Consider the following 72089-nt stretch of genomic DNA (forward strand, 5'->3'; position numbering starts at 1 on the left):
GTACATCCTTCTTTCCTCACACAGTCAAACTGTGGAACACTTTGCCTTCTTCTGTGTTTCCACACTCATACACTCTGTCTCATTTTAAAAAGATGGTTTTCCGGCATCTTCGTTGTGTAGATTAATATAACCTTTTCCTTTTGTATTCATAATTTCTTGTTATTCTTATTTTTTCGCACCGAGGCCCCGATGTGGGTCGATGGCCTATGCCCGGGGGGTGGAGGGGGGAGGGCTATTCCCCGTAAAAAAATAAAATAAAAATAAATAAAAATATCATCAGTCCATAAAGCACGCAGACTTCCATATACAAACAATACTTCACGAGTCGGGAATCGAACCCTGGACCTGTGCGTGTGAACAGGAATCGCTACCACTGCGCAACAAGGACAATGAAACCTAGGAATTCATGGCTATATCAAATTTACTTTTTAATTAAAAAAGGACAATATTCTACCATTTCTTGATATTAATATCCACCTACTTCATAATAGTTTTGAGACAGCCTTATACAGAAAACCAACATTCACAGATTTTAGTACAAAACTTTCATCATTCAATCCTCATAATCACATAGGATATCTAGCGTACTCTTACCGACAGAGCCTTTAATATATGTTCAAGCTATTTCCACCTGGATATTGAACTGAAATATATAAAGGAACTACACCTTAACAATGGTTTCCCTAAGAGATGTACGGATACTCATATAGTAGGGTGTGTCATACGGAGGCGAATTTTTTTTTTTTGAGTTTGAAAAATCGGCCTATGGTATTAATGATGTAGTTCTATGTGCAGAATCATGTGATATCTTCAGATTTGAAAAGTTTTCATTTTTTGCTAGGTAAATTTTAACTTGAAATCTTATGAAAATTCAGTATTCCCACCCTTTTACCAACATCACTAAATAGCTTATTTAAAGTAAAGTAAATGTATCAGGTTAATTTATTAGGATGAAAATGATCCAGAATAGTGAAACGAATGATCTTGACACATTTATTAAATTTAATATTCCTTTAGAAAACAAAATCATCAAATACAAAAACCGGTTTTACTACTACGACCCGGTGTTGCTGTACACCATAGAGAACATGTCTTTCTTGCTTCTGTTTCTACTCATCACCTCCCTGCTGACCACCTGAGCTCGGATGTAGCCTTCCCTCCTCTCCTGGCTGTACACGTGACTGCTGGCCTCGCTCACTTGCTGTACACAACGCTCTATACTCTGGGTGTGCGAGGGCCAGGCAGGGACATGCATGGGGTTGTCCAGGAAAGCTCTGACTTGAACATTGGTGAGGCTGCAGGTAAGAGGGGGCTCACTGCCAGCCTGGATGTTATCCAGATCTATGAGATCAGTGAGGGTCTTGGCACCTAGATTGACTTCAGGAGTCTTCCTGACCCTGAAGGAATCGTCACCAACTGATTCGTCATGCCCAGATCCTCCCATAAGTCTCATATCCAAGATCTTTTTGACTGCCACTCTTCTCTCCTCCTCATCCTTACTGCAGAGCATTGTCTGCAGAACTGCCTCGGGGTGAGCATACCAGGAAGATCTCCTCACAGTCTGCTCCACAATCTGAACAACCTTCCTTGGCTGACTCCTCAGGAGCTCAAGCTGGAAGAGAACATGCCTCGGACCTTCGGAGAACGATGACTTGACCTTGGTGTTGAACCAATTTGGCAAGTAGACACTCACGATGAATTGGACAATAAGTCTCAGGTTGTGAAGCTGGTTCCCTTTCAGTTTATGATGAGCGACCCAAATTCTGCAGAACCTGAGAGCCGTTGTGAGCCACCTAGAATGTGAGACTGGACCTATCTGCAGGTAAGCAAGTCTATCAGGCATGACCCCAGTTTTGATGGCACTGCAAATCATGTAACCATAGTACTGGTCAGTACTCAGGTCGTCAATGACAGTATGTGCAAGCTCAACGAGTGGAGGGCCAACTGTGATTTTTCAAAGCTCGGATTTATTTCTAACTCAGTGGCAGAGTCCAGCATCTTGCCAAGAGGACCAGACCATCTGTTGTTTGAAAGAGTCTTGCCATCCAGCTCCTGGATCAGATGTCTGAGTGGCAACTCGTTGGTGTGGAGGTCACAAACAATCCAGACCAGCTTCCTCCCAATCTTCCGCTCTATCCACTGTATGACCCCCCCTTGCCACCCTGTGTTCGTGTTGGTGCTGTCCCCTCCAATGGCCTGCAGGGTCTGGTCTACGTTCCTCTTTCTGAGCCAGTTCACAATGTTATCTGCCACTATCTCAGCTGGTTTCCTGATGTCATCTTTCTCTGGAGTGAAATGCCACAAATACTTCCCTCCTGGTTCACTGCAGCAGGAGTACTGTTCCTCCTTCACCATGGCAGGGAACAACTTGTCAGAATCTCCAACTTTCATGAACACTTTAGTGTCATCCCTTCTCCCATCAAAGAACAAACAATTGATTCCATTTTCTCTTATCCCCTTATCAAACTCCTCTTCTAGGTTACTGACAAGTTTCTCCTGAGCTCTCCTTACTTTGTTATGATCTATCACTAGGTGAACATCATCAGGTGTTATCAAACCACCGTCAATCCAGGCAGCTGTTGCTATCTCTGCAGTTTCTCTGAGACCAGTGTGGTGTCGCATGCTGGCCAGAGCTATGCTCGGGATATCTTTCCTATTTCGAATCTTATGCCTGGAAGGTTTGGGATCATTATTTTCTGGGTTAGGGACAAAGTCACCATTCTCCTGGTCAGCACTCGGATCAGCCATGGGGAAGTCATTAAACTCTGAATCAGCTTGACTCCAATCAACGGCCTTTTTTACCTCACCCTGGGCCTTCTCAAGTCTCTTTTCCTCGGCAACTCTTCTCCTCTTCTGTCTCTCTGTGGTAGCCTCCTGTCTCTTGGACTCCGGAATATCTTGGCTAGAAATCATGAGAGCCCCTATACTGCCAGTCTTCTCTCTCTGTGCTTTGACAAATGCCAGTTCGATCACAGGAATCTTCAGTTCACGCTTGCAAATACAGGAGATGTGGGCCTCGGATTTACAGTCACGATCACATCCAAACTCAGGACAGAGAACAATTGGGCACTTGCAAGTAATTATGTCAAATAACTGGTCCAGTTGCTTGTCAAAGCTGTCCTTAACTGCAAGTTTTCCTCTCCCAAGAGAGATATCTCTTGCCTTTTCCCAACTGGCTAGCAGTCTCTCACTAATCTTCTTCTGACTTGTTAAGACTGGAGGCTTGAACTGGGCGTTAGCCAGAGTGTACTGTGCCAAGACAGCTTTGGTCATATCACTGGCAATGTCTTTGTTTGTGTAAGTTCTTTGGTTCTTTTCACTGATTTGCCTGATTAAAACACCGTATCTCAAAGCATCTCTCAATGTAGGCAACTCCGACTTCAGGAGCTCTCTCCCAGACCCAAGATAGTGACTGAGATGGCTGGATTTTTGGTTCCTCGTCCTGACACAAGCAGCCATCGCAAATATTATCAACTTATATATGCATCAGAATCTGAAACAGAAAAAATATTGTTAGTTGGGTTGTTAAAGAATGAAGTCAGAAAGCAATGTTCACTATTTAATTGTAATGCACTAATGCAGCTGTACGTTAGATTTTCGATAAATTTCACGCTAAAATTTACCTAGCAAAAGGTTGCAAAATATTGAAACTGAAATTATTTTCTGTTTATATACACTAAAATCTACCAAAAAAGTGATGGGCCATTAGTTTTAGCTGATCTTCCCTCCTATGACACACCCTACTCATATAGGCAAAACCCTTAATAGGATTTTTGGTCCCACACAACTCAAATCCACACCGTTCCTAAATATTATATCTATTTCACCATTCCGTACACAGGCCCACTCAGTTTAACCCTTAGAAACAAACTTCAGAAGCTTTTCAATGAATTCTTTCCACAATTTTTTCTTAGTCTAGTCTTCAAAACCCAGAGTTCAATTAAAACACCCTTTACAACTAAAGACACCATACCCACACACTTACAATCCTCAGTTGTTTATCAATATAAGTCTGCTAGCTGTAGGGCAGCATATAAAGGTATAACAAAAGACATTTGATAGCTCGCATCCATGAGCATTTGGGCCGTTCTATCCGAACAGGCCAGTTAATCACACAACCACCACATTCAGCCATCCGTAACCACGCCCACCAACATGACCAACGGTTTTCGCAGTCTGATTTCTCAGTTCTTGGCAGCAGCAACTGTGAGATGGACCTCCCCATTATGGAAGCCTTGTATCAATATGAAGTAACGCCATCCATTTGTGATTTGGCTTCTTGTGAATTGTTGTGTTTTCTCACTAAGGCTCATCTCAATTAAGGTAATTCCTCTTGTATGTTTTAGTTTGTTCTGATTTTAATTTTATACTTACGTCTCAGGTCTTTTTTATTGGTTTTAAATTGTAATGCCATGTTACTTTAAAAAGCTTTACGGAAGGTGAAGTTTAGAATCGTGTTTCGTTTTTCTTTTATATTACCTGTTATTTTTAGAACTTTTTCTCTTGTGTCTAGGCTCTGATGATGGAAAATGATTTTTGGAAACGTTAATAATTTTAATTAAAGAAACCCAACTTAGTCAAGATGTTTGTGTTTTCCTTGGTTCTCCTCTTTATTATGAAACTACGTTTTCCACGTAACAGGTCCATTGCTGTGTGTGCATGTGTGCGTGTGTGTGTGTTACCGTGTGAAATATATGCAAATTACCTTGTTGTAATAATATACGAATAAAGACGAAAGAATCTGTAGCTCTCCTGTTCCCCTCAGTCACTTTGGTAGAGTCAAGAGACGTTAATACAAACGCTGACACAGGCGTCACTAAGAGAACCCCAAAGATGGCCATCCATACCGCAAATTTGAGCGGCAGTAGGAAGCCCCACGAGTCCACTTCTGTTTTACCGCTACTAGCCATGATCTTCAAACCTTCTATTCCTAGTGGATACATAAACTCCACCGCCTCGCTTCGGCTGGCACTCATTCCGAAAAAGCCTACGGCCAAGTCTGCCTCCTGAAAGAAACTTAAGTAGTAAGCACAGTAATTAGAAAGAGTACTACCTCGTTTAATACATTTTCTAAACATGATGAAAGAAACTATCATTAAACAGTAGGTTGACATACAAGTGTGGCATTCAGAAAATAGCATTTTATAATATTTTACTTTTTACAGGTATTTAGTCAATGTAGTTGTTGTCTTGGTCCTCACCTTTCTTGTCACCATCCCCACCATTCCCGACCAGGTTCCATCGGCTTTCTTTATTCCATAGGATAAGTCAGAAGGTTCGACGAATGTGTACCTTGGAAAAGGCAATAATGTGTGCCTCATTTTTTTTGTATTGAAAGTTTTTTATATTTTAATATTATTACAAATCATAAATTAGTGGTGCAAATTTATGACTATCAATACAGAAAAACTCTGAGACATCCTTAGTTAACAGTGGAAGAATATCCCTCACCGATTATAATCGGTGGCGATGATTGACATTTAGAATAGTTAAGCTATTATGAAACTCTTATCGATGTTTTCTAAGCCCTACGGTTCCGTGTACTGTAGAGTGAAAGTTTCTCGATATGAAGACGAGATACACACAGGCATTATATATCAGACCAACTGGATTAGTTTATTTCGTTATCAAAATGTTATAGAGAGTTTACTTCAGGTTTTGTCTTCTGAATATATTTGCCATCCCTTAAACATAAACTTTCTACCCGAAAGTCTTTTCATTGTAAATAACATCCACACATACTAATCGGAATTATGAAACTTAAGATAAAAACACTTAGTACAATATTGTAAAACCAGCTATGATTACGGGCAAGAGTCATGGGATATAAAAAAAAGGAACTGCATTGTGGTGAGGGTTGGATTAATGGATCATAGGACCTCGACACTTACATATCGTAGGCACAATGTAACATTTGTTAGGACACACAGGGGGAACCTTGTGTTAAGAATCGAACAAAATCAATCTAATATGAGAAGATGATCAGAAGAAAATTGGGACCAGACCGAAGCTGGACTATTGAAAATTCCAAACCACCGAACCACCGAACCTCAGGTTAAAAAATAAATAAAACTATAAAATAATGTGTATATTGTACTGATATAACTTACCAAGATATATTTTGGGGTAAATTCTAAGCAAATAAAGTTACCAACTCCTATGAGGTTAGAATAATACATACCAGTAAATTATTATCATGCAAGAAATAGATAAAACAATACCAATAAATAAAATAATCCCAAAAAATACTGCATTGCCATTTGATGCTGAGCGATGAAATTTGTCAATCTCTCACTACCCATCACAGACAGTTCAGAACAGCCGAGATCCCTGACTCGCCCCTCCCTCGGTCAGCATGAAACTCTTAACACACAAAGAAAGTTTATTCCCTTTTACTTTTTTTTACCTCATGATAATTATTCATTTTGCACATTCTTTACATAAATCTGTGTGTTCATGTAACAAAGTAAAATAAATGAAGACAATTATGTATATCTACCCGAAATTACGAGTTGAAACTAACAATAACATAGCTAACAAATTGGCCTAGAGTGGTAACAAGGTGGCTCGGGGAATGAGTCTAATAACGAATCATGTGTTGCTATTATAAATACAAAACTATTATATAATACAGAAAAAACATCCAGAGAAGTCAAAAGGCTGAACTAAACTCATAACTCCCAGTACCTATATCCCAACACTCATAAACCATGCCACTCACCTTCCTTATAGTACCTATATCCCAACACTCATAAACCATGCCACTCACCTTCCTTATAGTACCTATATCCCAACACTCATAAACCATGCCACTCACCTTCCTTATATTATCTATATCCCAACACTCATAAACCATGCCACTCACCTTCCTTATAGTACCTATATCCCAACACTCATAAACCATGCCACTCACCTTCCTTATATTATCTATATCCTAACACTCATAAACCATGCCACTCACCTTCCTTATAGTACCTATATCCCAACACTCATAAACCATGCCACTCACCTTCCTTATAGTATCCCAACACTCATAAACCATGCCACTCACCTTCCTTATAGTACCTATATCCCAACACTCATAAACCATGCCACTCACCTTCCTTATAGTACCTATATCCCAACACTCATAAACCATGCCACTCACCTTCCTTATAGTACCTATATCCCAACACTCATAAACCATGCCACTCACCTTCCTTATAGTACCTATATCCCAACACTCATAAACCATGCCACCACCTTCCTTATATGTACCTATATCCTAACACTCATAAACCATGCCACTCACCTTCCTTATAGTACCTATATCCCAACATTCATAAATCATGCCACTCACCTTCCTTATAGTACCTATATCCCAACACTCATAAACCATGCCACTCACCTTCCTTATAGTACCTATATCCCAACACTCATAAACCATGCCACTCACCTTCCTTATAGTACCTATATCCCAACACTCATAAACCACTCACCTTCCTTATAGTACCTCATAAACCATGCCACTCACCTTCCTTATATTACCTATATCCCAACACTCTAAACCATGCCACTCACCTTCCTTATAGTACCTATATCCCAACACTCATAAACCATGCCACTCACCTTCCTTATAGTACCTATATCCCAACACTCATAAACCATGCCACTCACCTTCCTTATAGTACCTATATCCCAACATTCATAAATCATGCCACTCACCTTCCTTATAGTACCTATATCCCAACACTCATAAACCATGCCACTCACCTTCCTTATAGTACCTATATCCCAACACTCATAAACCATGCCACTCACCTTCCTTATAGTACCTATATCCCAACATTCATAAATCATGCCACTCACCTTCCTTATAGTACCTATATCCCAACACTCATAAACCATGCCACTCACCTTCCTTATAGTACCTATATCCCAACACTCATAAACCATGCCACTCACCTTCCTTATATTACCTATATCCCAACACCATTATATTACCTCCCAACACTCATAAACCATGCCACTCACCTTCCTTATAGTACCTATATCCCAACACTCATAAACCATGCCACTCACCTTCCTTATAGTACCTATATCCCAACACTCATAAACCATGCCACTCACCTTCCTTATAGTACCTATATCCCAACATTCATAAACCATGCCACTCACCTTCCTTATAGTACCTATATCCCAACACTCATAAACCATGCCACTCACCTTCCTTATAGTACCTATATCCCAACACTCATAAACCATGCCACTCACCTTCCTTATAGTACCTATATCCCAACATTCATAAATCATGCCACTCACCTTCCTTATAGTACCTATATCCCAACACTCATAAACCATGCCACTCACCTTCCTTATAGTACCTATATCCCAACACTCATAAACCATGCCACTCACCTTCCTTATAGTACCTATATCCCAACACTCATAAACCATGCCACTCACCTTCCTTATATTACCTATATCCCAACACTCATAAACCATGCCACTCACCTTCCTTATAGTACCTATATCCCAACACTCATAAACCATGCCACTCACCTTCCTTATAGTACCTATATCCCAACACTCATAAACCATGCCACTCACCTTCCTTATAGTACCTATATCCCAACACTCATAAACCATGCCACTCACCTTCCTTATAGTACCTATATCCCAACACTCATAAACCATGCCACTCACCTTCCTTATAGTACCTATATCCCAACACTCATAAACCATGCCACTCACCTTCCTTATATTACCTATATCCTAACACTCATAAACCATGCCACTCACCTTCCTTATAGTACCTATATCCCAACATTCATAAATCATGCCACTCACCTTCCTTATAGTACCTATATCCCAACACTCATAAACCATGTCACTCACCTTCCTTATAGTGCCTACTTCCAAACACTTATAAACCATGCCACTCACCTTCCATATGTAATTTAACAATTGTGCTACTTCAAACAACATTTTTATACTATCTATATGAACAAAAATGAGCTAAAACCACTAAGGTAATGCTAAATGAAAGTTTAATACAGCTGCTATTTGCATAGAAGCTGGCTGCTAGACCTTAACAGTTGCCATAGCAATACAGTCCAGCTGGAACGCTGCCTCTGCCGACTCCCTAGCAACACCCCCAACTACTCCAGGAAAGCCCCTCTCAAACTCAAGTTCCTGCTCCAGCTCCCCAAGCTCAACCTGCTAACTCACGTTTTTGACCCTATGATAATTACTTTTTTAACTTTGCTTCACAATATGTATGTAAACTAAACGACTAAAATAAAATGAAGAAAGTCACAAATATTTAGCCAAAATTACTAGTTGAAAAATAATCATAACACCTCACAGCTTGGCCTGGTAACAAGAGGGCTAGGGAATGTTAATAGATGGAAATTAAAGGAAAATTGTCTGTTTGTATCAGGTATTTGTAGATTTAAGCGGCATATATAGTGAATGAAGTTATGTTCTTTATGTAGCAATATAAAAAACGAATCTAGAGATATGGGAGGCAAGCCCAGGATAAAAGAGCTTACTGGTAAGGTTAGTCTACCGGGAGTATGTGCCGCCGTGCCGGGTAACTATCTTTCACCGTAAATGACCCACATAAATGTATGAATTTTAACCGCTCATAAATACTATACGTATATACTGTAGTTCTATCCCCCACTTTTTGCATAAAAATTTGATCATAAAAGCTCGAACTGTCTTCAAGTACATACAGTAAATGAAGATAATCTAAAAGTACCAACATTGTAATAAATGTTGTTGAATATCACGGACTACAGTGGACGGCGCCGCACTGGACAGCGGCAGTTTCACAAACTAAAACCACATTCAAATCGTGCCAAACCATCAAAGCTGCTGAACTATCAGATCCCGAGCTAATGCTGTATGACGAATCACAACAACTCATTTAAAAAAAATCGTAATGAAATTACAGGAAAATAAAAATTTCAAACTAAAACAAAAGCAACAGGGCAATGATCGGATAGGGTAAATTAAATAATCTGAACAAAAACAATTCAACGTCACGCGCTAAGGAGAATGTAGAGATCATTAATCTTCAAATAATGAGAAAATAATCAAAACGAAGGTACCATTCTGCTCTTGAAAACTAGCAAATGTGTAAATGATATATTAGGTTCAAAGTATTTAAATATAAGTATTTAAATTACTTCATTAGATTCCCTAACTTTCGTAGACCCAAGGCACAGTGCCTTGTGTGCCTGTCATGACACGGCTTTGGTTGTAGTACTGCTTCCCTTCCATGAAAAATGATCTTGGTACTAACATGATAATAATCTGTATAGTATTTAGACTACCATGTAAATCAACGTACGACATATTTAAAGAAGTGGCGATATATTCCAGCATCGAGGCAAGTGGCCCTGTAAAGTAAAGCTTCTTTCCCCCGGGTGCTTCTGCATCGTCCTTCAGCACTGGCTGGTGAAGCACACTTCTCACCATCGCCACCGTAAGCGTTGGTCTGTGAATAAATCTGACAAAAAACAAAGTTTGCTAAATTTTCCTGAGTAAAAATTTATAACTAGCATATCAGTTATATACAATTTAGTGATAATTTGAATTAAATTACCTTATTTGAACCAGCTTGTTTTTTTTTGCATTAATCAGATGTAGATTTTATTTGCATATTCCCTACGTTACATGTTTCAAAACTCATATAAAATGCGCAATTACATTTTCTTAATAATTTGTAACATGGTTTATACAGTACAATTGCCTGAGTTAAATCAACAAAGACAAAAACTTATGCAAAAATACTTTATGAATATTTGATAACATGAATCTATGCCGAACTAACATATTTATTCATCCATCAGGGTAGCTCACACATAACTTCCTCAATGATAATCGCTTCAACATGTTTTTTTCTATCCTTCATTTTGATTCAGAATGACTAAGGCCGGTGTAGGTCATAATGCCCCATACATCCGCTGATAGATTATAGTGCAGACCATAAGTGAGTACTAAATGTATCAGTAATCGTAATACTACATAATACTTACTTTAAAAATTTCTCAGGAAACAACGACAAACTTGTACTAAGAATCAGGCCCCTTCGTCCGTTCCAAAAGGCAAGCTGAATGATCGATATATCCTCTTGACTGTAGGGCACATGCGTATACAGCACATGCCTGTAAATTTTTGGTATCCGTGTTAAGTCATTTCTTCGACCATTTTCTTAATTCATTTAATCGTCAATAATATCTAGTTTCGAGACACAGGTAATCTAAGAATGATCAATTAATCACACTGGATAAAGACGGCCCCCCAAAAAAAACTACCTATGGGATTTGGTGTCGTCCACAACGAGCAACATGGAATTGGTCATGGACAGTAACTTGTGAAGGTGGTGGAGCTCCGGGAGGGGCAGGCGGGTGACGACGAGGAGCCTTGTCGACCACACCAGGAGGCGACCCTGGATGGACCACTCGGCGAAGGCGGCGAGGAAGACTGGGTCGTCGCTCACCACCACCATCGTCACGCACCATGACACCTGTCGCAGCTGGTGAGGTCAATATGGTAGAAGTATTGTGAGAGTAATCTACCCTCAGTAGTAATGGGAAAATGACTTACCCGCCTCAGTAGTAATGGGAAAGTGACCTACCCGCCTCAGTAGTAATGGGAAAGTGACCTACCCGCCTCAGTAGTAATGGGAAAGTGACCTACCCGCCTCAGTAGTAATGGGAAAGTGACCTTCCCGCCTCAGTAGTATTGTGAGAGTGACCTATCCGCTTCAGTAGTAATGTGAGTGTGACCCACCTGCTTCAGTAGTGATATGAGAGTGACCTAACCGCCTCAGTAGTAATGTGAGAGTGCCTTTACGGCCTCAGTCATAAGGTGAGAGTGACCTACCCGCTTCAGTAGTAATGTGAGAGTGACCTACCCGCTTCAATAGTAATTTGAGAGTGACCTACCCGCTTCAGTAGTAATGTGAGAGTGACCTAACCGCCTCACTAGTAACGAGAGAATGACCTAACCGCCTCAGTAATAAGGTGAGAGTGACCTACCCGCTTCAGTAGTAATGTGAGAGTGACCTACCCACCCCAGTAGTAATGTGAGTAACCTACCCGCTTCAGTAGTTATGTCAGAGTGACCTACACGCTTCAGTAGTAATGTGAGAGTGACCTACCCACCTCAGGAGTAATGTGAGAGTGACCTACCCGCTTCAGTAGTAATGTGAGAGTGACCTACCCACCTCAGGAGTAATGTGAGAGTGACCTACCCGCTTCAGTAGTAATGTGAGAGTGACCTAACCGTTCATTAAGGGTGAACCATCAGATACAATTTAAATGTTGTTAGTTTATTCAGCTCTATTCACATCGACTGTAATGATAGTACCACATACCTCACGAGCCTCCGTAACCATTCTGGAGAGCTGAATTGTTGTCTTGTTGGAATCCCTGTCGTTCATAAGTACCTCGAACACCACCATGCCACCAAGGGCCTGGAAGTGACTTAACTCCTGTAACATTGTAAAAAAATATATATTTAAATTCTCGTGGATAAATAAATCATTTTCAAGTGGATTATCACGCCTTGGGTAGATCTTATTTTGAGCTCACCGTAAAGATAGTGGAGGTGAAAGTGTTGCCGTCAGTGAAGAGGAAGACTGAGCAGTGTGGTTGTGACACTGTTATCAATACAGATTCCACCGCCTCTCCCGCTGTTGTGAGTGTGTCCTGGGCAGCTGATAGGTGCAGAACTTTGAATAAATTATATTTCTTTAAACACACACACACACACACACACACACACACACACACACACACACAAACACACTGAGGGTACGTCAGTGCGTGAAGAGCCTGAGCGCCGATACCTTCCATCAATGCGCTGCAAACTTCAACCAAGGACTCATTCCTCGGTTCCTGTGAGATGCTGGATTGGACGCTACAAGTGATATTTTCGTTACAGACAAAAGCATAAAGTCAATTTATCTTAGCTTACGGGAGTGTTAAGACGAAGCTTTCAGGTAAATATGAAAATAAAGACCAGAAAAATTACGGTACACCACCCAGAAAATGAGTTTAAATATTTTGCTTCTGGTCAAATAATGATAAACTAGAATTCCTTTCACTCATCTGACATAATGTTCGTTAATTGTTTTGGGAAACTTTTATTAAAATAATAAGGCTTTGTAATCTTGATAACGAAAACAATAACACTGCACAATGCACTTTTCATACATGTCATGATGCACCAGAAAAAATCTGCCAAACTTGATAAAAGAAATACTATAACATACCTTAATGGACGAGTTGACGGTTCTGGGTACACACAAGAAATACACTCTGCCGCGTTCGTAGAGTGATACGGTATATATAATTTGTAATGAAAGTTTAAATTCCTGCTATAATAGTCGAGATAAGTGTAAGGGCTGTAACAAGAGGGATGGTTGTCCTCCGCTCGTTTGCTTGTTCGCGGCCCTACTAGGGGGATGGACAGAGGTGAGAAGGTGGCTGCTGCCTCCTCGTACGCCAGACACCATCCAGCCTTCATCACAGCTGTTTTTTCACCCTGTTGTTCGATTCCAACTCTGTTTGTGTACTCATGTGAGGTTCCTGGGGCTCGTGGGCTGATTCCCCAGTCTTTCACTATTCGGCTGTCAACTCGGGTCACCTACTCCAGCTACTGCCGTGACTGCCACATGATCGCCACTTCCTCCACGACTGATCTACCGTCCGTGCTTTGGCGTCTCTCCTGTGTGGCATGACATCTCCCACCAATGCCGGCGCCAAGTGAGGAAGCTGCCCTGGACCTTCCCCCTGAGAGCGGATCACCGAGTTACAAGAACATTCCACCGTGGTGGTTAGGAGGAAGATTCATCTGCAGCCGTATTAAATACCTGTACTTTGTTGTATTGATTGTTTTGTTTTAAGTAATTGTTTGACTCCAGTGCTGTTTTGATTTAATATTTGTGTGAGTGGTGTCACAGTTAAATTATTGTTTTAATTTTCTTAGTAAAGAGATGTAAATTTCTAATGATTGTTTGTTACTCCTTGGTAACCCATGGTTCTTGACTTTCCTTTTTATAAGATCCTGATTAGGCTGGCAAGGGATTTATAGCCTACAGGCCAGGCCTTTACAATAAGTTCATTTTACTAGAAACAGGGCCGCCATTTGCAATGGCGTCACTAGTTTCAAACTCATTGTTGCAGTCGAAGGTAGTAGAAGGGATGGCCTCTTCAGACCCCAAATGCCACGTTCAGGTAAGTTTTAAGGGTTGGGTTTTTATGGTCTAAATCATGGACATTTCGTAAGTGAAGAAATGTGCCGTGAAGAGCAGCTTCAAACATAGGTCGGATGGATATATGAGCCATAGGGGTTGGGTGTAAATGGGACTGCCCAGTATGGGGCAAAACGCCAGCTGCAGTTTCCTCCATTCTTATGTTCTTTTGGACATAAATAACTCCCATGTTCACATCAGCTCAGCTGTCATGTACTCTTACCTAGTAGAATCTCTTTTTTCAGTGCAACAGAATGTATCAGAACTAGATGGAGATACGAGTAAATTTAAAAGAAATTACATTGTCTGGACTTTGTTTTGAGAATGCCTGGTGCTAGGTGACATGACAACATAGTGCTGCTATTGTTTTAATGTTTCACTAATGAACCACTGGGATATAACATCATTTATATTAATTTAAGGGTAAAATTTTACTTTAACTACCATCGATATTTTGATGTTTAGATTCGAGATAGGCTATATTGGGTCAATTTTAAGTTATTATCATCCCTGTACTTAGACATGCAGACTTTTTTTTTTTCGGATGGTTTGCGATGAGTTTTGAGTTACTACCCCCCCACCCCCCTTTACTGATGTATGTTAAGATAACCTTATAACTCATCATACCCTCCTAACCTAACTTATGATCTGTATTTTAGTTTTGCCATCGAAAAATATTTTGCGACAGAAATCCTGTTGAGATAATGTGTCTTATTGTTTAAAGTACTTAATCCTATAGTTAGAATCTTAAGGTTCCTCATATGACCAAAACCAAAATAATACCAATATTGTTTGAAATGTTTATAATAGGAAATTTGTTGTATGGGCCGCTAATATCCACTGAATTAGTTTATGTGCTTAGTAATATTTATATATCCAATATGGTATTACAGTGTTGTACAGTAATGCACAATTAATTATCTAAATATTTATTTACTGAACCGATCAGCCGATAAAGTTGGACAACTAAGCTGGCTGCCTCCAGCTGGGAAGCTTGCACCAACCAGTGACGTCACAATCAATCACAGAGATTTTCGCAGTCACGTGACTTTTTAGCAACTTTAACCCTTATTTTTTTTACACTTTTTGGCCCAATTTATTTAAAAATATCATTACCATTGTGAATTTAAGCGTTTTCTTTACCCATTGACCTGCCATCTTACAAACAAATTCTGACAGTCAATGCGTCTATTCCCAATCCAAGTAGCTATCTAGGAATCAATAGGTGTTTTTGCAAATTATCCGGTCAATTTTCTAGGAAACCAAAAGAATAGTAATTTTACAAAATGCTCCAAATTGACACCAGGAAAAGAAACTGCTTCACGAAGCTATTCGACCCCAGTGAGCACCCATTCAGAACCAGTTTCCCATCAGACTATGAGACCGAGGTATAGAGGCAAGTGTGTCTGTCTGGTATACAGTCTCTTCTCTGCGTTCCACTGTGTTCCTCTTCACCCGGGGTGTAGAGGAACAATTGTATTAAGGATTACTGCAGGTGGTGGTGTGATGGTTTGATGGCAGTGGACTACGATAGTAATCCTTGGTTCCTTGTGGTTGGCCAACACAACGTAGACATGCTACCCGAGTTGCCATTTCTATCAGGTTTTCGTGTTGTTGTATATAAGAAGTGTATTTAAATAAACATGTTTAAAATAAGAATAGTGAGGTAATTTTCTGGTGTTTTGATAACTGCATAGTTGTGTACATCTGTTTTGATAATAGCATATTTGTGTTTACTTGTGTTGAAAGAACATAAGAACATAAGAAACTAAGGAGTCTGCAATAGGCCGTTTAGTCTGTGCAAGGCAGCTCCTGTCGGGAGTTACAACACCTCTATCGTCCATGAATCTATCTTGCCTCCATTTAACACTTTCAAACGTCCCAGCACTTACTATAAAGTTGCTAAACTTGTTCACTCATCTACCACCCTATTTGTGAACCAGTTTCTTCTTATCTCCCTCCTAAACCTAAACTTATCCAACTTAAATCTTTTGCTGAGTCCTATCCTGCTCGGATATTATAAAAAAACTTTCTCTATATCTCCTTTATTGATATCCTTTAACGAACTTAAATACTTCTATTATATCTCTCCGCGCTCTTCGTCTTTCTAGGGAATGCAAGTTTAGTTTCTGTAATATATCTCGATAGGGAAGGCTTCTAAGTCTCGGAATAATTTTCGTCATTCTTTGCTGCACCGAATCCAGTGAGTTTATATTCATTCTATAATGAGGGCACCAACCATGAACCGCATAATGGAGGTGCGGCCCAACAAGCGCAATGTATAATTGCAATATGACCTCCACACTCTTATTACTTACACTTCTAGAAAAAAAAAATACTTTTTTTGCCTTAATTTGAACATTAACGAATTCTTGGGTTTCTTTCACAAGTCGACTTCTCTAGGTTTATGTTTTTAAGGCTGTATACATTGACAGTATTTGTTCTTCCAATATTAAGTACGCTGCACTTGCTGGTGTTGAATTTCATTTGCCATTTTTCAGACCACCCCTGCATTTTATTTAGATCCTCCTGTAATGCATTTGCATCCTGCCCTGAATTTATCTGCCGCCCTATTTTGGTGTCATCCGCAAACTTGCTTCTGTCACTGCTGATCCCAGTATCTAAATCGTTTATGTAGATTATGAACAATAGTGGGCCTAGTACTGACGCCTGGGGAACCCCACTGGTTACACGGCCCCACTCAGATTTAACACCATCTACGCTGACCCTCTGCGTTCTATCGGTTCGGTGAGCCATGATTTTATCTAATTTAGAACTTTCCCCTCGTCTACATTCTCGGTATATACAACCACTCTCAGCAAGTCTATTTTAATTTTAACGCTCCTATTGTTTCTATAGTATACATTTAAACCAACCCTTCCTTGTTCCTGTTTTACCCCTTGTTCTGAGTAACCAATTCTACTCCCCAGGACCTGCTTGTGTTTTGACCCCCACTTACCCTGATATTTCTAATGGCACCCCCCCCCTCGGAGTGATAATTTCACGCTCTAGGGATGCGGACAACGTCTTTACCACAGCGCGAGACAAGTGTACCCCGTCACGACTGTACAGGTAGTCGTTGTCATAGAATCGTCGCCATTTATCAATGAACGCCCAACGATTGCTTGCACAATGAAAAGTTCCTCACTCCCTAACCTTTCCTATGTCGTTGCCTCCTACACTAAGACACACTACTGGCTTGGTACCCTCCCCTGACAAGACCCTATCCATCCTCTCCTCTACATGCCCTATTCTAGCCCCAGGAAAACACACCCTAGTCCTACGTTTCCTAACTCTTTCTCAATAAGTCCCATCTAAGAACCTCACCTGGCTGTCCACAACTACCACGACCTTACCACTGGGCAATGTTTGACTAACTGCCCTTTCCTCTCCTGCCACCAGACCGTCCTGCCTCTTCTACTAATCGCCAGCTTCCTCCAAAACTTTATAGTGGTTACGGCACTCAAAACCCTGGTCAGCTTTCCTGAATCTGACCCTAATGCCCTTGGACACAACCACTCTCCACTCCTGCTCCTCCTGACCCGCCTTCGTAGGTGTCCTAGCACTGAAGGAGTTTAGTCCTGAGGGCTTCGTTCTCCCCCTTCAATATGTCCCTCTCTCTCCGCTACTGCTCCATTTCCAGTTCCAGCTTACTCAACACAACACAACGGCACACATAGCACACACACACACACACACACACACACACACACACACATATATATATATATATATATATATATATATATATATATATATATATATATATATATATATATATATATATATATATATATATATATATATATATATATCTATCTATCTATATATCTATCTATCTATCTATCTATCTATCTATCTATCTATATATATATATATATATATATATATATATATATATATAAATATATATATATATGCAAAAATCACTGTAGGTGCGCGTGATCTAGGTATATTCTGATAGCTAGTCTGTACTCACCCCTGAAGATGTGAATTACACAGCGCTTGGGAACTTCGTGTTTTCTTCTTTCCTTGTGGTTATCAGTATATATATATATATATATATATATATATATATATATATATATATATATATATATATATATATATATATATATATATATATATATATATTGTTACGAACCCCTCCACCCAGCACTACGAACCACGCCATCTATTGTCCTGATCTACCTACCCAGCACCACGAGCAACGCCATCTAGGGACGAGACACGAGTATGACTCGTCTTAGTTAACACTCCGGGGTTTCCCTTCTCCATATCCTGGTTGTTGCGTCACTTCCTCCAAGTCTTCTTTGTGAGCTCCAATTCGAGGAGAGAGACTTGGCTCTGGGAAGTGACCACAGGATCATCTATCCTCTAAACCTACGGACAGTGACTACCTACCGTCTTCTACAATACTCAGCCTTACTCGTCAGCCATCTCAGCTCCTCACTTAAGTACTTGTATCTTGTATTGCCTCCCCCACGTCCACTTGCTTCAAGATTGTTTTATGTTTTATTAATATGTATATACTGTTAATGTTTAGGTTAAGTTTGGTTAAGGGTAATTTATAAGCTGAATATTTTGTTAAGGGATTTATGGTACTCTATTATACACAACGAAAACTCGCATCCTTTGTCTACCCTTTTATAGTCCGATTGTCTTTGTTTTTTTTTTTTGTTACCTGTTGGGATCTGGGTAGACGTGTAACCATATTCTAAATCCCCAACTCGTAACAAATGGCGACCGTGACACCACCAGCAAGGCGTACTCATCAGCCAGCTCAGCCGCACGTCCTAAATTAACCTCTCCACGATCCTCCACATGCTTCAAGATGTGAAATGGTATCTTGTTCTTCCACTCCTCCAGGACTACCAAGTTTAACAAATCCTGAGGTGGCCATTAAGAAAACCTAGATAAATTAATTAATGGTCAAAAGATAAGATACGTGGATTACCCTAGAAAATATCACGGCAGTGGATAACCAGAAAGTCCCGGAAACTACCTAGGGAAATTACACTTATGATTATTGTTCTTCTGAGAAGATCCTTAGATAAGGATAAGAGACTTGAAAGGGAAAGGGCGTATTACGGCATTAATATAAAGATCCGGATTAACAACCCTGATATACTTGAAAGAGGAAGGCCGTATTACGGCATTTTATATAAAGATCCGGATTAACAACCCCGAGATACTTTAAAGAGGAAGGGCGTATTACGGCGTTTTATATAAAGATCCGGATTAACAACCCCGAGATACTTTAAAGAGGAAGGGCGTATTACGGCGTTAATATGAAGATCCGGATTAACAACCCTGAGATACTTTAAAGAGGAAGGGCGTATTACGGCATTTATATAAAGATCCGGATTAACAACCCTGGAAAATGGTATGATTTACCCTGAATGAGATAATGAGAAGAACAATAATTGAGGCTTTATAATTATGGGGTCCTGGTAGAGCGGGGCGTCCCAAGATATCACTTCACCCTAAACTAGTGACTATGGAACAGCCTACTCTGGAGCGAGGGTACGGCATTAAACAGATCCGGATTCTTCCCTACACTCTATAAGACTTACTACACGACTGCCACGTGGAATAACAAGTAAGCCTTATGACACTTGGAACCAAATATCCTACGGCTGTCACTCTTACTGTCCGGTAATACCAAAATATGAACACACATATGAAGGAAACTTTAAACCACCGTAAAGCAATTGTGAACAGAAGTGACTGGGAGGAATAATTAACACTGAGTAACAAGGGAGGAAGGAATATGGTACTTAAGGTCGTATCCTGTCACGGTCGCCATTTGTTACGAGTTGGGGATTTAAAATATAGTTAACAGTCTACCCAGATCCCAACAGGTAACAAAAAAAAAAAACAAAGACAATCGGACTATAAAAGGGTAGACAAAGGATGCGAGTTTTCGTTGTGTATAATAGAGTACCATAAATCCCTTAACAAAATATTCAGCTTATAAATTACCCTTAACCAAACTTAACCTAAACATTAACAGTATATACATATTAATAAAACATAAAACAATCTTGAAGCAAGTGGACGTGGGGGAGGCAATACAAGATACAAGTACTTAAGTGAGGAGCTGAGATGGCTGACGAGTAAGGCTGAGTATTGTAGAAGACGGTAGGTAGTCACTGTCCGTAGGTTTAGAGGATAGATGATCCTGTGGTCACTTCCCAGAGCCAAGTCTCTCTCCTCGAATTGGAGCTCACAAAGAAGACTTGGAGGAAGTGACGCAACAACCAGGATATGGAGAAGGGAAACCCCGGAGTGTTAACTAAGACGAGTCATACTCGTGTCTCGTGGTGCTGGGTAGGTAGATCAGGACAATAGATGGCGTGGTTCGTAGTGCTGGGTGGAGGGGTTCGTAACACAATATATATATATATATATATATATATATATATATATATATATATATATATATATATATATATATATATATACAATCAACACCTCAACCCACCAGGATTCGAACCCACGGCCCACGAGCCCATGACTGTGACCGGGGAACGCTAATGAAATATATACCGATCCTCGTGTTTCGAAGCCGGATTTGGTAAAACGTTACTCTGACCACCTACGTGATACGGGTAGTCCCCATTAGAGGTTCACGGCACCATAAGCTCGTTGAACAGGTTTTGTGTGAAATATAACAGTCTAGGATTACTTTTAGTATCCTGGTGGTCCAGCGGTTAGCGTTCCCCGGTCACAGTCATGGGCTCGTGGGCCGTGGGTGCGAATCCTGGCGGGTTGAGGTGTTGATTGTATGTAAAAGTCCGTGTGTTTATTGGGCTAATATATATATATATATATATATATATATATATATATATATATATATATATATATATATATATATATATATATATATATATATATATATATATATATATATATATATATATATATATATATGGTTAACTGTAACATTCCAAATACGTTATCTCATAATTTACTTACCATTCGGGCGTAAGGATTGTGCCATCACCAAGTCAAAGGAGACGGTGAGGAACCAGAGAAGTGATGTCAAAGCCTGTATCATCTCTATCACCCAACCTCGCATGACCTGGAATATAAGAAACTACATTCAACAAAAAATCCTAAAACAAGCACGTCACCGGTCGTTTTTTCTGACAAAAGCATACCTACCGTCTGGCTTCTTTGGGTGATTTTTGACAATTGAATTGATGCATTGAGGGAAATATTTATTACATTTAATAGAATCTTAAATTCCAGGAAATAGAAATTTAGCGCCCTAATTCTGAGTATTTTTTATCCTGTAAAACACATCTTCTGTCCGGGACTGCTATTATCACCTTGAAACTCTGCTGTTTCCATTAAAGCTCTTCATCCTTCCAAAAATCTTTCGAATTGACACTTAAATGATTTACTTCTTCAAAAAAGGGTCCGGGAGTAGTTATAACAACTGTTCGCTGATATTGTTATAACTACGCGCTTTGGCTCCTCACAATCCGAATGCCTTTTAAAATCTGCAAACACGCAGGGCGTATTGCTGTCAGCATGTTAATAGTAAATCACAGCTTTATCATAAAAACTATTTATTTCATAAGATTTTTTTGTTTTTTTCTACAAAGTATGTATTAATTAATTAAGCATCTAAGCAGTTTCTGATATTTCAAACCCATATTACCCAAGATCGTAAGGACAGTGTCAACACAAGTTCCTAGAGACTTTTACCCTATTAGAACGTAACAATACCCAGTACTCCACAAAGGCCACCGTACCTCTTTTTATAATTAAAACAAATAGGTAGAATTAGCAGATGCCTAAGTAATCTTAAACTAAATATCTGCCATATTTCAAGTAACATTTTAGTCTCACCTGGATTTTAGCTAGACCTGGATGTCTAAATATTTGAGGTCGCCTGAGAGTTGGATAGTGAACAATGTTCACTGAACATTGACCAGGCTTCTCTTAATGAGAGCCATGCGTGCCTTCACATTGCAAGACACAATAATTTATAATGTGTAAAAAGAGATTAAAGGCCTATGGGTCTAGACGAGTGCTTAAAGGTGAAAAGTATATGCATGAGGGCAATAATAATAAAATAATAATAGTAATAATAATAATAATAATAATAATAATAATAATAATAATAATAATAATAATAATAATAATAATAATAATAATAATAATAATAATAATAATAATAATAATAATAATAATAATAATAATAATAATAATAATAAAATTAATAATAACAACAATTAGAGGTTTATTGAAGATTTTCAGCAACCCAAAGGCTGAAAATATACATTTGACAGAATTTACTTATTATAAACAAAGACATGGGGTGGGTGGGTCGTTAAACAAAAGATTTCATTACTAAAACGAGAAGGAACATGATATGAACATACAAAATATACTTTATGGCAGTTATTGGTTTCTTGCCCTATTGTGTGAGGTCACGTACGCCAAATACTGCAGTAACTCGTCCATATGTGTTGACATGAAGGACCTCACGTCGTGTAGTAACTCGTCCATAGGTGGTGGCATGAAGGACCTCACGTGGTGCAGTAACTCGTCTACAGGTGTTGAGATTCACTCAGGCAACCACCAACACCCAAACTATTAACAAGCTACCTAAGAAATCACAAACCTAACAGTCACACCCAGCGTCCAAGGAAGAGGAAACTAACCTCGTCCTCACAACTCCCGGACAAAAAAAGACACGAAATAACAATTGGAATTTACCAACAGAAAAGACAATATGCCACACACTACTTGAAGTCCCCCCACAAGCTCCCCTGCACACTTGCACCAGCACCCACATCCCATAAAATATCACAATCTGTTTCGGCCACTCCGAAGACACAATCAGAACCTAATTAGGAAACACTGATCTAAAGAAACACTCCTTTAAAAAAAGAAAAAAAAGAACAACTGGACTACCAAAAACAGTAAAACCTACGCAAACGTGTTCACCATTATCCAATAAAACTATAGTGCATACTTTGCAAACAGATACATTATGTGTCCTTCAAGAACACAACCCGGACATCCTCCTTCTCAGCTCAACATACAGTATACTAAGGTAAAAATCAAGCAATTTGGCTACATATGCAAACAATCAACACGCGAAAAACACAAGGGTGTAACACTCTTCATCAGATCCTCCATCAAACACGAATTCATCACCGATTTCACCTTCAAATACTTTATGGCCGCCAAGATCGTCACTAAACACTGACAGATAATGGTATACACAACGTAAACAAGGCCAAACACTCGTTCCTTTCAAAGACCTTCCAGCAATACTAATGGCTGATCTCAACTTAAGAAACACAGCATTCCAACACAACAACCCCGATGGTCAACAGCAACACACACCGATCACACACAAAAACTTTCAACACATTGGACCATTCTTCCCTACATGTTACTCTGGACTTGGCAGAAACACTCTAGACATTGTCTTTACAAACACCCTAGCGGCTAGGGCCTAGCCCTTCAATTTCAACACTACATTTCAAAGGACCCCCTGTCAGGCTTAAATCACATACCCATTACACTACAACTCTCCAACAACCCCATTCTCATCACACACCTGCATCCCAATATCAATACCAAGACGCAGACTGGGACACATTCAAATCCACACTAGCCGAACAACACTACACACTCAACCTCGAACATCAACACAAGGAAAATAGAGGAAACATGTTGAAAACTCTTTAACACAATAACCAAAACGTTCTCACAAGAAAATATACTCCTTTAAACCCTCCATCAGAACACAAGGACTGCTACAGAGCTACAGACGGAGATTCTACTGGGCAGAGCCTGGTTCTGGGGTCGAACTGCGGCTCTGTATGGTCTTGTTGCGTCGCTGGTGGTACGTTACTACAATTCTGCTCTTACTACTCATTTTCATCCACTAAACCTTCTTCACCCCCTGTCACTTGGTATGTATGTATATATGCATGTATATATGTATGTATGTATGTATGTCGACGTGTGGTGTAATGGTCAGCTTCCTCGCCTCGCAAGCGAGCGGACCTGAGTTCGATCCTCGGGCAGGGTGAAACTATGGAAAAAATTTTTACCATTTGCCTCTGTCTACCCAGCAGTAAATGAGAACCTGGAGGTTAATCGACTTGCGGATTGTATTCCGGGGTAATGGCTAGCCAGTGCAGTTGGCGAGCTGTCCAGTTTTCTTGGACTATTCCGTGACGCTGGGACATGCAACTCGTTAACTTAGGGAGTGGTTGTTGTGTTGGCAACAGCTTCTACACCTTAACAAATTCACGCCTAGGAGGCCTTTGGCCGACCATCCTCGATTTCCAGGGGCTTCAATTATTATTATTATGCTTGTATGTATGTATTTATGCATGAGGCAACCTGTGGTGTAACGGTAGGTCAGCACGCTCGCCTCGAATCGAGCTGACCCCGGCTCAATCCCAGGGCAGGGTGAAACTATGGGCAAGTGTCTTTACGCAATTGACCTCTGTCTACCCATCAGTAATTGGGGACTTGGATGTTAATCGATGCGCGGATCGATGTTACGGGGTAATTGTCAATCAGTGCAGTTGGCAAGCATTCCGTTCTTCTCGAACTATTCTTGGACACTGGGTGTGGATGATGGCGACAGCTTGTCCACCTTAAACAAATTCACTCCTAGGTAGTGCAGTAACTCGTCCGTAAGTGTTGTCATGAAGGACTTCAAATGACGTCACGGTTGTTCCCAGAGTGGACTTCCCAGTGGTGTTTATCTATACGTGTTAGGTCCTTACTTGTGGTCATGACTCTCAGTGTTTATTTCCCTTGCCAAAACACTATTCACCAATGTTCAACTCTGATTCCGCTTCCTTCCGAAATGAAATTGTTACTTTTGGCGTTCTGGAGAGGGGTTATGGGGAGATTTGGTGTATGGGCCTTGGCGGCTGCCGCAGTAGTGCAAATAAGTGTTGACCTACGGATGGTCAGGTGTGTGTGTGTGTGTGTGTGTGTATATAGTATAGGGATTTGAGGCATTCAGTCTCCTAAAATTTTAGATCTTCAGTGATAAATAATTTTTTCCAAGGATCTGTCCTGCTCACGACTGATATATATATATATATATATATATATATATATATATATATATATATATATATATATATATATATATATATATATATATATATATATATATATATATATATATATATATATATATATATATATATATATATATATATATATATATATATATATATATATATATATATATATATATATATATATATATGCAAATAAATCACTGTAGGTGCGCGTGATTCGGGTATATGCTGATAACCACAAGGAAAAAGAAAAAGTGTTAGCCGGAGAGAAAAGGAGAGAAGAGAAGACAGAAATGCTGCTTTTAGCACGTTGCAGGGGTGAAATGCAGTTTCTTAGAACAAATTTTTAGGGGGGATCGCATGCATGTTTTTCTCAGCACATGAGGACAGTGCTGTCTATTTTTAGGGGGGTCGATTGTAATATTCCGAAATTTCAGAGTAATTTCAAACGCCGCGCCATTAGCGATACTGAGTTTTCAAGGTCGTCTGAGGAAAGAGAGCGCTCCCTGCACACAGCGACAGGTTGTGGAACTTGGCCTATATGATATTAAATGTAATTTGCCGAATTAATAATGATGCGATTCATGAAGTTAAGGGACTCTTATTGAATTTGAAATTATTATAGATCGTTTATCAGTCTGAATTTTGTTACGAGTGTTCCAAGGAGTTATTAGTTAGGCGGAAAATATGTCACGTAGGCCTAAGCTAACGCCTTGAGAGGACACGAGGCTGGCGAGCTCTCAGTCACGGGAAAGCATTTTGACCAACAAGACGTCCCTGCGCGTCCGTCACAGAAATAGTCACTTGGCCTAGTCACCTATGTTGCGCTATTGCAGTATAACAAGTAAGTCTCATTCGATCTCAGACAGGGTTTAGATAGGGCAGTGATAAAGTTAACAAGAGCTAACAGTGAGTTCATTTCAGGGTTTCCGTCAGAACCCACTTGACCGCGAGAAATTGACTGCGAGAGTGATGACTGCCGTTGATGATTGAGGATTGGCGATTGTCGCCGTTGGACCGATCAGTGTAGGCCTGTCACTGTTTAGCGGGGTATCAAAGGATCTCTTGAGTGAATCTAGCCGTCTGGGTGCCCAGCTGACGACGGGACGATCGTTGGGGTCATCAGCTCTCCTCTACCTCGGCTCACAATACCACATATCTCAAGCAGCTTAGTGAAACCCTCTTGCTAACGGGAAGCTAAAGCTTCTCTCAACTGTACAAGGTCTGATTGGCTCACTCCCTTCCGTTTCATGGATGTACTGGGGGTAAAGTGAAGCCAGCTGAGTGATACAGGGCCGCACACTGGGGCCAAGAGTCAGTGGAGTTTAGAGGTACACTTTCCAAGGTGGAGAAAGGCTGATTTGGGCCTTAAACTACGGGTGCCTGTTGGTTGTGCCTTAAACGACTACGGAGTGCAGGTGGAATCTGTGTGTGTGTTAGGTTAGGAAGCATGGTTCACGGGTATTGGTGGACTCAGTAACTTCTTAATAATAGTGACAATATTTTGTGTGTAGTTAATACTATTTTTTCAGTTACTAATGTATGCTGTGTGCATTTAATATTTCTTTATAATCTCAATCTCAGGTATAACCTTTGTTCCCCAGAGTAGTGTTTAAGTTAGGTTAGGAGGTGTGTATCTGTTGGGGTAATATAATTTTGTTGAGTGCCCTGAAGGCGTATTCAGGGTGGAGTTAATAAGCTCTGATTTTTATACCATTTTCTCAGTGCTGGATATAATTTTGGTGAGTGCCCTTAAGGCCTATTCATTGTAGAGTTATTAATTTCTTATTTTTTTAATATCATTTTCTCAGTGATTGATATTTTGTTGAAAGCCTTAAGGCCTGGTTCATGTGTGCAAGCAACATTTCTTAATACTTTAAACTTATTATCCTCTAATGAGGCATTGCCTGAGGTTCTAATAATTTCAACATCGTGTATAACTTTTATTCCCCAGAGTAGTATTTTAAGTTCAAGTTAAGAAGTGCGCATATTGGTGTACAATTATTTGATTGTGTTTGTAGTGTTGGAGGGAATATAAGTGTAAATTTTACAGTGTGTCTCATCCATCCCAGTCACAAACGCTATCCTTCCACGGGTCACGGACAATTCATTTTGTTTAGTAAATTTAAGTGTTCTTGTGCTGGTTCGGGATTTCTCTCAAAGGGGCGCTTCCACTACAATCACCATCTAATAATCTTGAATAAACTCCAAGTCTAGTGAGAAATTAAAGTCCAGTAAATTCCGACCGGTTACATATATATATATATATATATATATATATATATATATATATATATATATATATATATATATATATATATATATATATATATGCAAATAAATCACTGTAGGTGCGCGTGATCCAGGTATATGCTGATAACCACAAGGAAAAGAAATGAACATTATATGGATTAGAATATATCAAAATTTACGTATATTGAGGAATAGTTGAAGAAAAAATACATTAATAATTAAACTTCGTCAATAATTCAGTTGGTATCATTTTCATCATTGACGTTTTACGGCTATTGTCCACGCTTGTGCGGGTAAGCTGTCACCTCGTGATGGCAGTTGTTGGGTAAAACCAGAACAGTATTTCCACCCTTCCTCCCGTTCTCCACTGCGAACCCAGGGCGTCAGCCCAGAAAATGCAGCAGAGATGAGGGGTTCGGCAGATCTCTGGTGACCCGGTTTCCATCAGACATGTTGAAACAATGTTTTACAGCTGGATGCCCTTCCTAACACCAACCCAAAGGGTGGAAATAGTTGGCAACGTAGGGTCTGCTACATTGAGTTCGGCGGTACACGTGGCCCTCTCTTTCCCAACGTCTTATCCACCTGCACACTGTTGTCACACTTCGATCTGTCTTTCCTGCTATGGCGCGGGCAGACATCCCTCCCACCCACATCCACACGAACCTTGCGCGCTCAGAAGCATCTGTCAGCCGTCGTGGTTGCATTTCTTGCCTGAATTAAAATAAGTGAAAGTATATTCATCCGAGATCCATGTCGGAGTATATCATTTATAAATTGAAAATTTTACCCCGCACTGCCGTGTGTGATTCAACCCATAAATCGCCAGTAAATTACATAATAGTAATTGTGAAGATGAGTCCATATTGTGTTCCGTTCTTCGTTGGTAACTATGTCTACATTATTACTGTGATTTCTGTTATTTTTTATGTAACTGTAAAAGACTTGCACCGTAAAACTTTTTTTTTACCTAGGATCCAAAATTATGTAATAAAAGAAATAGTTTAGTTTCTCATGCAGTCCTGTTTTTTGTTATATACTCTATGTAGATGTGGAGAGGGTTTATCGAAGTCATTTTTTTTATCTTATAGACACACGACCAAACACAAAACCATATAATATTTATATATATATATATATATATATATATATATATATATATATATATATATAATACCTCACTGGTCGGGAATCGAACTCTGGACCTCTGCGTGAACGGGTATCGTTACCATTGCACCACAAGGACAACAAAAGTCTTTCTAGACTTTATTTTATTCCACACAAAGCCTGTTCATCGTGCTTATTAAGCGGTGTGAACCTCCATTGGGAATTGCACGTGCCAACTATGTGGTCAGAGTAGAATTTTACCGAATCCAGCTAGGAAACACGAGACAACATATCTCATCAGTCCATATAGCACACGGACTTCCATATACAAACAGTACCTCACTATTATAGTCAGGAATCGAACTCGGGACCTCTGCCTGTAAACAAGGATAGCCACCACCAGAGTTCGATTTCTGACTATAGTGCGTATTTTCCCAGCAGAGAAGAGATGCTCTGCCCCTTCGTCAAGAGTTACAGCTAATTGGAAGTTTCAAATCTGTCCAATTTCGTCCTGAAGTAATGATGTATTTCTAAATGAGTTTATTCATAATCGTTGGGATAACCGTTTCTGACGACAAAGATATTTAGCTAAATTATATACAGATAGATACATTCATTATTTGAAACACAAGTACGGAGGAAGTGTATCAGAAATCTTATACATGAATATTAACTATTAAACTCTGGTAGCAAATTCACGCTTTTAGAGGACTTATTCAATATATACTTAATTTTACCCAGAATAAGGCATACTAAGACAAATTACGCATCATTTATACTACATTATGCTAAAACTAATATTTTAAAAGATAAAAATCACACTGAAATATCACACTGCCATCGGTAGAAGCGGGAAACATGAAGTTGTTAGGAGTCATTTATCCCGCGTCTGCGGGATATATATATATATATATATATATATATATATATATATATATATATATATATATATATATATATATATATATATATATATATATATATATATATATATATATATATATATATATATATATATATATATATATATATATATTGTTACGAACCACGCCACCAATTGTCATGATCTACCTACCCAGCACTACGAACCACGCCATCTGTTGTCCTGATCTACCTACCCAGCACCACGAGCAACGCCATCTAGGGACGAAACCCGAGTACGACTACTTTTAGTTACCACTCCGGGGTTTCCCTTCTCCATATCCTGGTTGTTGCGTCACCTCCTCAAAGTTTTCTTCGTCAGCTCCATATCGATGAGAGTTCAGTTCACTCTGGGAAGTGACCACAGGATCACCTATCCTAGAACACTACGGCACAGTGACTACCTACCGTCTTCTACAATACTCACCCTTACTCGTCAGCCATCTCAGCTCCGCACTTAAGTATTTGTAATCTTCTATTGCCTCCCCGCCTCCACCTTGCTTCAAATTATTGTATGTTGTATAAATATGTATATACTGTTAATGTTTAGGTTAAGTATGGTTAAGGGTAAATTATAGAAAGCTGAATATTTTGTCAAGTAATTTATGGTACTTTATTATACACAAAAAAACTCTCATCCTTTGTCTACCCTTTTCTAGTCCGATTGTCTTTGTTTTTTTTTTTGTTGTTGCCTGTTGGGATCTGGGTAGACTTTTAACTATATTCTAAATCCCCAACTCGTAACAAATGGCGACCGTGACAGGACACGACCTTAAGTACTATATTCCTTCCTCGCTTGTAACTCCTTATTAATTATTCCTCCCAGTCACTTCTGTTCACAATTGCTTTACGGTGGTTTAAAGTTTCCTTCATATGTGTGTGCATATATTGGTATTATTGTACAGTAAGAGTGACAGACGTCGGATATTAGGTTCCAAGTGTCATAAGGCTTACCTGTTATTACACGTGGCAGTCGTGTAGTAAGTCTTATCGAGTGTAGGGAAGAATCCGGATCTGTTTAATGCCGTACCCTCACTCCAGAGTAGGATGTTCCATAGTCACTAGTTTAGGGTGAAGTGATATCTTGGGATGCCCCACTCTACCAGGACCCCATAATTATAAAGCCTCAATTATTGTTCTTCTCATTATCTCATTCGGGGTCAAATCATAAATTAACTCAAGGGTTGTTAATCCGGATCTTAATATTAATGCCGTAATACTCCCTTCCTCTTTCAAGTCTCTTATCCTTATCTAAGGATCTTCTCAGAAGAACAATATTCATAAGTGTAATTTCCCTAGGTATAACTTGGTTAGTTTCCGGGACTTTCTGGTTATCCACTGCCGTGATATTTTCTAGGGTAATCCACTTATCTTACCTTTTGACCATTAGTTAATTTATCCTAGTTTTCTTAACAATGGCCACCTCAGGTTTTGATCTCCAGGATTTTATTGAAAATCCTTCCGTAGCTAAATTACGTGTACATATCCTGAAGAAAGGATGGAAAGAAATAGCCAACTATTACAATATCCCATTTTCACAGCAACTGACTAAGGAAATGTTAAAAAATCATGTAATTGAAATGTTGGTTCAACAAGAAGTTTTAAAAGAATCCGCTGTTGACCGATTAACGCCCATGTCCAAGAAACTTCAACCACTATCCACCACCCCTCCTCACTCAGAAATTGCCTCAGGTCTGGCTAGCCCTCAAAAAAAAGCAAAAAGAGTAGACGCCTTAGAACTAGAACGAGCTAGGTTCGAGTTCCAAATCAAAATGGAAGAACTCGAGTTGGAACAGGCCAAGTTGGAGCAGGAGGAAAAGTTGGAACAGGCCAAGTTGGAACAGGCCAAGTTGGAGTACAAGTTGGAGCATGAGGAAAAGTTGGAACAGGCCAAGTTGGAACAGGCCAAGTTGGAACAGGCCAAGTTGGAGTACAAGTTGGAGCATGAGGAAAAGTTGGAACAGGCCAAGTTGGAGCATGAGGGAATGTCGGAACAGGCCAAGTTGGAGCATGAGGAAAGGATGGAACAGGCCAAGATAGAGCAGGAGGTTAGACTGAAAGAACTACAGGTGAGAGAGACAGAAGTCACCATAACATCGGAGTTTAAATCAAAAGAAGTGGCATTAAAAGAGAAACTAGCTGCTTTTAACCCTGCTAATGCTTCTTCCCTTGTTCCCGGGTTTGATGAATCCGATATGGACGGGTCATTTAGGACTTTTGAGAAAATAGCCGGGAAGAATGAGTGGCCTAAGGACCAGTGGGTGTCGGTGTTAGTTCCTAAATTATGTGGTAAGGCTCGTAGAGTTTATAACTGTTTAGACCAGACTGATGACTATGATAACGTAAAAAAGAATATTCTCACCTCTTATGCTATCACGCCAGATGGATACCGGCAGAAGTTTCGTAAACTAACCAAACCATTTTCACACACCTTTGTTGAGTTTGCTCAAGAAAAGCTTAGGTTTTTTAAGAAGTGGTTAGAGGCTACAGAGACCTCCACATTTCAGGATTTGTTAAATTTGGTAGTCCTGGAGGAGTGGAAGAGCAAGATACCATTTCACATCTTGAAGCATGTGGAGGAGCGTGGAGAGGTTAATTTAGGGCGTGCGGCTGAGCTGGCTGATGTGTAGGCCTTGCTGGTGGAGTCACTGGGCAGTAGAGAACGTGGTGTACTTCCCGACATGTTAGGTCCTCCTCTGATGATAACTTTGGGGGCGTGAGTGGTAGGTCGAAAGGTCCCACACCTACCCCCCCCCCCTGATGCAACCAAGTTTACTTGTTCTTACTGTAAAAACCCAGGCCATACGATCCAGACTTGTAAACACCCAAAGTGTCGAATTGCTAAAAGTAGTTCCCTGGATCCCAAATCCAAACCAATAGCAACCACCAATGTGGAAAGGCCCCATCAGGATCTCTTCTCTTCATTCACCTATGAGGGAAAAATTTTCAATCATAGAGGGGTCTCGTTCTTTCCCTATTCGTATACTACGTGATACGGGCGCAGCACAATCTATCCTCCTGTTTAACGTCATTCCTGATATATCTACCGCATTTACTAATGAGTGTTCTAATTTCAGATCTCTCATCCCATTCTTCCTATCCCTTAGCTAAAGTGCACCTCCAATGTCCCTTGATTACTGGGGAAGTGCAAATAGCCATTAGGAAAGATCCAATGCCTGTGAGCGGCATTCATTTATTATTGGGTAATGACTTGGTAGGAGATCTAGTGGTTCCCAACATAAAGACAGTCGACTCTCCCTTACCTGTCAACTCCACCACTGACCTTGAAGAAACTATTCCTCACCTTTTCCCATCTTGTGCTGTCACCCGGTCACAGAGTGTGCGAAATGGGCCCTCTTCATCTAAAACCACCTCCAATATCTTCCTACCCACAGAAGATCTGTACAATAAGACCATTAGTAAGAATGAGCTCATTAAAGCCCAACAATGTGATCCATCTTTGAATAAACTTCATCATGCAGCAGTTGAGTGTAAAGATTTTAACACCCTTCCGTGTTTTTATTATCAGGAAGGGGTTTTGATGAGGGCCTATAGTCCCCCTCAGCTTGCCCATCTAGACACGTGGTCTGAAATACATCAAGTGGTAATTCCCTCCTCAGTCAGACCAGCATTAATTGCCCTTGCCCATGATGGTATTTCAGGACATTTGGGAATCCTGAAAACATATAAAAAGCTCCTCCAACACTATTACTGGCCTGGACTTAGGAAGGATGTGTCAAAGTACCTAAAATCTTGTCATATTTGTCAAATGGTAGGAAAACCAAATGAAAGTATACCAGCAGCTCCCATTAAGCCCATCCCAGTATTTTCTACACCATTTGAAAAGATTGTTGTGGATTGTGTGGGCCCATTACCAAAGACTAAGAAGGGAAATCAATTCCTGCTCAGTTATGGATACCAGTACACGTTATCCTGAGGCTTTTCCCCTTAAAAGCATCACTTCAAAAAATGTAATCAAACCTCTTTTGCACCTTTTCACTTCAGTGGGCATTCCTAAAGAGATCCAATCCGATCAGGGCACCAATTTTACGAGCAATCTTTTCAAACAGGTGATGAAAGACCTCAGTGTGGACCATTGCACGTCTTCGGCTTACCACCCACAATCCCAAGGTTGCTTGGAACGGTTCCATCAAAACTTTCAAATCAATGCTAATAAACTATCTCCCCTCAACTATATAGTCCATACTCCTGATCGAAGAAAAGATTCACAACTTGTTCACATTAACCTCATGAAACTTTACTATTCCAGGCAGTCAGAGGAAGACATCCCAGAGGCTATGAGCCTACATGTATTGCATACGGTTTTGTCAGGGCCGGAGACAGATGACATGGACCTATTGGAGAATTTAGACTTCCCTCTACCTAAAGAAAACCCTGCTAACAGTCACATACTCAACAACTTGGATGAGTATTTTTCTGTTCTGAATCCATCTCAAGCAAAAGATCTCACTAAGTTATTATCAACATTTCATAAAGTCACGTCAAACCTCCCAGGGTTTTGCAATATACTTAAACATGATATTAAGCTAATCTCAGATGATGTACAACCCATTAGGCAATCAGCATATCGACTAAATCCACAAAAAAGAGAGATTATGAAAAAGGAGGTAGATTTTTTGTTAAAACATAACTTAGCTGAGCCTAGTACCTCCCCCTGGGCTTCACCTTGCCTTCTCATTCCAAAACCCGATAGCACTTTTCGTTTCTGTACCGATTATCGTAAAGTGAACCAGGTCACTGTCTCAGACTCCTACCCTTTACCTTTGATTGAAGATATGATAGACAGCATAGGCTGTGCCAAATTTATCAGTACGGTGGACTTATTAAAATGATATTATCAAGTGGGACTCACGGATAGGACAAAAATAATCTCGGCATTTATAACTCCATTTGGTCTTTTTCAATATTTGGTTATGGCGTTTGGCTTTTCTAATGCTCCGCCCACATTCCAGAGGGCCATCAATTACCTAATTCAGGACCTAGGTGGGACGTTCGCCTACCTGGATGACCTGGTGGTGGTGTCGGACGGCTGGGATGAACATCTGGTGCGTTTGGAGATACTGTTGGCACGACTGCAAGAGACTGGATTCACCATAAACCTGGCTAAATCTGCTTTTGGCCGGGCCTCAGTGACTTACCTGGGACATATCGTTGGGCATGGTATGATGAGACCCAAGGACGCAAACGTTAAAGCCATCTTGTCCTTCCCCACTCCAAGGACGAGGAAGGAACTCGTGCGCTTCCTGGGGATGTGCGGCTACTATCGTCGGTTCTGCAGTAACTTCTCCAGCGTGGCCGGACCCCTCACAGCCCTTACCAGTTCTGCGGTCCCTTACATCTGGAACCAGAGGTGCGACCAGTCTTTCCACCGCCTCAAAGCCTTCCTTGCCTCCAAGCCTGTAGTCCACCCCTCTTACTACACCTTGCCCTTCCATCTGCAAAGCGACGCTAGCGGTGTCGGAGTGGGGGCTGTGCTCCTATAACCCGAGCCTACCACTGATGTCCTTCACCCTGTGGCATACTACTCCGCCAAGTTGAAAAAGCATCAGACCAACTACTCGACCATAGAGAAGGAGGCTCTGGTGTTGGCAATAAAGAAGTTTGAATGTTACCTCCAGTCTTGCCCACAAACAACCCTAGTCTTCACCGACCATAACCCACTCGCTTTCATCCAAACCAACAAGACCTCTAACCAGCGAATCCTTTGCTGGGCTCTCCTCACCTAGCCCTATAATCTACAAGTCCGGCACATAAAGGGGGTGGACAACCTGATTGCGGACTCCTTATCCCGAGCTCCAGTGGAAATGCAGCAGCTACTCTCCAGACGCACCAGGTGATCACCTCCTTCGCGCCGGCGCTATGGAGGTCTTTGGAGGGGGGGTGTTACGAACCACGCCACCAATTTTCATGATCTACCTACCCAGCACTACGAACCACGCCATCTGTTGTCCTGATCTACCTACCCAGCACCACGAGCAACGCCATCTAGGGACGAAACCCGAGTACGACTACTCTTAGTTACCACTCTGGGGTTTCCCTTCTCCATATCCTGGTTGTTGCGTCACCTCCTCAAAGTTTTCTTCGTCAGCTCCAGATCGATGAGAGTTCAGTTCACTCTGGGAAGTGACCACAGGATCACCTATCCTAGAACCCTACGGCACAGTGACTACCTACCGTCTTCTACAATACTCACCCTTACTCGTCAGCCATCTCAGCTCCGCACTTAAGTATTTGTAATCTTCTATTGCCTCCCCGCCTCCACCTTGCTTCAAATTATTGTATGTTGTATAAATATGTATATACTGTTAATGTTTAGGTTAAGTATGGTTAAGGGTAAATTATAGAAAGCTGAATATTTTGTTAAGGAATTTATGGTACTTTATTATACACAACAAAAACTCGCATCCTTTGTCTACCCTTTTATAGTCCGATTGTCTTTTTGTTTTTTATTGTTGCCTGTTGGGATCTGGGTAGATTTAACTATATTCTAAATCCCCAACTCGTAACAATATATATATATATTTCATTAGCCCAATAGCACGGACTATATATATATATATATATATATATATATATATATATATATATATATATATATATATATATATATATATATATATATATATATATATATATATATATATATATATATATATATATGCAAATAAATCACTGTAGGTGCGTTTGATCCAGGTATATGCTGATTACCACAAAGAAAAAGAAAACACGAATTTCCCAAGCACTTTCGTGTAATTCACATCTTCAGGGGTGAGTACAGACTAAAATAGAAGTGCAGAACAAGTTATATATATACAGAGGTCAAGTATAGGTAATGACCCTACTAATCTTTACAAAAGCACCGCAGTGGTCGGTAGTCAGGTCAGAGGGAAAACTGACCCAACTTTCTCACCTGGTTACAAATCTTCTTAATTACAAAATTGTCCAATTTGTACATACTGTTACTCAAATTCATGTTAACGGATTCGGTATGTTTAATGAGACTAGATTCTATAATGTTCCTACTGTCAATTGAATTACAAGGTAATATTAAGGAGGCATTATCCCCCTCAATGCAATGCTTGGGAACTTCGTGTTTTCTTTTTCCTTGTGGTTATCAGTATATATATATATATATATATATATATATATATATATATATATATATATATATATATATATATATATATATATATATATATATATATATATATATATATATATATATATCATGTAAATAATAAATATAATGTTTCCATTTTCGTGTGATTTTATCCAAAATCTATATATATATATATATATATATATATATATATATATATATATATATATATATATATATATATATATATATCTATATATATATATATATATATATATATATATATATATATATATATATATATCTATATATCTATATATATATATATATATATATATATATATATATATATCTATATATATATTTATATATATATATATATATATATATATATATATATATATATATATATATATCTATATATATATATCTATATATATATATATATATATATATATATATATATATATATCTATATATATATATCTATATATCTATATATATATATATATATATATATATATATATATATATATATCTATATATATATATATATATATATATATATATATCTATATATATGCAAAGTAAATCACTGTAAATTGCTTTGTGATATATATATATATATATATATATATATATATATATATATATATATATATATATATATATATATATATATATATATATATATATATATGTGATATCCAGAAATTTCAGAGTAATTTCAAATGCCCCGCCATGAGTGATACTGAGCGTTCAAGGTCATCTGAGGGGAGGGAGCGCTGCCTGCTCGTAGCGAGAGATTGCGGAACTAGGCCTATATGATATTAAATGTAATTTACCGAATTAATAATGATGCGATTCATGAAGTTAAGGGACTATTATTGAATTTGAAATTATTATAGATCGTTTAGCAGTCTGAATAATGTTACGGGTGTCCCAAGGAGTTATTAGTTAGGCGGTAAATATATCACGTAGGACCAAGCTAACGCCTTGAGGAGACGCAACGCTGGCTAGGCCCCAGTCCCGGAGAGCATTCACACAGACAAGACGTTCCGCGCGTCCATCACAGAAATAGTCACGTGGCCTAGTCACCTGTGCTGCGCTATTGCAGTATAACAAGTAAGTCTCATTCGATCTCAGACAGGGTTAGATAGGGCAGTGATAAAGTTTACTAGAGCTAACAGTGAGTTCATTTCAGGGTTTCCGTCAGAACCCACTTGATTGGAGTTGACCAGAGTTGACTGCGAGAGATTGACTGCCGTTTGAGACTGCCGTTGATGATTGAGGGTGGCGATTGTCGCCATTGGACCGATCAGTGTAGGCCTGTCACTGTTTAGCGGGGTAGCAAAGGATCTCTTGAGTGAACGAGTGCTCCCGACAACTAACACGACACAGGACCAGCATCAGCAGTGGGTGATCAGTTCTTACCACTCCGGTGCACAACCCCACATGTCCCGAGCAGCTAGTGAAACCCTCTTGCTAACGGGAAGCTAAAGTTTCTCTCAACTGCACAAGGTCTGGTTGGCTCACTCTCTTCCTGCCCATGGACGCACTGGGAGTACACTGAGGCTATCTGAGTATATTAATGGTCACACACTGAGACCGTGAGTCTAGGACTCTAGGAGATACCTATAGGAACATTTTATCTTCCTTATCACGGGTGTAGTTAACACCATTCCTCAGACTGATATTATCTTGACGTGTGTAGTTTAATATTTCTTAAATAATTTTGATAGTAGTGTTTTTTTGAATGTTTGTGCCATTAAGTGGAACCAGAGTGATACTGTGATTTGATTCTTTTAATGCCTCTAATTCTTCATAATTCTGATCTCAGGTATAACCTTGTTCCCCAGAGCAGTGGTTAGGTTAGGTTAGGAAGTGTACACCTGTTGAGGTGCTATAATTTTGTTGAGTGATATTATTTTGCTGAAAGCCCTTAAGGCCTATTCATTGTAGAGTATTTAATTTCTTATCTTTTATTACCATTCCTCAGTGACTGATATTATTTTGTTGAAGACCCTTAAGGCCTATTCATTGTGGAGTATTTAATTTCTTATTTTTTAGTACCATTTCCTAAGTGACTGATATTATTTTGTGAAAGCCCTTAAGGCCTGTTCATGTGTGCAAACAACATTTCTTAATACTTCAAATTTATTGTTGCCTGTGTTTCTAATAATTTCTATGTCTTGCATAACTTTTATTCCCCAGAGTAGTGTTTAAAGTTTAAGTTAAGAGGTGCGCATGTTGGTGTACCATTATTTGATTGTGTTTGTAGTGTTGGAGGGAATATAAGTGCCTAAATTTTACAGTGTGTCTCATTCATCCCAGTCACAGACGCTATCCTTCCACGGGTCACGGACAGTTCATTTTGTGTAGTAGATTTAAGTGTTCTTGTGCTGGTTCGGGATTTTTCTCAAAGGGGCGCTTTCACTGCCTTTACCATCTATTAAATTTTAATAAACCCCAAGTCAAGTGAGAAATTAAAGTCCAGCAAATTCCGACCGGTTTCAAATGGTAGCAGAGCGTAGTTTTTAATGTCGTGACTGATAGTACTGTGGTTGGGATAATGAACGCTATCATGTGTTGGTTAGTAGTGGTAGGGATTGAACTCGCACTGATGCTCATCCTTGTGCCCGGACTAAGTTGGTTAGGCTTGACAGTAGAGATGTGTATGAGGAGGAAGAGAGACGGCCGCGGGACCTTGGTACAGCTGAGAGAGGAGTTCGGAGACCTAAAGAGGGATTATCAAGCACAGGTAAACAGGTTCAAGTGGGAGTCTCAGGCACACATTCAACGGTTCAGGGAGGAAACAAGGGGTGAATGTCAGGCACACGTCCAGCAGTCAAGGAAGTGTGAGGTCCAAGTGGGAAATATAGGGGTACGTAAGTAGTTCAGAGAGGTTGATCGAGCCCTCCAGCTGAGAGACAAGACGAAGCCGGCCGATTACAGTTTAGGGTGCATGGTAATGAGAAAAGGCAGGTTGTAGGGGGTGAGTTGGAGGAGTTGTGAGTAGGGCAGAGGGGATTGGAGAGATGGTTAGGTCAGAGATGTGCGTTGAGTAGTGGTTGCTGTCATGAGCGGGATTGAGTTGCTGTCATGAGCGGGATTGAGAGTACGGTTGTAATGTCCAGGGCCTCACTAAGATGGACTGGTACATTTTCAGAGGGTTGGTCTGCCGGCATGAGGTTCGGAGACGTGGACTGAGTATTTTTTTGACACTGGTTCCTCTTAGCTCAAGGGCCAGGCAAAAGGAGAGCATGTTTGTTTTGGACTGAGTATTGTTTTGACACTGGTTCCTCTTAGCTCAAGGGCCAGGCAAAAGGAGAGCATGTTTGTTTTGGACTGAGTATTGTTTTGACACTGGTTCCTCTTAGTTCAAGGGCCAGGCAAAAGGAGAGCATGCTTGTTTTGGACTGTGTATTTTTTTGACACTGGTTCCTCTTTGTTCAAGGGCCAGGCCAAAGGAGAGCATGTTTGTTTTGGGCTGGTATTAATTTTGACATTGGTTCTCTAGTTAAGGGCCAGGCAAAAGGGGAGCGTGATGTTCTGGTTGGATTGAGTTGGGCTAGGAAGAAATGGAGTTGCTAGCTGCGAGTGGAATAGTACAGAGTTGAAGGTGGGTTCTAAGTTGTTCTCTCAGCACATGAGGGCAGTGCTGTCTTTTTTTAGGGGGGTCGAGTGTTAGCGGGAGAGAAAAGGAGAGAAGAGAAGACAAATGCTGCATTTAGCACGCTAAAGGGGTGAGGTGCAGTCCTTAGAACAAAATTTTAGGGGGGTCGTATGCATGTTTTCTCAGCACATGAGGACAGTGCTGTCTTTTTTTTAGGGGGGTCGATTGTGATATCCAGAAATTTCAGAGTAATTTCAAATGCCCCGCCATGAGTGATACTGAGCGTTCAAGGTCATCTGAGGGGAGGGAGCGCTGCCTGCTCGTAGCGAGAGATTGCGGAACTAGGCCTATATGATATTAAATGTGATTTACCGAATTAATAATGATGCGATTCATGAAGTTAAGGGACTATTATTGAATTTGAAATTATTATAGATCGTTTAGCAGTCTGAATAATGTTACGGGTGTCCCAAGGAGTTATTAGTTAGGCGGTAAATATATCACGTAGGACCAAGCTAACGCCTTGAGGAGACGCGACGCTGGCTAGGCCCCAGTCCCGGAGAGCATTCACACAGACAAGACGTTCCGCGCGTCCATCACAGAAATAGTCACGTGGCCTAGTCACCTGTGCTGCGCTATTGCAGTATAACAAGTAAGTCTCATTCGATCTCAGACAGGGTTAGATAGGGCAGTGATAAAGTTTACTAGAGCTAACAGTGAGTTCATTTCAGGGTTTCCGTCAGAACCCACTTGATTGGAGTTGACCGGAGTTGACTGCGAGAGATTGACTGCCGTTTGAGACTGCCGTTGATGATTGAGGGTGGCGATTGTCGCCATTGGACCGATCAGTGTAGGCCTGTCACTGTTTAGCGGGGTAGCAAAGGATCTCTTGAGTGAACGAGTGCTCCCGACAACTAACACGACACGGGACCAGCATCAGCAGTGGGTGATCAGTTCTTACCACTCCGGTGCACAACCCCACATGTCCCGAGCAGCTAGTGAAACCCTCTTGCTAACGGGAAGCTAAAGTTTCTCTCAACTGCACAAGGTCTGATTGGCTCACTCTCTTCCTGCCCATGGACGCACTGGGAGTACACTGAGGCTATCTGAGTATATTAATGGTCACACACTGAGACCGTGAGTCTAGGACTCTAGGAGATACCTAGAGGAACATTTTATCTTCCTTATCACGGGTGTAGTTAACACCATTCCTCAGACTGATATTATCTTGACGTGTGTAGTTTAATATTTCTTAAATAATTTTGATAGTAGTGTTTTTTTTAATGTTTGTGCCATTAAGTGGAACCAGAGTGATACTGTGATTTGATTCTTTTAATGCCTCTAATTCTTCATAATTCTGATCTCAGGTATAACCTTGTTCCCCAGAGCAGTGGTTAGGTTAGGTTAGGAAGTGTACACCTGTTGGGGTGCTATAATTTTGTTGAGTGATATTATTTTGCTGAAAGCCCTTAAGGCCTATTCATTGTAGAGTATTTAATTTCTTATCTTTTATTACCATTCCTCAGTGACTGATATTATTTTGTTGAAGACCCTTAAGGCCTATTCATTGTGGAGTATTTAATTTCTTATTTTTTAGTACCATTTCCTAAGTGACTGATATTATTTTGTGAAAGCCCTTAAGGCCTGTTCATGTGTGCAAGCAACATTTCTTAATACTTCAAATTTATTGTTGCCTGTGTTTCTATAATTTCTATGTCATGTATAACTTTTATTCCCCAGAGTAGTGTTTAAAGTTTAAGTTAAGAGGTGCGCATATTGGTGTACCATTATTTGATTGTGTTTGTAGTGTTGGAGGGAATATAAGTGTCTAAATTTTACAGTGTGTCTCATTCATCCCAGTCACAGATGCTATCCTTCCACGGGTCACGGACAGTTCATTTTGTGTAGTAGATTTAAGTGTTCTTGTGCTGGTTCGGGATTTTTCTCAAAGGGGCGCTTCCACTGCCTTTACCATCTATTAAATTTTAATAAACCCCAAGTCAAGTGAGAAATTAAAGTCCAGCAAATTCCGACCGGTTACAAATGGTAGCAGAGCGTAGTTTTTAATGTCGTGACTGATAGTACTGTGGTTGGGATAATGAACGCCATCATGTGTTGGTTAGTAATGGTAGGGATTGAACTCGCACTGATGCTCATCCTTGTGCCCGGACTGAGTTGGTTAGGCTTGACAGTAGAGATGTGTATGAGGAGGAAGAGAGACGGCCGCGGGACCTTGGTACAGCTGAGAGAGGAGTTCGGAGACCTAAAGAGGGATTATCAAGCACAGGTAAACAGGTTCAAGTGGGAGTCTCAGGCACACATTCAACGGTTCAGGGAGGAAACAAGGGGTGAATGTCAGGCACACGTCCAGCAGTCAAGGAAGTGTGAGGTCCAAGTGGGAAATATAGGGGTACGTAAGTAGTTCAGAGAGGTTGATCGAGCCCTCCAGCTGAGAGACAAGACGAAGCCGACCGATTACAGTTTAGGGTGCATGGTAATGAGAAAAGGCAGGTTGTAGGGGGTGAGTTGGAGGAGTTGTGAGTAGGGCAGAGGGGATTGGAGAGATGGTTAGGTCAGAGATGTGCGTTGAGTAGTGGTTGCTGTCATGAGCGGGATTGAGTTGCTGTAATGAGCGGGATTGAGTTGCTGTCATGAGCGGGATTGAGAGTACGGTTGTAATGTCCAGGGCCTCACTAAGATGGACTGGTACATTGTCAGAGGGTTGGTCTGCCGGCATGAGGTTCGGAGACGTGGACTGAGTATTTTTTTGACACTGGTTCCTCTTAGCTCAAGGGCCAGGCAAAAGGAGAGCATGTTTGTTTTGGACTGAGTATTGTTTTGACACTGGTTCCTCTTAGCTCAAGGGCCAGGCAAAAGGAGAGCATGTTTGTTTGGACTGAGTATTTTTTTTGACACTGGTTCCTCTTAGTTCAAGGGCCAGGCCAAAGGAGAGCATGTTTGTTTTGGGCTGGTATTAATTTTGACATTGGTTCTCTAGTTAAGGGCCAGGCAAAAGGGGAGCGTGATGTTCTGGTTGGATTGAGTTGGGCTAGGAAGAAATGGAGTTGCTAGCTGCGAGTGGAATAGTACAGAGTTGAAGGTGGGTTCTAAGTTGTTCTCTCAGCACATGAGGGCAGTGCTGTCTTTTTTTTAGGGGGGTCGAGTGTTAGCGGGAGAGAAAAGGAGAGAAGAGAAGACAAATGCTGCATTTAGCACGCTAAAGGGGTGAGGTGCAGAGGCAACTGGATTACATGGACAGAGAGAGGCTTAAATATACAGGGTGACCTAAAAACATGAGGTCAGGTCATAATGATGACATCCACTAATCCCCACACCAACACACACGTAGAGGAGCTTAAGAGAAGGGTGATGACGTGACTAGACAGGTCAGGTCAGAAAAAAGGGACCCACAAAATAACTATCATACATCAAGATCAAAGGTTTTCAAAGCATTTTTAACCTTGGGCCACTGACAAATAAATTTATGTAACATATTATCAGTTTTGAACTGACCATCACTAAGGTTTATTGATTTTAATTCCTTAATCAAACTAGCTTCAACCAGAAGTCTTTCTGTGACACAAGATGATTTGAATACTTCTAAGCTTTTTTCCCAAGCAATGGGGTGATTATTATTCCTAACATGAACGAACAAGGCACTGCTTTCAGATGCAGTTCTGATATTATACTTATGTTGTTTGATTCTGAGCTGCAGTGGTTTTCCTGTCTGACCTACAATTAATTACATTTGCTACATCTTTATGACCTGACCTCATGTTTTTAGGTCACCCTGTATATTTAAGCCTCCTCTCTGTCCATGTAATCCAGTTGCCTCTGAAGATGTCTTGAATAAAGACGAAAGCCAAGGTATTCCGTTGTTTCCATTTTCCCGTGTGATTTTATCAAGATTTATCTTATCCACGTTTTCATTGTGATTTACATGATATATATATATATATATATATATATATATATATATATATATATATATATATATATATATATATATATATATATATATATATATATATATATATATGCAAGTAAATCACTGTAGGTCCGAATGATCCAAGTATATGCTGATAACTACAAGAAAACACGAAGTTCCCAAGCGCTTTCGTGTAATTCGCATCTTCAGGGGTGAGTACAGACTAAGGAGTAATACTTGAGAAGGCTAATATGTACAGTAGAGGAGAGTGAAATGATGTCCCTCGGGGACAGAAGGGGTTCACAACTTTTCGGTCATAAGGCAGTGACCCTTATTAATCATCTTAATCCAAAGAAATTGACCATGCCATCTCTAAGCACAGTTGCTGTCCATAGTCAGGTCATCAGGTAAGACAAGTGATCATGGGCCCTTTGTGCCCGGTGACGAGTCTGGTGGTTCAGCTTACCGAGGCGTGAAAGTACGAAAGCTTGTGCTTGGCTAGCGCATAACCGTCGTCCGGCTGACATCATTTTCCAGATGGTCGTGGTTGTTATAATCATGGTCGTGGTCGTTATAATCGTGGTCGTGGTTGTTATAATCATGGTCGTGGTTGTTATAATCATTGTCGCGATTATGATCATAGTTGTGGTTGTTATAATCATAGTCATGGTTGTTATAATCATGGACTTGGTTGTTATAATCATGGTCGTGGTTGTTATGATCATAGTCGTAGGTGTTATAATCATGGTCGTGGTTGTTATAATCAAGGTTGTGGTTGTTATAATCATGGTCGTGGTTGTTATAATCATGGTCGTGGTTACTAGGTACTGTAAGTATCTAGTATACTATAGGAAGGAATAGAATAAAGGTTAGAATAATTAGTTAAAGAAATATTCGCCATAAGGAGAGGTTAAAATCATAAAAAAAAAAAAATATTATAAATCACCGATGATCATTCCGAGATAAATTATTTTATGAAGAGAAGTGACCTTGATTCTGGGTAGATTAGTCACCATCTGCTTAAGTCATCACCTGTGTTAAGTCATCATAGTCATCATGTACATTAGTCACTTTTAGGCCCATCTCACATGACTGACCGACCATCGATGGTCTTTCCGCACGAGGGTGTTAGTTTTCAATTCGTTTTATTATTTACGCAGGTGGATGTAAGACCTCCTACCCTCACCGATGCAGCTATGGTCAATTTGGTGTTATTCTTGTTTATAAATGACTTCTAATCTTTCTCAAGTCTATCCGTCCTGTCTACTGCCATCCCAACTGTCTGTTAGTCTGCGTGATGTTTGAATGTCAGCCCGTCTGTACTCTTTGTGTCGTCAAATCTGTCTGTCTTATCCGTTGTTGGCGTGTGTCTGCCTGTTTGTGTAATGTGAACCAGACAGTCAGCTGTCTGTCTGTCATGTTAGTTGCCATATTGTCTATTTGTGCATGTTTGAATCTGTCTATTTTTGTCAACTTCCTGTCTATTTCACTGTCTATATTCACCCTGTGTCTATTGTAGTCATCTTCTCCATGCATTTGGAAGGGAAATGCAAATGTTTATCAAATGATGCAGACAGATGTAGAGTTTATGGATTTATATATATTTGAGCGGAAGCCACAGAAGTAGCAGAAATGATCTGCTGCAATTAGGGGTATCAGTGCTGCCACTGGATAGGTGACTACTTGCATGGAAGGAGAATCTGTGTATGGTATCAGGGATGTTTGTCTGAGGAAAGAGCACTTGAACTAGGCACTCCCCAAGGGGGAGTATTGAGTCCAATGTTATTTAATGTGTTAATGAACAAGATAGCCTCACACAAATATCCCAAAGGAGTTGTAACCATCATTTATGCAGATGACATCTTATTTCAAGGAAACTCTGTAAAAAAATTTGCAGATTGCATTAAATAATTTTAGTGTTCTTTCTCAAAAGATGGGCTTAGTTATCAATGAAGAAAAAACCAAGTGTGAATGTAAAGGAAGAGGAACTGAATCCGTTTTTCTAAATGGAAAAATTGTTGAGAAAGTGTCAAAGTATAAATATTTAGGAATGTATATTGGCTTTACTTGTGAAAGTAAAGAGGCAGAAATATATCATGTCCTCACTCAATGTAGAGCAAGATTACAGCCCTTGAAGGCTCTAGCATGTTGAGGTAAAGGTGCTGGGGTACCCATACTGAGAATGATGTATATTTCTACCATCAGATCACTTATAGACTATGCAGCACCTGTCCTCTCTTGTACTGGTGAAGGAAGGCTACGGAAGCTTGAGATCGTGCAAAATGAAGCAATGAGAATAATTTTAGGGTGTCAAAAGAATGCAATGATTGAGATAATGAAAATGGAACTAAGGTTACAGAGCATTTCACAGAGGGTCAATGAAATAAATACAGTTGCAGCAGTTCGATTAATGAGAGGGAACAGTGGGGGTAAATTTGTACAAGATATAAATGATGGTTTAAAAAATAAACGCACCTTCTGCAGGCAAGGCAAGAGAGGATACATGAATGGATTAGTAAATATTATTAAAAAATGTAATCTGGCAGACTGGTGTACAGCTGTTCAGAAAAGTTGTATGAATCCACCCTGGGAAGAACGAGAAGTAGAGTTAGACGTAGTGCCTCTCACAATGAAGAAATCATTACATGAACCAGGACAGTTAAGGGCTTTATATGGGAATAAGATTAGTAATTTGCCTAAAATAAACACATTGCATGTATATTGTGACGGTTCAGTTATGTCAAGTGGCAGGGCAGGGTGCGGGATCCTTATAAGACAGTACACAGAACAAGGAAATGATGACATCAAAATTGGACTTCGGTTGAGCAGTTTTATTTCATCAACACAAGCTGAGTTATATGCAATGTTAGTAGGATTGGAAAATGTTGTAAAGAGGTATAAAGATGCATATTTTTTTGTTGATAGTAGGGCAGCTTTGGATTCTTTGAACAGTGGGAGTCCAGTCTTTGGACACATTATTGGTTCATGTAGAAAATTAGTAAATACAATAAGGAAAAATGGCCATAATGTTCAATTTGTATGGGTCCCTTCACATGTAGGCATTGGTCTTAATGAAGCAGTAGATATAATAGCAAAAAGAGCCACGGAAAAGGCCGAGATCGACATAATATGTACTAAAACCTTGAAGCAATTAAGGAGCAAATTACGGAAAATACAATCAATAGAAGATAATTTCAAAAGGAATGAAATATACGAGAAAAGTGAAACAATGAAACATTACCATCATGTTCTCATGAACACAAAATTTACATATGGGAAAGATAGGAGTAGGTGGAAAGATTCAGTGTATATGAGGTTAAGATTAGGATATAAATATTATTGGGAACTTGGAGCTGAGAGAAGTGAACAGGATAAAGAATGTAGAGTTTGTAGAACATCCAGATCCCATACCCTGCCACATTATATACTGAAATGCCCATTGCTTAATGTATATAGAAATGCCCATATAAATAATGTCCCCATGCAAATAGAGTGGATGTTTGGAAATGGGAAAATAGATGAAATATTAAAGAAATATAGAAATTTTGCATCTAGAATATAACTATGTACTATAACTAATTATATGAAATATTAGGGATTTATGTGAGTCCTGAGAGGGACATTCCTGGACTGGGGTGAGGATGACTTATGTCACTTCATCCCTTTGAGATGTATTAATGTTTTTTGTATCTCAATAAACGTATCAATCAATCAATCTCCATGCATTCCTGTTATTATCTTTTATCTCTTCTCCTTTTTCATGTACAGTCACCCACAGGAATAAGTATACACTGTAGCTGTAAGGTCACTGGTAACGTTGAAACTGCGCATCCAGACGCATGATGAAACTCAGCTCCCCCCCACCTGTTTCTCTAACTATTTTGTGTTTCCCCTTCTTTATTCTTCTATTTACTCATCTTCCTTCCTTTACTAATCCAAACAGTATTAAAAAAAAAAGTAGGCTAAGAAAAAAGTGGGGGGAGGAGGAGGGAGCCCAACGGTAACTGCAATCATGGGCTGACAGCGTACAGCGAATGAGGGTGAGCCACGTCCGTAGACTTCCATCGTTTTCCAGCATAAATAAAAGTGTTAAGTAATGGCTTCCTAAAGAAACCATCGATATGGGACCAGGTTTGTTTCACTCTACGAATTTTTTTGCGATTTTTCCACAAAGTTTGATGAAAAACGATTGTGCCGTTTCGGCTGCCCAGAACAAACACACACACACACACACACACACACACATACACACACACACACACACAAACAAACAGACAGACAGACAAACAGACACACGCCTATTCCTATAGTATATTAGATAGATGACCCAACCTTCTCACCTGGTTACAAATCTTCTTAATCACAAAATTATCCAGTTTGTACATACCATTACTCAAATTCATTTTGACAGATTCTGTATGTTTAATGAGACTGAATTCTGTAATGTTCCTACTGACAATTGAATTACAAGGTAATACTGAGGAGGCATTATCTCAGTCAGTGCAGTGCTTATTATCTCTCATATGAATAAACAGAGCATTGGATTCCTGGCCTGTCCTAACACTATATTTATGTTGTTTAAGTCTAGTAATAAGATTTTACCTGTCTGGCCTAAGTAGAACATATTACATTCCTTGCGAGGAACCTTGTAAATACAGCCGCCTGCATTGTTGGGGGAGTTCTTAATTAACATTTGTTTTACAGTGCATGAATTTTTAAATGTCACATTAACGTTCCAGGTTTATAGTTGTACAGGAATTTCAGAGAAATTTTTGTTAAATAGTAATAGTAAGAGATTCTTTTTGTCATGGGTTGGCTTAGGATCAGTTCTATAAAAAGATTTCTTAGTAATGTTAAGGCATTTGTCTATAAATGACCTAGGGTACTTAAGGTTCAAGCCAATATTATAGATATATTTATACTCCTTAGTCTGTACTCACCCCTGAAGATGTGAATTACACGAAAGTGCTCGGGAACTTCGTGTTTCCTTGTTTCCTTGTGGTTATCAGCATTTATATATATATATATATATATATATATATATATATATATATATATATATATATATATATATATATATATATATATATATATATATATATATATATATATATAATGAGCATGTGCTGCTACATTTCATAATATTTTATAGGAATTAAATACTAGGGGATATGAACACTACACAAGTAAATTGAAAACAATGTTGGACAAGATGAATTGTTGTAACTAAGTTTATATGTCGAAAATGTATACAACTTCCAGGTTTGGATTATTTTGTGAAATGTAAATGAAAACAGGAAGAATAAAATGTAGAGGTGAAAGAGTTTGAGATGGGGTTTGAACGCTTTTGGTATTTATATCATCTAACTCAATAGCTTTGGTATTTTAATTTGTTTTTAATTAATAATATCAAACCAAATATTACAGGACTTGTGTTTGATAGCAATACTCCGGCTGGCTTGCCTTTTTTTTTCGTTTAATCACTGGAATGTTAGGGAAATTAATGTTTGACAAGTAATTCTTGCACCGATAAACAAATTATCAGAAAAAATAAACGCATTGCTGGGATCAAATATCTATACTTTAGAACTAGGGAGACATACAATTTGGCATGTTATATTATTTTCGGGACTTGGCCAGAACATTCCTGAGACCTAAAATTTCTTTTGACATCAGTAATTCAACACAAAGAGTAAAAAGGAAAATCAAGTGAAACGGTATTTGGGTATTATGAGTCCCTTACTATTAGTCACGAAAAACTGATGTTCAATACATTATGAGACTGAAATCTTATATTTCAAAGGCCCGTTCCGCTGCCAACAAATGAACTACACCTCTTGCGTTATGTGTCTGCTTACTGTTGTTTAGAGACAAAGGACTGCAGATCCACAGGTGGTGTTGATCAGGCGACGAGCAAAACAATGACTCGCAACGGGAGGCAACACCAAGTCATCTAGAGCGTGTTATCCCTGCTGAAAATTGTGCTTGTTCCTGATTGGTCGTCGTCGCCAATAAAATCGAAGACGATTGGTTAGCATATAAAAGTAGTGTGACATTTGCGTGTGACTAGGCTGATACGTAATGCCTTTTTAAAAGCACACACCTGCACGTCAACCAGATTTTTACATGATAGCATACATAAAAATATTGTGTGCGTTTTTATTAATATTTTCCAGCTCCATTTCACAAAAAAAGAGTTGGGACAAGAGTTTGTTGCATTATTGTATAAGGTCTATATTGCTACGTGTTTTGTTTTCTTTTACATTTTATTTATTTTAATGCGTAATGACGGAGTAAATCTTCTCCGAAACTGTCGTACATATGCGAAATTATTCAGTTAAAGAGAAGCTACCAGCAGGGTCTACGATTAATGTTTAATCACAAATATATTATCAGGTCAATTTGAAGTATACTGTATATTGTACAGATAGGTATCACAACAATATCACAGGAGTAATACTTACTCTTTCCCGATTCGAGTGTTCATGGTAATATTTGTGAGATTTGATTTCATGTCTTTGTGAAATGAGAATCTAAGATGTTCTTTGACTGTTTTTGCTTTTAAGATAAAGTTCAATATTATAATGATTATTTTATTTTATATTCGGTTATTTTCACAAGTATCCGGTAGACTTTAAAGCTTTAATAATACAAAGCATGTTCACACTGTGTTATATCGGTACTCTGAAGGCACTAGACAATAGTACAGTATAAGCAAAGCAAATGTCGGTGTATATTCCAAGTTTGAAGTTGTTACTACCTGAAAAATATGTTGGTTTAAAGAGACCAGGAACTAATACTGGGTAATAAGCGCTGACACCCAGACATCAACATATTTACTAAATTTAAGGGTGGTAGATATAGGAGGTGCAGTAAACTTTTTTTGTGGGATTATCCCACCAGGGCACAGATCAATGACCCACAAAAAGGCCTGGAAGGGAAAATATAATAATAATAATAATAAAAATAATAATAGCAAAAATAATAATAATAATAATAATAGTAATAATAGTGATAATAATAATAATAATAATAATAATAATAATAATAATAATAATAATAATAATAATAATAATAATAATAATAATAATAATAATAATAATAATAATAATAATAATAATAATAATAATATTAATAATAATAAAGGACCCTATGTAATTAAAAAAAACATTATATAAACGATCAGTAGTGAGAAACAATATATGTATGTAGTGTTGTCAAAGTACGAGAAACAATTGAGACCTGCAATTGTGTGTAAATGAGGGAGAAAGTCATATGAGCAACCTGGGACTTGGTCACATTATTCGTGATGCCATTTGGCAGCAGGGTCTAGCATTAGACAACAGATTATGCTTCCAATATCTTCCCAGGCGACAGTACCTCCCTGTTTGAGAGCTGCTTACTATACTTACTGTACTTCCTACTACAGGTCTGTACATTGTTTTTTCTTCACAAAAACGACACTACATTAAATTAGAAGCAAACATTCGCATTGAATTAAGGGGCCCCCTCGTTGGTGGTTTTAAACTGTCTTCTTGCAAATATTTACCACTTTTATTCATAACGTAAATTTGGGAAGTGAAAGACACGGAGGAAACTACAGTTGCTGGGATATCACGGAGTGAAAGCCAAAGCTAAAGTTGCTCATGGCCTCCCTTAAATAGTAAATGATATCTTTTAACTTTACTCCAACTAATATTGACAGGCGTTTTATAAAATTATTAAAATAGCTATACTCCCTTTATGCTTAAATCATATATTTAGTTCGAAACTTTATTATTTTATTTAGTTTTCTTGTTGAAGACCTTGCTAAGAATTTCAATGGCAAAGATGAAAAAAGATAAATAAAGGCCCAGGAGGAGAAGTATTAAAGGTCCTTGCATGTGGACGAGTTTCAGTGCCTGATTCTTCTTGTCGTCATCGACCTGTGCGGTGGTCACCTTCTGGCCTTGCTTCTGGTGTTCCTGTAGTCTCCTATGAGTTTCTTGCTTAGTTCTAAGAATCACGTCTTCCATCCATTTTCCGTACAGTCCAGCCTAGAACAGACAACTTTGGAAATAAATTGAGTTATTTTCTGACAAATATTATCATACTAATAATAATAATAATACTAATAATAATATTAATAATAATAATAATAATAATAATAATAATAATAATAATAATAATAATAATAATAATAATAAAATTTCTAACGTTTTCTTTGTCAATACATTTACTGCATACAGTGAGTTCCTACAACCTATTCCTTTGAGCCCCAGTCGGGCATGAAGACTAAATGAGATACAAAACTATTTATACAGTAAATGAATAAATTCCCACTAATGGGCATGAACACCTTAGTTGTAATTCAAACTGCGTCAAAGTTTAACCATGGTGTTTTCCAGGTTCCTTGGGTCATCAACAGTCGATCTCGAAGGGAGCAAAACAAATCCCTTAGCGTTCCCCGTGGACCCACCCTGGTGCCCCAAGAGGCCCCAGGAGAAAGAACCAGTCATAACGTTCTTATTGTTTGTCCGATTTGGATATGTGAGCCTCTATGGAAAGGTCTTAGAAATACGGATGTAATATTAATAAAAAAAAATTTCCTAACGTGGCTGCCGTGTTGACGTTTAAGCTACTGAACTAAACTTTGAAGAGTACTGGAGGAGTGATTGGAATGATCCATGAACCACTGTCTGTCGTAAAATGGCCCATTTCTGGATCATTGGTAAACCAGTTGCTCCAGTACTTCGGGGAAAATTACAGAAAAAAAAAATCCTACTTTTTCATCATGATGATGGAAACAAGTGACAGACCGACTTCCTCACTTTTGTCCAAAGTCTTGTTGTCGTCATTCGAAGCCGAGGAACTCCTTTCCTACAATATGGAGATGATCTAGTGAACTTGGATGGAAAAATCAGTACCGACAAGGACTCAGTCTGGATCTCTGTAAAGTAAGGATGAGAGCAGTACGATGCTTTATGAAAGACGTCATCATCGTGAAGATATCATGTGGGGACTCCGTCACGAAGAACTCTTCTTCTTTTTCAAATCCACAACTCGAGCATGACACAAGGCTTCCAACTTAGTCTTCAGCCAAATGTACAGTATCTAAAAAAAGTATCTGTCCACATTCTGTGTGAAACAGTATGATACCACTGCCAGGGCGAGTAGCAAAAGTGAGGCTTCGTTGGTTTGGTGGTGGTTCATTTGGGTTTAGTTTGTGTTCGGGTTAGGTTCGAGTTGGTCGCTGAGTTTAGTTGAGAGGTATGTGAGGGTTGCTGCCACGAGTCATGCAGGGAGAGTGTTCCCGCTGTATGGCAACGTTACTAAAGAGGCATGTCTCCAGTGTGGTATTTAAGTTGTGGACATAGTATTATTTCGAATCAAAAGGACATGGTGGTTGTTGCTAGGTATTATGTAGGGCTGACTGGGAGCTGTCTCTCGTCGTGTTGTGTTAATGGTATAAACCCAGTGTCATCCCAACAATTGTTAATCAATTCCGCAGTTACTAGTGACATTCAAGAGTGAGAAGAGCGGATACAAGACGTCAGTCTATGAACTAAGATTCCTACGTGTGCAAATAGAACAGCTCCAACTAACGAACAAACCAAACGGTAGTTTAGGTCTCATTGTCGGGTAAAAATTACTTGTTTGTGTACATATTTTTTTTTTTTATTATATACATGTATGTTGCAATTTTGTTTGGTTTTATAGTAAATTAATGTTTAATTTCTTTGGTCGTATGTAGTGTGTGCTACACACTCAATAACACACGTACATTCACGGATGATATATATTGTGACATGCATTTACTTTGGTATATAGTTTAACAAAAGTAATCTAATGTGCATTTATTTCTGTGTTAATAATATGATGTTCGGTTACCAAGTGTATTAGAATAAGTATACCACAGAGCTACGCATACCAATCCTCCTGGAACATCACGAGTTGCATGTAGCTTTTTAGAATCATCTGATCATCCTGTCAGATACTTTTTAGAGATAATGTACATTGCAACAGGTATGCATGTAGGTGATCTCGATTAATTCTTCTCCCATGAGGTTCATGCTTTAACCCGTCCATGGCTGAGAGTGAAGAAGTAATGTATCTTTAGAAAAAGTCGGATAAAATTGACTGTCTCGAGAAGGAGAACAGCGAATCTTGGGATTATTTAAAATTTGCAGTGAACCAGTCCACGGAAAATGATTACCTTGTTGATGATGATAGAGTACTCATCCACACATTGGTTCCTCTCGGTGGAGTTTAAACCTTCGAAGACTACAAAGAATTGTGTTTCATGAAGCATATTAAAACTAAGCTAAGGAAGGTCTCCAGTCTGCACATTGTTTTTGACACGTATAGAGAAGAACAAGTAATCACCGGCACGTTCGTGCCCTTGTGAGAGTTTGAACGCTCGTGACAGCTTACAGCGAATGAGGGTGTGTCAAGTCCGTAGATTTGCATGGTTAATTAGGGTGCGCCAAGTCAGTAGATTTGCATCGTTTTCCATCTAAAATAAAATTGTTAACTAATGCTCTTCTGAGGAAATCATCGACATGGGACCAGGTTTGTTCCACTCTACGATTTTTTTGCGATTTTTCCACCAAGTTTGATGAAAAACGATTGTGCCGTTTCGGCTGCCCAGAGCAGACACACACACACACACACACGCCTTGTCCTATAGTATATTAGACAAGTGATCGTGGGTACTTCGTGCCCGGTGGCGAGTCCGATGGTACAGTTTACCGAGGATGTTATAATCATGGTCGTGGTTGTTATAATCATGGTTCGTGATTGTTATAATATGGTCGTGGTTGTTATAATCATGGTCGTGGTTGTTACAATCAGTGTCGTGGTTGTTATAATCATGGTCGTGGTTATGATCATGGTCGTAGATGTTATAATCATCGTCGTGGTTGTTATAATCATAGTCATGGTTGTTATATTCATTGTCGTGGTTATGATCATGGTCGTAGATGTTATAATCATCGTCGTGGTTGTTATAATCATGGTCGTGGTTGTTATAATCATGGGTGTGGTTGATATAATCAGTGTCGTGGTTGTTATAATCATAGTCGCGGATGCTATGATCATGGTCGTGGTTGTTATAATCATGGGTGTGGTTGATATAATCAGTGTCGTGGTTGTTATAATCATAGTCGGGGATGCTATAATCATGGTCGTGGTTGTTATAATCATGGTCGTGGTTGTTATAATCATGGGTGTGGTTGATATAATCAGTGTCGTGGTTGTTATAATCATAGTCACGGATGCTATAATCATGGTCGTGGTTGTTATAATCATGGTCGTGGTCGTGATACTTACAGTATCTAATATACTATAAGAAGGTAGAGAATAAAGGTTAGAATAATTAATTAAAGAAATATTCGCCATAAGGAGAGGTTAAAATCATAAAAAAAAAAATAATTAAGAATCACCGATGATCATTCCGAGATAAATTATAATATGAAGTGTAGTGACCTTGATTCTGGTTATATTAGTCACCATCTGCTTAAGTCATCATCTGTGTTAAGTCATCACAGTCATCATCTACGTTAGTCAGTTTTAAGCCCATCTCACATGACTGACCGACCATCGATGTTCTTTCCGTGCGAGTGTGTTAGTTTTCAATGCGTCTTATTATTTACGCTGGTGGATGTAAGATCTCCTACCCTCACTGACGCAGCTATGGTCAATTTGGTGTTATTCTTGTTTATAAATGCCTTCTAATCTGTCTCAAGTCTATCCGTCCTATCTATTGCCATCCCAACTGTCTGTTCGTCTGCGTGGTGTTTGAATGTAAGCCCGTTTGTACTCTTTGTGTCGTCAAATCTGTCTGTCTTATCCGTTGTTGGAGTGTCTCTGCCTGTTTGTCTAATGTGAACCAGTCAGTCATCTGTCTGTCTGTCATGTTAGTTGCCATATTTTCTATTTGTGCATGTATGAACCTGTCTATTTTTGTCAACCTACTGTCTGTTTCACTGTGTATATTCAGTTATTCACCCTGTGTCTATTGTAGTCATCTTCTCCATGCATTCCTGTTATTATCTTTTTATCTCTTTTCCTTTTCCATCCACAGGAATAAGTATACACTGTAGCTGTAATGTAGTATGGTAACGTTGAAACTGCGCATCCAGATGCATGATGAAACTCAGCTCCCCCACCTGTTATCTCTAAATATTTTCTGCTTCCCCTTTATTCTTCTATTTACTCACCTTATTTCCATTACTAATCCAAACAACATTAAAAAAAAAGTAGGTTAAGAAAAAAAGTGGGGGGAGGAGGAGGGAGCCATACGATAACTGCAATCGTGGGCTCGGTGCGCCAAGTCCGTAGACTTGCATCGTTTTCCAGCGTAAATATAATGGTTATGTAATGGCTTCCTAAAGAAACCATCGATATGGAACCAGGTTTGTTCCACTGCACGAATTTTTTGCGATTTTTTCCACCAAGTTTGATTAAAAAACGATTGTGCCGTTTCAGCTGCCCAGAGCAGACACACACACACACACACCCACGCCTAGTCCTATAGTATATAAGATACATCAAAGATCGAACCAGGTTATCACGAGGAACAGGGGTGCGTCTCAAAGTTGGCCCAAAGGTGAAAATAGTCATAAAGTGGTCTGAATTCCAGCGAGACAGCTCTGTCAATACCTTGGAGAAGAGTCCACCTAGATCGAGTCGTCTCTGGGTGATCTCATCATCCCCAGCCTTAATGGGAAGACAGTTAAGCGTTGGGGGACTAGGCTAAGACATGGATGGACAGTTCTATCAAGAGGAAGCACACACACGACTCGCACTGCACGTCCTCCAAGTTCTGAGGACTTATGTGTGTGTGTGTGTGTGCACAGGGTAGTGCACTGCATCTGTTTGCCTTATTTCGGACATTAACGCACTGTTTTCTAGGCCGTAGGTCCGGGCTTACAAGTACCCCTAGGTCTCTTTCACAAGTCGACTTCTCTAGGTTGATGTTGTTAAGGCTGTATACATTGACAGTATTTGTTCTTCCAATATTAAGTACGCTGCACTTGCTGGAGTTGAATTTCATTTGCCATTTTTCAGACCACCCCTGCAGTTTATTTAGATCCTCCTGTAATGCGTTTGCATCCTGCCCTGAATTAATTTGCCGCCCTATTTTGGTGTCATCCGCAAACTTGCTTATGTCACTGCTGATCCCAGTATCTAGATCGTTTATGTAGATTATGAACATGAGTGGGCCTAGTACTGACCCCAGGGGAACCCCACTGGTTACACGGCCCCACTCAGATTTAACACCATCTACGCTGACCCTCTGCATTCTATCGGTGAGCCATGATTTTATCCAATTTAAAACTTTCCCCTCGATACCATGAGCCTTAATTTTTCTCAGAAGCCTCTTTTGCGGTACTCTGTCAAATGCTTTGCTAAAGTCTAAGTAAATAACATCGTAATTTTCGTCATTATCTACTACCTCGAAGATTTTCCTAAAAAACGTTAGCAGATTTGTTAGACAAGATTTAACCTTTGTAAACCCATGTAGAGATGCGATCGGATGCTATCTGCTATAGAAATTTCCCCACTACTGACGTCAAACTGATCGGCCGGTAATTTGACGCTGATGCTCTGTCTCCCGTTTTGAATATGGGTACTACATTTGCCTGTTTCCACAAGTCTGGCACAAATCCAGTGTCTAATGATTTTGTAAATAAGTTTACGAGGGGTCCGCTAATCTGTTCCCTACACTCTTTCAAGACTCGAGGGAAAATTTCATCCGGCCCTGGAGATTTTGTTTTCTTTAGTTTATTTATCTTCTTAAGAACATCCTCTTTTCTGATAGTGATATTCTTTAATTTCTCTTCTTCCTTTCCCTTAAATATCAGTTCCACCTCTGGAATTTCATCTCAAATTTCTTCTGTGAAAACTGATAAGAAGTAGCTGTTCAATGCTTTGCTTATTTCTTCACTGCCATTTATCACTTCTCCCCTCCCTGACTTTAAAGGCCCAACTTTGTCCTTGACCTTTGTCCTATATACCTGGAAAAACCCCTGGGATTCGCCTTGGATTCTCTTGCTATTTTAATTTCATAGTCTCTCTTTGCTTTCCTTACATTTTTCTTACCATTCCTAGATAGTTCATTATACCTATTTTTGAACTGCTCCTCCCCTCCCTTTAAAGACAGGAGTCACGCTCGTCACTATAATCATGGTCGTGGTTGTTATAATCATGGTCGTGGTTGTTATAATCATGGTCGTGGTCGTGATACTTACAGTATCTAATATATGATAAGAAGGAATAGAATAAAGGTTAGAATAATTAATTAAAGAAATATTCGCCATAAGGAGAGGTTAAAATCATAAATAAAATTATTAAGAATCACCGATGATCATTCCGAGATAAATTATATTATGAAGAGATGTGACCTTGATTCTGGGTATATTAGTCACCATCTGCTTAAGTGATCACCTGTGTTAAGTCATCACAGTCATCATCTACGCTCGTCAGTTTTAGGCCCATCTCACATGACTGACCGACCATCGATGTTCCATCCGTGCGAGTGTGTTAGTTTTCAATACGTCTTATTATTTATGCTGGTGGATGTAAGATCTCCTACCCTCACTGACGCAGCTATGGTCAATTTGGTGTTATTCTTGTTTATAAATGCCTTCTAATCTGTCTCAAGTCTATCCGTCCTGTCTATTGCCATCCCAACTGTCTGTTCGTCTGCGTGGTGTATGAATGTAAGCCCGTCTGTACTCTTTGTGTCGTCAAATCTGTCTGTCTTATCCATTGTTGGAGTGTCTCTGCCTGTTTGTCTAATGTGAACCAGTCAGTTAACTGTCTGTCTGTCATGTTAGCTACCATATTGTCTATTTGTGCATGTATGAATCTGTCTATTTTTGTCAACCTACTGTCTGTTTCACTGTCTATATTCCCCCTGTGTCTATTGTAGTCATCTTCTCCATGCATTCCTGTTCTTATCTTTTTATCTCTTCCATGAGCCACAGGAATAAGTATACACTGTAGCTGTAAGATCGTCTGGTAACGTTGAAACTGAGCATCCAGACGCATCATGAAACTCAGCTCCCCCCCACCTGTTATCTCTAACTATTTTCTGTTTCCCCTTTATTCTTCTATTTACTCATCTTCTTTCCCTTACTAATCCAACCAACATTAAAAAAAAGTAGGTTAAGAAAAAAGTGGGGGGAGGAGGAGTCAGCCGTACGATAACTGCAATCGTGGGCTGGGTGCGCCAAGCCTGTAGACTTGCATCGTTTTCCAGCGTAAATAAAATGGTTATATAATGGCTTCCTAAAGAAACCATCGATATGGGACCAGGTTTGTTCCACTGTACGATTTTTTTGCGATTTTTCCACCAAGTTTGATTAAAAAACGATTGTGCCGTTTCAACTGCCCAGAGCAGACACACACACACACACACGCCTAGTCCTATAGTATATTAGATACATCAAAGATAGAACCAGGTCATCACGAGGAACAGGGGTGCATCTCAAAGTTGGCCCGCAGGTGAAAATAGTCATAAAGTGGTCTGGATTCCAGCGAGACAGCTCTGTCAATACCTTGGAGATGAGTCCACCGAGATCGAGTAGTCTCTGGGTGATCTCTACATCCCCAGCCTTAATGGGAAGACAGTCAAGCATTGGGATTAGGCTAAGACATGGATGGACAGTTCTATCAAGAGGAAGCAGACACACGACTCGCGCTGCACGTCATCCAAGTTCTGAGGACTTATGTGTGTGTGTGTGTGTGTGTGTGTGCACAGGGTAGTGCACTGCATCTAGTGTGGCAGAATTATGTTAGTGTTAAGGTGAAAGCACTGTTTGCTTCCTCTAGCTTTCAACTACCGGTGGTGGCTAGCTCTCGTTACGAACAGGGAAGCAACTTGCATAGTTCTTCCCCAGCCAGTACACAACCTCTTCACCATCAAGACTACTGCTGTGCCTCCTCGTGGCAACACGCGATAACTGGGTGCCTCGTGGGGCCATGCTAGACCAGCAGAGGATGTCGGAGTAGCAGTGGGCCTCAGAAGGACGGCGAATAGGCCCACTGGCATGTGGACACGTCCTGGCGCCTACCAACCACTGCCCTGCTTCCTTGCGGATTAACCTTGGTAGGTATAAGGCTAGGGAAATAAACCCTGAACGAAAAATCTGTGTTGGAGCTCCGCATCAGGCAGACATGCTTACTAAGCTCCAACAAGACCCCGACGGCGGCATAGGCGGAATTGGTGACCAACATGGGAACGCAATGACTACACCGGTAGAAGAAGGCAATGCATGATGGACATGCTATTAAGGCGAAAGTCAACAAACTGGGCTATCGGCAGTCCATTGCAACTCTCCCTCTCCCCCAGTCGTTGCACCACTTGCACCATTGGATCAGGAAAAGGGAAAGCCAAGATGTGTGGTTGTAGTCTGCGCTCCTGCCTCACCACATACAGTAAATCAACTCATGCACAGCCATCATCCAGCTCATCATATTACTCATCATCATCAAACCCTTATACCCCAAAAGACCTACAGTGACGGACGAGTGGCGATGGAGATAGGCAGAGATGACTGCCGACACTCTCTGGTCACAACACTACACATTGGTGGCACAGATAAGATGGTCGTTTATGCACTATGTAGTGATTGCTTATCAGACCATAGCTTACAGCCCAGAACAACACATATAGCAGTGACAGGAAGCGCAGGTGTGTACACCCTTGCAAGTTGACCCACCCTTCATAATTAAGGTGAGATTAAGACCTAACCCAGGAGAGGTCACGGCCACAAGGTCCCTGAGTTAACCCGGCATTATAACCATGTTAAAGAAAATACACCTGACCAAGACACCCCGGGGTGATAATAATTAGGAAGCATTACCGACCGGCGTTCCACGATAAGCGACATGACCACGTGAGACATTGTTACAGCGATCCGTAGGGTGAGTTACTTTTGGTGGAAAGTATATCCATTTCATGTTTGTGTCCGAGATTCATTGTCACGTAACGTAAATAGAATGATCAATTAATGTGTCTGTGTCATTCAGTTAACTAATAAATAACTGTGCTAAGAATTGGTGTTTAGAAAATTCCCCCTGTGAGTATATATTAACAATTAAATAACTAATCAGCCATGCTACCAAACGTTCCTCACCTTACAATCCCACTACCTATAATTCCCTCTATAAATTTTACTCTCGAGTTTACGCTTGTTATAACTGGGATCTAGGCAGCAGTGCAATCCGGTCCTGTCTGTTCGACTGAGCAGCCTTTTCGAGGAGCCACTCTGCTCACCCCACATGGGGAGGGGGCTAGAAAAGGTGCCCTAAAGAACCAACCTGACTGGGCAACCTCACCTAGTAAGGTCATCCTTATGCAGTCGAAAGCACAATTATAATTACACATCAAAACAAAAACAAACTATACAACCTCTTATGGTCGCTGCATGTAATGTAAGGAGCCTTCTGAATACTAGCACAAACGCACTTCCTGAAAGAAAAACCGCCCATGTGGCAAAAAAGCTGGCTAGATAATAACATCTACATAGCAGCCATTAGTGAGTCCCGGCTCCCAGACTTAGGTCGACTTACAGAAGGGTATGCCTGCTGCCGTGAGAAACTGCATTTATGGAGTTGGCTTTGCCATTCGCCAACACATCCTAAACAGGCTAAGTGAAATGCCTGTTGGGATCAACGAGCGCCTCCTGACGCTCAGAGTCCCAATGAATCACTCACGTTATGCTTTTTTATCAGTGCATACGCCCCAAGACTGGATGCAGAAGAGGAGAATGATATCAAGGAAGCCTTTTATGCCGACCTTGATAGAGTGCTAACCTCTATTCCCAGAGAAGATAAGGTTATGTTCCTTGGTGAATTCAATGCCAGAGTTGGTAGAGATGCTGACATATGGCAGGGAATCATAGGGAGAAATGGACTAGGCAAGTGTAATCCCAACGGCCTGCTTCTCCCCAGGAATTGTGCTGCACTCAACCTCACTATCACCAATACCTTTTTTAGGCAGGCCGGCAAGTTCAAGGATCATGGTTACACCAACGATCCAAACACTAGCATCTCATTGACTACGTACATCATTGTCAGAGAAAGAGATCGCCTCGATTTCCTCATCACCCGAACCATGTGTGGCTCAAACCACTCTCACTTCAAGTCGCCCCAAAACGGCAAAGGCAACGAGCCTCCAGAAGAGGTTTTAACAATAAGCGTCTGGAGGATCCAGCTGTAGCACATGATTTCAGAGAAAGCTCGAACATGGGCTGATAAGCAACCCATCAACAAACAACCCAAATCCCAGTGCCAAATGAAGCATTCTCGACACTGTCATGGCAAAAACCTGTAGAGAAACCCTCGGCCAGGTCAAAAGAATACACCAGGACTGGTATGATGAAAATGACCTGGAAATCATTGTACTCATCGATGATAAACGTGCTGCTTTATCTGGCTCGCAAAACAACCCTCAGTCTAGGATCAAAGCTGATACCTTCCTCAAGAAGAAAGCGGCGGCCCAGAGTGAGCTTCACAATCTAAAGAACGACTGGTTTAAAAATAAAGCATGTGAAATGCAAAAACTTGCAGATCAACACAAGATGCGTGAATTTTTAAATTCCACTAAAAAAATTTATGCGCCAATCACTCATGGCACAGCGCCCCTTCCCTCATCCCACGGTAACTCCCTAAATAAAATGAAGAAGGCATCCGTCAGTGTTGGAAAGAGCACTATCATTCGCTGCTCAACCAAAACACCGATGTGGATGTCCTGGCTACCCAGCAGGTCCCTCAGCATCCAGAGTAGACCCATCTCCGCTATCCTCCATCCCTGGATGAGGTAGCTACTGCCATCAAACAGATGAAAAATTACTAAGCCTCATGGCCTGATGGATTCCCAGCCGAGGTGTATGAAGCAGGAGGACCTCTGCATATTAACCGTCTCCACTCTCTCCTGGAGAATATATGGGAAAAGGAGGAAATCCACAAGGTTCTCACAGACGCTTCCATCGCCAATATTTATGAGAACAAGTGAGACCAGTCAGACTGTGGAAACTACAGTGGGATCTCGATACTATTTGTAGCTGGCAAGATTATCGTCCGAGTCCACCAAAACAGGCTACTACCTGAGGCGGAAAACTTCCTCCCAGAATCTCAGTGTGGCTTTAGACCATCACGTGGCATTTCTGACATGATCGTTGTTGCCCGCCAGATACAAGAAAGGTGCAGAGAACAGGGTTGTGACCTGTGCATGGCTTCCATCGACCTAACCAAAGCCTTCGACTTGGTCAACAGGGAAGCCCTCTGGCGGACAAAATTCATCGCCAAATCAACTCCACGATGGCATGAACGGTAGTGTCCTGCACAATGGCACCCATTCTGAGTTCTTCCCCATCCAAACGGGAAAAAAAGGATGTGTACTGGCGCCAACTCTCTTTTCCATTTTCTTGGCTGCCTTCCTTACTCGTGCTCGTGCCAACTTAGCCGGCGGGGTGGAAATAAACTACCGGATGAAGGATCTTTTCAAAATAACATGACTCCAGACTAGAACAAAGGCGTCGGCAGCTCCCATTACTGAACTTCAGTATGCAGATGACCTCACCCGTGTCGCTCACACTGAACGTGACCTACAGGAGATCCTGAACACCTATGCAGATACGTATGCACACTTCGGCCTTGAGCTGAACGTGCGTAAGACTCAGATTCTCTTTCATCCTGCCCCTGGTTCAACCACACCTCCACCATCCATCTAGCTCAATAGTGCTACCAAAAACAATTTATGAAGGATAGGAAAACTCGACCTTTTGGTGTGCGCGTTATTTACGGGCCTCTGAGGCAGATGGCGTTGGTATGGTCTCTTTGTTTACCGAATACGTCACCTTCGGTGGCTCCACATTGGCCCCACCCGTGTTCCTGTGCGGGACATCCAAAGAAATTCATCCTACTTTTATATTGCGTCGATTCCCACGACAAGAGGAATAGTTGAGTGTATATATAATGCATAATCAAAACTTGTAGCTAGGATGAATGCAGTTTTAGAAGCCACGAAAAGTATCATTTTTAGTTCCACAATACAAAAGAAATCTGTTGATGTAGAATTGTAACTTGTTTTAATAATCTTCACAGGAAAATATTAATTTTATTCACAGATTGTTAAAATAATTGGAAAAATTTACTGATATTTGAGTAAAATTCTTTTATGTGTTATTCATATGTTTTGATTATGATTTTTTTTAATCTACCATTCACAATTATATACATATATGGTACATAGGCCTATATACAAAGACATATTAAAACATGTAATTAATATAAAGAAAAAATAATACAATGTCCAGTAAATCAATCTCTTACCTGTGCTTCCTTCACTAACTACAACACATAGCACATTTTGAATGATTTACTTATCGAGAAAAAAAAAGTTAATGGTTAATAAACTAAGAGAATGTAACAAACATACAATAAAATTAATAATTATTAATAACAGAAGAAGCACAGGTGGAGTTTGAGATTGCCCCCCCCCCCCCTAAAATAGCGCGTTTTTAGTTGGGGCCTTGCCAGTAGATGGCGCTGATTCCGTCCTTGCGGCGCACGGTTAATTCAATAACTTTAGTACGAGCTTTCCTATCTTTCGTACATAATCTTTGGGTATTACCCTTTTTAATGTTACCCACTTACAGTATCTCGGCTCCCACCTGTCTACCACCGCGGAATCGATAAAGAGATTCAACATCGGATCTGATATGCATCTCAAGCCTTTGGCAGTACAGAGTTTGCAGTGGTCCTCACCACCCTGCTACATGGCAGTGAGATATGGGTTACATACAGGAGGCACCTCAAGGCACTTGAAATTCACTAACGTAGTCTACGCTCCATCCTCTGAGTTCGCTGAGAAGACAAGAGAACAAATGCCAGTATTCTCGCTGACTGTAGGAGCATCGAGGCTACCATTATCCATGAACCACTAGGTTGGACTGGCCATGTTACCCGCATGGACGACAGTCCAAAGCAGCTACTTCACAGTCGCCTAACGAATAGTAAACGCAACGTTGGCGGGCAACTAAAAAGGTATAAGGATAGTCTTAGGACATACCTGAAAAAGTGCCAAATCGCCCCCTTCACCTGGGAGGCGACTACTCCACACCGTAAAGCTTGGAGGATCCCCACACGAGAAGGTGTCAATACTTTCGAATTAGCCCGACTGCAAACCGAGGCAGACAAACGCCAGCGCCGGAAAGACGCTGCCGCTGCCCCTCCCACACTAGATGGAGTCATCCATATGTGCAACATCTGTGAACGACTCTGCCGGTCTCGTACCGGCCTCTTTAGTCACCTGAAAACACACCAATGAGGTGACATCCCTATAACAACCCATATCATTGTATAATAACTCGATGATCGTCATACTCGATTCAGAGTGACAGCAAAGTAGTAATGTGTGTGTGTGTGTAATAATAATAATCAAATTAATAATAATAATAAACGGTTTATTAATAGAGTTGCAGTCGGTGGCTGAAAATATACAAACTTACATTTGATTTAGACATAATGATATGCGTTGAAGACATTTACAGGAGTTGTTTATTATTTTAACAATAGATGAGATGGTGCTATTCTTATATCTATTAGTGCGGGCTCTTATGGGCTGAATTTTGTTGTAGTGGCGTACTGCACTAGGTGGGCAGGGGACTGCCGGTGGCAGGAGGTGGTGATGACGAGGATGGTGCAGTAGTCCACTGCCAAACCTTGCTAGTGCTTGGTGGTGGAGGTCACTGAGGGATGGCATTTCCAGGGTGGAGAGAGCGTTGTTGTAGCCGGAGTAGTCTGCGCTGAGCATGATTCTGCAGGCTCTCTTCTGTACCTTCTCTAGCTGACGTTGTTGGGTAGTGTTGAGAGAAGACGACCAGGCTGGTGACGCATACGTTAGTTAGAGTAGAATAAAGGCGTTGTAGATAGTCCTCAGCTCTGGCGTGGGTACCCCAAGTGACCTGAGTCGTCGTAGCATGGAGAGTCCGTACGAGGCTGCCTTGATTGTGTTGTTTACATGGGCCTTCCAGTCCAGTTTGTGGTCTATGGTAACACCCAGGAGTTTGGCAGACTGTATTAACTGGAGAGGATGTGCACCCACTGTGACTGCTGGAGCTTGCACTGGAGTGGTGGCGATATTGATGTGCATGACTTCGGTTTTGGTGTGGTTGATGGTGACCTTTTTCTCCGTAGACCATGCCTGTAGCCTGTCCAGGGTGCCTTGTAGCGATGAGTAGTCCGGTGAGGTGTTGTCCACTGTAACCCCCACAGTGCAGTCGTCCACATACTTCCACCGGTGAGGAGTGTCCAATAGAGCGTCGTTGATCAGGATCAGGAAGCACAGTGGTCCCATCTTGGTCCCCTGGGGAACACTGCAGGTAAGGTGTTGGAACGTGGAATGTGTGTGTGTGTGCGTGTGTAATTTTATTTAGATGTTGATTTAAAGGAAGGAGACCACAGAGATACCAATTTCTTAAATTTTTATGCCAAAACACAGTTTTTAATTAAAATCATTGCAAAATGGCCCTCTAAAAACACAAATTCTATTAAAACGTAAATTGACAGCCATGTTTAAAAACATCCTCTATTGTATTATATCGACCTTTGTAATACCTGTCCATAGAGGAACTTTTATTTAAAACAAACAAAAAATAACAAAAATGAGACTGTTTCTTTCTCTCGAGGGATCCAGGACCCCAGGATTGCCTTTGAGGACCCTAAGGGAATTTGGTGCACCCTTCGAGATCGATTGCTCATGACACGAGGATCCTGGAAAACACCCTGGTTAAATTTTAACCACCGTGTGAATTGTAATGTGTACTGTTCATTCATCCCCACTATATAGATAATGGTGTTTGATATTTTCTATAAATATAATATTATATTTTTCTTAAACCACAAAACTTTTTGTGGATAATTAAATCAAAATACAACTCACTTCAAGGATGTACAGCATGTGTTTATCTATTTGGTGTTTGTAGGAAGCGTCTTGGGGTATGGGCCACCCTCCTAGGGCAGGCAAAACGCTTTTTCTTCCAATAAACATTTGTGTGCAACCATCCACCCTTGTGAATTTATCAGCCTCAGAAACCGGATCCCGTCAATATAAGACAGTCTGAACAATGACAAACACAACGGTTTAGTACAAATTTACGTAGGTAAACGGGAGTATCTTCTAATGCAATATGAATGCATTTTACATAAGATATCTTCAGAGTATATTCATAAAGATATATGTGGCTGTTGAAGATAATAGCTTCATCCCCTCAACTTCACTCATTACGCATTAATATTTGATGATGTTTGTCTCCTAACAAATAGTCAAATTTAATGTCTATTAGGTCAATATACAGCAATTGTTCCGAGCTTAATATATATAAATATATATATATATATATATATATATATATATATATATATATATATATATATATATATATATATATATATATATATATATATATAAATGTAAAGTTTCATGGATACTTGAGTTTTACTAACAATTATAATTTTATTAAAAACAAAGATTGTCTATAATATAAGCAGTAGCCGCTCAGGCGTAGACAGGATGAATGGTAATGAAAACTTGATTGTAAGTTAGGTAAAAACGTCCTCCGTTTATCTCTTTCCTAGGATTTGCACAAGCTTAGAATTGCACCTTATTTTTTCTCAGCAGCCCATTGAAGTCCATGAGCAGCAGAGTGTACAATATGCATGATCTCAGAGAGGGCGTGAAACACATCAGAGACTCTGATTGCTTGAATAACTGTCGAAAATCTTCTCCGTAAGGTGCCATGGTCACTCTGCAATAGAGAATACGAGTTCATCAAGAGTATTGTGTCATATACCAGCAGCAGCATTATCACCTTTTTCTGTACAGTGCTAGATAAAAAAATAACATCCCCGTTTGTTACAGTGTTATAACTTGACTCTTCCAAAGGCCCTGTTTGCTGTACATATTATGGTGTTTTTTTAATCCTTTTTCCTCTATTTGTAATGCTTCCTTTATTAATTAAAGATGTCTTGTTCTTATAATGTTTCCTGCCAACAGCTATTACTGTTAAGATAGCTACCACAACATTTACTACTTTGGTTAGATCTCTCATTTGGTTTTCTTCTTTTTTCCTATCAGCTATATCTGCCTTCTTTCATTACATGCATCATTTGCATCTCATCAGTGTTATCACTGCCAGCAAACACTGTCTAAATGTTTAAGTCTTTATTGCGAAATAGGGATAACTTTTTTGTTCTAACTTAATGTAAATTAAATCATATATAATAAAATCTTTTCCTTTTCATTAAAGATAATGTATTTTATCATAACACAACAAAACTATAGCAAATCTATTTTAGGTTAGGTTAGGTTAGGTTAGGTTAGTGTAAGGGTGGAAACGATCTTCCTGCTCGTTGCCACTGCTAACTCTCTTGTTTGCTGGTGCGACCCCCTCTTTGGGGGGGTTGGACGGAGGTGAGGAGGTTCGCTGCTACCTGTGTCACCGGCAGATTCACCCCAGCCGCCATACAGTCACTATCTAGCTACCCCGCTGTTTGTCAAATTCTGGGTAATAATAATAATAATAATAATAATAATAATAATAATAATAATAATTAACGGTTTATTGAAAAAATTCTGCATCCCGAAGGCTGAAAATATACATTGGACATAAATGACTTATTACATACATTGGTGGTTTAACAAAAGCCTTCATTAGAGAAAGGTAAAGGAACATACAGTGAACATACAGATTAATGTAGGTGTTGAACAGTAAACTCGTAGTGTAGTAACTTCCTCCCAGATGGTGTTAGGAGGAACTCACGTGGTGTAGTAGTTCCCTCAGATGTTGTTATGAGGGACCTGGCGTGGTGTAGTAATTCCCTCGCAGATGGTGTTATGAGGGGCCTCACGTGGTGTAGTAATTCCCTCACAGATGGTGTTATGAGGGACCTCACGTGGTGTAGTAATTACCTCACAGATGGTGTTATGAGGGACCTCACGTGGTGTAGTAATTACCTCACAGATGGTGTTATGAGGGGCCTCACGTGGTGTAGTAACTCCCTCACAGATGGTGTTATGAGGGGCATCACGTGGTGTAGTAATTCCCTCACAGATGGTGTTATGAGGGGCCTGAAGTGGTGTAGTAATTCCCTCACAGATGGTGTTATGAGGGACCTCACGTGGTGTAGTAATTCCCTCACAGATGGTGTGATGAGGGACTTGACGTGGTGTAGTAATTCCCTCACATATGGTGTGATGAGGGACTTGACGTGGTGTAGTAATTCCTTCACATATGGTGTTATGAGGGACCTCACGTGGTGTAGTAATTCCCTCACATATGGTGTGATGAGGGACTTGACGTGGTGTAGTAATTCCCTCACATATGGTGTTATGAGGGACATGTGGTGTAATAATTCCCTCACAGATGGTGTTATATGAGTGAGGTTTGGTCCCAGGCCTTCCTATCGTAGACGGATTAACACATCGATGGTTGTTGTCTGGTCTCGCGGGGGCCGTTATCACTGGGTACCTGGGACCTCACTGTGTGAAGGTTAACTTGGGTATGACTGTTACTGTTGAGTTGTTCTCACTGACTTAAGCACTGTTCACCACTGTTCACCTCTGTTTAACTCTGGTTCCGTTCCTTTCCTAACTGAAATTGTAACTTCTGGCGAGAACTTGTTGATATTCCGGTGGGGAGGAGGGTTCAGGGGAGGGGGTTGGTATGGGCCAACTTAACAGTTGACCTGGCTGCTCCGAGAGGAGCGCCAGGTACGTCTTTACCCTTCGGTGGTCAAGGATGTAAGTGTATGATCTCATCTTAGGTCCTGGACTCGTGGGCTGTTTTCCCAGACCTTCACCTATCGACTGTCAATTCTCTGGACATCAACCACTACCGCTGCCGCCACAACTGCCAGCTCCTCTCCACCGTCTGTGCCCCGGTGTTTCGTCTGCTGTATCAAGACATCGGCAGAGCGCACCCAACCTTCATAGCTTGCGGACGTGCTACGCGTCGCTCCCTGCTCAGTTCAAATCGCTGACCGTTACGACTGTCTGCCTTGTTTTTCGCGTTGGGTCCGTTCTGACTGCTTTATCATGTAGTTGTACATGGATATCATTATTCTTGTACACTGCGCTTCTTCCCTATCCTATCCTTTCGCCTAGAGTCCCTGCTGTTTGGTAACGACGCGAACCCTGCGGGCAGAGCCTCAAGGGGGGCCCTCAGAGGGCTGCTGAGTCGAGACAGTAAGGGTGGCAACATTTTCTGTTAGGGATTCGATAGTGCTTCATAACCTGTCACTGCTAGGTGTTAGGGCTTGGCTAGGCCCCCGCCAGGGGAATGTCTGTTCACCCTACCCCCAGACCCGTCTTTACTCGCCCAGCGAGCGGACAGAAGGAGCGGCATCCATGGGGTTTAGCTGAGGTGGACAGATTAGGTAGAATTTTAATTCATTCATTCATGTATGTTACTGACCATGGCCAAAGTGAGAGTGAAGATCTCCGGAACCCCGACCCAGAGGTCCCAGATAGGGCTAAAAAGGCTATTGAGCGACCTAAGGGTGAGAATAAATAGACTTGTGGATCTGAGAGATGGCTACATCATCCTCACAGAAACAGATGAAGATGCTGATAAACTACTTAAGTCTAGTGCCATGGACAAAATGAAAACCAACGGTTACGAGGTCATTGTCCCACGGGAATACGGCGCCAAACTCACCCTTGTATGTAAGAAGTTAGACAAAGATGTAGTGGAAAATAACGCAGAAGAAATAAGAGATGAAATACAAAAGCAAAACAATGTCAAGGTTGTGGAGGTGTATCCAATGTATGCCCATAATATAATCAAGGTTCGCTTTGCAGACACAACGGATGCAAAAAGAATGAAGGAGAAAGGGCTCTATGCATATGGCACTTCCATCTCATCCCACCAAATAGAATATGAAAAGTATACGCCCATCCAACAATGTATGAAGTGCTATAAATACAATGACCACATGACCAAGAACTGCCCCATGCAAGGGGTCATATGCTCTGAGTGTTCATCTGATCAGCACTTCTACAAAGACTGCCGTAGCACCATAAAAAAGTGTGTCGTCTGCGAGGGTGACCACAGGACCTTCTCTGCCACCTGCCTGGTCAGGAAACAGGTACTTCAAGAAACAGAGAAGAAACTGACCGAAATAACCAAACAAAAAGAAACCAGGGAAATTTCTAACACCATAGAAAGGACCACTCAGTCGACGATCATGGCTTACAGCCAAACCCTAAAAGACGCTCTAAAAGAAACTCAAGCAGACTCCCAAAAGCTCAACAATGTCAGCGAGACCATGGAAGTCCTGCAATCAGAGATAAGAACCATCAAGGACTCAATAAAACAGGCAGTTACTGAGTCACTGGGCGCCATGAGGGACGCAGTGGCTGAGAGCATCAGAAGCGTCTCCTCTCCACAGCTGGACGAGTCCAAAGCCACCACTATATACTTGTCTTACCTGCATGCCCATCACATGAACATGGTTCATCCAGGTTCATTCTCGAAACACCTCAACGAGACACTAACCAGGAACAACATTGCACCTGTTGAAATAAGCGACAAAGTCCCTTCAAAAGAAATCCTAAAGGCAGTAACCCACTCAACGACTTATCGACGACCTCAACCCACGCCAGAAATAGACCATGACCTCCTTGACTTAGCCAAAAGTCAGTATAACCGCAATCCCGACGTGGCCAGTCAGTCCCCCTGAGATCACAGCTCCAACGACACCGTAAATGCCCGCGATCCCATTACATGCACTCCCAGCGACGACAGTGACCA

The 72089-nt window shown here is 40.3% G+C and overlaps 2 protein-coding genes across 2 annotated transcripts; both read right to left on the bottom strand.

The window, feature by feature from the left end:
* Positions 1-10188: 10188 nt before the first annotated feature.
* On the bottom strand, positions 10189-11613 carry LOC121873929. Its single transcript, XM_042377808.1, has 3 exons — positions 11307-11613; positions 11028-11156; positions 10189-10498 (listed from the first exon to the last, which is right to left on the bottom strand). The coding sequence occupies exons 1-3, from the start codon at positions 11498-11500 to the stop codon at positions 10189-10191; spliced, it is 633 nt and encodes a 210-aa protein (XP_042233742.1). The 5' UTR covers positions 11501-11613.
* Positions 11614-12249: 636 nt separating this feature from the next.
* Positions 12250-50203, bottom strand: LOC121874008. The gene is made up of 4 exons (XM_042377885.1): positions 50142-50203; positions 21236-21341; positions 12588-12712; positions 12250-12487 (listed from the first exon to the last, which is right to left on the bottom strand). Exons 2-4 carry the CDS (start codon positions 21336-21338, stop codon positions 12326-12328), a joined length of 390 nt encoding a protein of 129 aa, XP_042233819.1. The 5' UTR covers positions 21339-21341; positions 50142-50203; the 3' UTR covers positions 12250-12325.
* Between the last annotated feature and the right edge of the window lie 21886 nt (positions 50204-72089).

The sequence above is a fragment of the Homarus americanus genome, unplaced genomic scaffold (genome assembly GCF_018991925.1).
Source record: "Homarus americanus isolate GMGI-L3 unplaced genomic scaffold, GMGI_Hamer_2.0 scaffold25827, whole genome shotgun sequence".
Lineage (NCBI taxonomy): Eukaryota > Metazoa > Arthropoda > Malacostraca > Decapoda > Nephropidae > Homarus > Homarus americanus.

Excerpts from the sequence above, each read along its gene's own strand:
- LOC121873929 (XM_042377808.1), bottom strand. The coding sequence starts at position 11,500 with ATGGTGGTGGTGAGCGACGACCCAGTCTTCCTCGCCGCCTTCGCCGAG. Across the intron at positions 11,157-11,306 it reads GACGACACCAAATCCCATAG|GCATGTGCTGTATACGCATG; the intron begins GTAGTTTTTTTT and ends AAAAATTTACAG. Across the intron at positions 10,499-11,027 it reads TTTCCTGAGAAATTTTTAAA|ATTTATTCACAGACCAACGC; the intron begins GTAAGTATTATG and ends GTTTTTTGTCAG.
- LOC121874008 (XM_042377885.1), bottom strand. The coding sequence starts at position 21,338 with ATGCGAGGTTGGGTGATAGAGATGATACAGGCTTTGACATCACTTCTC. Across the intron at positions 12,713-21,235 it reads ACAATCCTTACGCCCGAATG|CTGCCCAGGACACACTCACA; the intron begins GTAAGTAAATTA and ends TGCACCTATCAG. Across the intron at positions 12,488-12,587 it reads TCACCTCCACTATCTTTACG|GAGTTAAGTCACTTCCAGGC; the intron begins GTGAGCTCAAAA and ends ACAATGTTACAG.